We start from the raw sequence: 54220 nt of genomic DNA on the forward strand, positions 1-54220 counted from the left end.
AAAGATACGCTGCAGAAAATTTTGCGTTTAGTGAATAAATGTTTGCGTTTGATGCACAATAGGGCACTGTGTTTTCTGCTACAGAAGTTCCACTTGGACCATTCCCCAAAAATAACCCCAAAACGTAAAACAAACCCCAAAAATTAAAATGAAAATTAAGTTCAGTTAAACGTATAAACAAATACTCCACTGCCCACTGGTATAAAAATTCAAAATAAACTCCAAAAACAAACTAAAAAAGATAGTTTAGTATAGATAAAGACGATGGAAGTCTCATCCTTAAAACTTCAGAACTGAACTTTTTCTTGGAATTTGATTGGTTTGCATCTATGTAATCACCTTTAATAGAGTATAATTTGACATTATTATAGGTAATGTTAGATGTAGCTAATAGTATGGTATGGATCTCATCATCATTTTAAACTTTTTATTTGATACTTCAAGCAACAATCATAGTGGAACACTTGAAAAAAATTTGAAGGAGACAAGCTAATCAGCAATTTTATTTTTATATATATTACAGTATATGATCTTACAATACCAATCCGGGAATATAGATTACTTACTACCTTAAACAAACCATAAATGGTTAATATTCTATCCATTTCCTCCATAAACTAATCCCAAATTGACTTCCCGGCAAAAAAATATATATAGTACTACTACTACTACTACTATATGTATAAACGGAAAGTGAGTAGTATACTAATTTCCAAATCCCTCTTTATAAACTTTCTGTGAATTACACACTCATATATCGCCTCGACTTATTGGTTGAAGGAAAAACATCTTATTGTTGGAATTGTGTTTAAATACTTACTTGATTTTTCTCTGATTAGAAATTCCAAAGAAAAGAGGATGACACATTACCACCGGTTCCCGTTTCGTAGCCGTATTCGTCGTCAGCGCCTCTCTCCGGCAGATTCGGGGGCATGTATATGTCACCTGGCTCGTGAAAAAGCTCGAAATCCGTGACACGGCCTGCATTCCCCGAGTCCAACGCGTCGAGGAACGACCAGTCGATAGAATTCATCGGCTCGGCCCCCTCAGAATTCGACGGGGGTGACGTGTCATCTAATTCCACAGCCTCCGGCTGCGGCGGCGGCGGCGGAGGAGGCTGGCTGCAGGAGTAGGTGTTGCCGTAGTGCTGGGCCACGGCCTGTATCTCGGCCGGATTGAGGGCCTGCCAGCCGGAGATGTTGGGGGGGTCGGCGGGGAAATTGAGCTTGGCGGTGGGGCCACGGAGGCAGAAGATGGCGGCGTCGAAGGCGCGGGCCGCCTTCTCGGCCGTGTCGTAGGAGCCGAGCCAGATGCGCTCCCGGCTGTTGGGGAGGCGTATCTCGGTGACGTATTTGCCCCACTTGCGCTTCCGAACGCCCTTGTACTTGGGCTGTGGTGAGGAGGAAGCGGAAGAGGAGGGTTTGTACATTTTTAGTAAGTTTGAATGAAATTGAATTGTTGGTTCCAACAATTGCATGCATGAATTGATGAGTATGGATTTGGCGGCTGAGAAATTGGGAGCATGATTGTGTGTATATATATGGAAAGAGCACAGACCAAGCATGGCTGGTTGAAGTAGAATTTCAGGTTCGAGTCACAGCGCGTTGAATCGAAAGTCCAATAAGCGTAAATGTAGCGTAGGGTTTATCGGGCCGGGTCGGGTCCGGGTGTGGGGTCAAAGTGAAATCATGGAGCGAGACATGACAACGCGTGGTAGGGTCATGGGTCAGTACCTAATTTGCACGTGCTTTTTAGTAGTATATAGTTTATGTCTATGTGTATATATTTTAATATTTATATGATCTTGTTTGTTTTAAGACATTAGCAATGGGGCGCCCATATACGGCGCCCTATGCACCGCCACATTATCATTTTATCCTTCTACTCTTCCACATACAGTGGAGCGCCTTATAAGCCGCCGCCTCCTGCTTTTGTGCAAATAAAACTCTTTTCTCACTCATTGGGCAGCTGATCGTCTTCAGAAAAACAGTCACCTTGGGTATATGCCATCGGCCAAGTAGTACCTCATGTGATATTGGCGCATGTTGGCAGTGAACTCGATGGCCGGGCCGTTGCCATTGTATTGCTCGGTGAAGAGGGTGGATGAGTTGAGAACGTTGATGTCGTTGTTCGACCCCGCTACACGGAAGTAAGCATGCCAGATCCAGAGCCGATGGTCAGCGACGGCTTCGAGGATCATCGTCGGGTGGCTGCCCTTGTATCCACTAGTAAATTGGCCTCTCCACGATGTCGGACAATTCTTCCACTCTCAGTGCATACAGTCGATGCTCCCTAGCATCCCAGGAAAGCCGTGCGCTGTCTCGTGCATCTTCATCAGGCCCTGACAATCCACCGTAGTCGGCTTTCGCAAATATGTGTCGCTGTAACCCTCCACAACTCCCCTACAAAATCTCTTCAGGCACTCGCGGCCAGTTGTCTCCCCGACGTGAAGGTACTCGTCGAACATGTCCGCCGTGGTGTCGTAGGCCAACTGCCGGAGTGCAACCGTGCACTTCTACAACGGCGTAAGTCCGGGTCTACCGATGCCATCTTCTCGATACTGGAAGTATTCATCACGTGACTCCAACGTTTGGACAATGCTGAGAAAAAGATAACGATGCATTCTAAACCGGCGGTGAAAAACAGTCGGACCCCACCGTGGTTGCTCGGCAAAATAGTCTGCAAATAGACGTTCCTGAGCTACGGCGTGGTCGCGGCGGACAAATGTCCGACGTCGAATAGGCCTGGGGATCTGCTCCGCCGCCGCCGCCTCCTCCTCGCGGTGCATTTCGGCTAAGCAATCCGCCATTGCGTCATTAACGACATCGAACTCGAGTCTAGGTCCGACTAACGCCCTCCGAGGTACTCCAGTCGTCGTCGTGGTTCATTTTTGTTTGTGAGAGATGATCGAAATATTCGTATGGAAAGTGAGAGAAGAGAGAAATGTCCGTATGAAAAATAGAATGAGAAACGAGGTTTAAACAGATAAAAATTCGAGAAAAAAAAATGAAAACATGTTGCATAGTCCGCGCCATCGTCCGCATCACCCACAGTGGGCGGACGATGCCCTATCGTCCGCGGCATCGGGCATCGTCCGCACACCCACAATGGCGGACGGTGGCACGCCAGATGCATCGGGCGGCCTATCGTCCACCCCATTGCGGATGCCCTTATGAAATTATCCATTTAATAGCTGATGTGGGAAGCTATTGTTCACACCATTTTGGATTTGGGATTTTTTTTATTTTCTTTGACTTGAAAATAATATTAATTTTTTTCATCAAAAGAACGGGCCTGGCTCTAATTGATTCAGCTTAGTCAATCATTGAGTATCGTACGTACAAGCATGTCTAAAATATTTCGAATTTTTCAGCCCCCACCAGTGATGCCTTATTTTTCTTATTCTTTTTTTACATTTAAAATAGTTTTGTTTTATTTTTGATTAATTTCGATATTTTTGGATAGATTCATGAACAAGGAGTATTATTTTTACAACCGAATTATTAAGGTATATGTCTACATTGATTGCATATTATTTATTGTATAGTTTCTAAGTTAAGCTAAACAATTTTCAGTGTTTAGTTTTGGTTTTATTTTATCTGAAAAAATGAAATAAGACAAAAACATACCAATTTGTTGTTGCCGAAATTGCGAATCAGACACAAACAAAATGACGATAGTTTGGCCGACACTAAATGGATATTTTAGCTAGTTTTTAAATGACGATAGTAGTACTAGTCGGTTTCTATTCAAATGGCTGCACATAAGTTATTGGAGGATCTTTTGAAGACCTAACATTAAAGATTGATCATATTCCATCAAGAATTTCAGAAAATGAATGATAGTTACACTTCTAAAAAATTTATGTATATTTGATCCAGTGAAAGGTACTGTTCAGTTCACCAATTCTGGTTTCACATTCGTAAATATGGCCGGAATGAGTCATTAATGAAGGAAATAATACGTTGCGGCTTCATATCTTACAAAATCAAATTCAAAAAAGCTACGCATATACCTTCAATATTACAGGTGTCTTCAAAGGCTAAGTCCTAACATTTGGTATTAATGAGGGTTTGTTTTTTCAATTTTTTTTCTCAATTGCCACCCAAATTAAGCGTAAATTTGGTAAATATCATTCCTTAGTGATCACATGCTCATCTAGTTAGGATTGCATTAGTGTATTAACTATCTTACTGTGCTACTTGTTAACACATTATATTAAAAATGTCAACACAGTAATATGGGTATGTCAACACAAATTTATCTTGACATTTTGCTTAATATGCTACTTGTTCACTAATCAACACATTAATTAAAAATGTCAACATAAAGTTATCTTCACATTTACAAAATGTCAACACAAATTTGTGTTGACATATTCATATCACTGTGTTGACATTTTTAATATAATGTGTTGATTTAGTTAGCAAGTAGCACATTAAGATGGTTAGTATTTGATCACATCCATGTTGGGATGTGATCAATTGCTAACTATTTAAGTTGCTAACTCTGTTAATTCATCAGTACAACGTACTAATTGAAATGTCAACAAAATTATGTGTTGACATTTTTAATACACTGCATTGATGAGTTAGTAGAGTTAGCAACTTAAATACTAGTTAGCAATATAATGCAACCCCCGCCATGATTATGTAAATATATATAGCACTTTTTTTTCCTATATTTAGTACTTATCTTCCTTTTCTTTTGCCAATATTTTCAAAACGAAATAACCAAGCTGATAAAATTATCGCTTTACAATTTCATCGATCGAGTGAAAATACCGTAGAAAATTCACTTGCCCTTATTTTTAGCAATAAAATGTCTCGCAAGTGTTCAGGGGCGGGGTTATTGTAGTGATAACAAGCAAGAGTATCATATCCACATAGATTAATTAGTTAACTTAAGTACCCGAATCATAATCATTCACTATTTAAACGATTCAAGTTTTGATTTGGTATCTAAAGTCCTAATTTACCTACTGATTCAAGCAAAATAAAATAAAATAAAAGATAATTTGAAGTTTGGAAAATATGGAGAAATAGGTTCAAGAATAATAAAAAAATCACAAGAGCTTAAGTAAAAGGTTCAATTCCAATAAAATCAAAACATAATCAATGTAGTACTATTCACCCAAAACCCTACACAAGTTGTTTAGCCACTAATGTTTTAAAGAATATCACAAATATATCCATGGAAAACGTAAGAAACATAAGCAAGATGATACTAATGTCCCCCCAGGGGAGTGAGAATCCTTCTTCTTGATGATCAAAATCTTCACGATGTTCTTCTTCTTGCTTTTGGATGATAATTTGACAATATGGGGGTTGGAGAATCTATTGGAAATTGTTCCATAGGTCTTTTATTCCTAGGACCGAAAAAGGATCCAGCGCACATTCCAGTCGATGGGTGTGCACCCAGCGAGTCAATGGAAACTATCTAGACTATCGTGTTATTCCAGCAAGTCGCTGCAAACTCTCTGGACCATCATGCAATTCCAGCAAGTTGCTAGAAATTCTCTGGAAGTCATTGTCATCCCAGCTAGTAGTTGGGACTTCTAGTTGGGCAAAAATGTCTCTAGATCCACTCTCATCCCTTTTTTCACCTAATTCCATTTATCTTACTTTACATTCTCAACTTAACAACAAAATAAAGTTGTAGTATAAATTATCGTGCAGCTTAAGGAAGAGGTCATCTTCCTTAGGACGGAGGGAGTATAAATTAAATTTAAAATTAGTTAATTTATTGGATTATATAATTAAAGACTAATTTTAAACTATTATGGCCAAAAAAATTGATGTTGTGTAGTCCCTACGTCCCATAAAAACGGCAAGTGTGATCTATTTTGAAGGATAGAGAGAGTTACTTAGCCGAGTCAGTTAGAGGAGCTAAGTAAATCGGCCGAGTCAGTATTCGGGGTGGGCGAGTTTTAATGATAAATTTGTCTTTTGATGCCAAATATTTTTCCAATCTTGGATAACTATCATAGAACTCGAATCTTATTTTAAATAATGATTCCCCCAACACTATTATTTGCTTACAGAGCTAGAGATTAATAGATAGCAATATATAGTTCATAGTCCCACAATCCATACTTCACCACCATGATATGTACTAATGTATGCATTATCTAACATAAATTTTTGGAGTTATATTGCATTATAACGTTCAACATTACGCAATTTTGTGTGCAACGATATGAACTTATGTGTTTTGAGGGGTTAACCATAAACTGTAAAATACGATAATATGGATTTTATTTTTTTTAAGTTGAAAAGCTATGAAAAACGCCGAAATTTGTGAATGAGAGGAAAATGCAAATAATATGACATTATTCCTACTCTATGAATTCAGATGATGCTTGAGAAGTCGCCTCACTAATAATATCAAAATCTTTTTTAGTGCTTGACTATGATTTATGTTGAAATAGAAATTTTGTACTAACATATATCAAGATAGCTTATTCAATCAATCATACAGTACTATGAATGAGAATTGTGCACTTGTGCACATCTATATGGATCAAAATAAACTTTTAATCTCCCTAATTTTCCACATGTAGGGTCTACTTAAATTGAATTTAATTGCTATGGATGCTAAACATAATTATGATCCCACATCTTTACAGAAGACTGCCCCGTATTCTTGTATAGTTTCTTCTAACTTTTTACCAAATTCGGGGTTACAAAATACTCCGAATTTTTATAGAAGACTGCCCCGTATTTTTTAACTTTATTTTATATTGGTACGAAAAATTTGAAATTTATATAAATTATAGGAGTACAAAAAGTATTCATGTTTCAGTTTAGTACCTCCATTATTATTTTTTGGATGTCGTTCAGTCTTTGTCAATGTGGAGTATATAATATTTTATTATTGTTTCATGTTGATTTAAAAAGTTTTATCGTTATTTTATACAGTGTGAAAAATTTTATCATTGTTTCATGTTTTGTACATCGCGTAGGTAATGAGGTAATGACGTTCAAACACATGTGACGAAATGTATTAAATTGAAATGCAGATGAAAGTTTTTGTATAGGATTTGTGCAAACTTTTCAAACATTTTTTTACCGTTTTTTTTTTCTTTTTTTCCTTTTTTCCCACATTCATCTATAAATAACACAACACACACACAATTTGCCCACCATTTTTTAGTATTTTAATTTCTATTATTTTAAATTATGTCTTTTTTATTTTTTAGGATTTTAAGTACGTGTTTTTTTATTTTCTTAAGATTTTAATTATGTGTTTTTTTTTGTTTTTTTAGGATTTTAAATTGTAATTTTCTTTTATTTAATGAAGTGTGTTTTTATTAATTGAATTTGTTGGAAATAAAAATAAAAAATGAAATTGAATGAATAGTTAAAGGATGAGATGGTTAAGAGATGCAGGTGCTGTCTCTTAATTAAGAGATGTGGTAAAAAGAGCAGTGGGGCCCGTGAATAATGAAGGGATGAGGTGATTAAGAGACGGTATTGAGACACAGATGTGGAGGGCCTTAGATTCACGTCCACCATGATGTGAACTTTAAATTCCTATTTATTTATAAAAGAGATTGTGCTACTTCATTAACGCAGCTACGCCTTCAAGAATGGTACATTGTTCTTAATTTTTTGCTCACTCTTCTTTAGGATTCATAATTCTAATTGAATAGTTAGAATTATGAAGAGTGAGCAAAAAATTAAGAACAATGTACCATTCTTAAAGAAGAGTGAGCAAAAAAAATTAATAGTTAAAGGATGAGATGGTTAAGAGATGCAGGTGTTGTCTCTTAATTAAGAGATGTAGTAAAAAGAGCAGTGGGGCCCGTGAATAATGAAGAGATGAGATGATTAAGAGACGGTATTGAGACACAGATGTGGAGGGCCTTAGATTCACGTCCACCATGATGTGAACTTTAAATTCCTATTTATTTATAAAAGAGATTGTGCTACTTCATTAACGCAGCTACGCCTTCAAGAATGGTACATTGTTCTTAATTTTTTGCTCACTCTTCTTTAGGATTCATAATTCTAATATTGTAGAAATCAATAAAGGTTTGGTTAATAAAAACGTTTATGGTTTACATTTCCAAACCTAAATATACTCATCAATTAATTCCCATTTTACATTCTCTTTGTTCTGTGTTAATAAAGTCATATTCATTTTTGGATGTTCCAATATAAAGACTCATTTTTATTTTTTATAACAAAAAGTATGAGTAATACATTCTCTCATACTTTCTCTTTCCATCTTCCTTATTTTATTCATTTTAATATTTTATTCTCTTTAATAATTTATTCTCTCCATTTAACACATTAAGTAATTCTTAATCTACATGTCAAAAAGAAACGGAAGGAATATCTTTTATATTCTGATATCTTTTGGGGACCCTGTTATTAATTTGTATATAAAGTTTAAAGAAAATCTTTACTTTAAACTATTCGATTAATTTTTATTATTAGGGCTCGTCTGGTAGCCCTCATTTGCTGTGAAACCCAACTTCCATCACGCCTAATCCACCGTTTGGTACACCTCACACCAATCGGCCGACCCGGAAAACAGCAGCCGGGTTTCAGGCTTTCACATACTACTATCGGCGCATTCGTTCTTTATTTATTTTTCTTTATTCTACCTCATTAGTTCCTTAAAAATAAAGATTTTATGGACTATGCGAGTTTTAATGTAAATTTAGTTAAGTATGAAAAAAAGAATAATAGTTTTAGATTTTTGGATGATAAAATGATACTTTTACATCATAAAATGATAGTTTGAGGGGACAAAATGATAGTTTCAAATGATAAAATGATACTTTTACATGATAAATTGATTGTTTGAGTTCTTTGGTTGAATAAAATGATACTTTTGCATCATAAAATGATAGTTTGAGGGAACAAAATGATAGTTTCAAATGATAAAATGATACTTTTGCATGATAAATTGATTGTTTGAGTTCTTTGGTTGGATAAACTGATACTTTTGCATCATAAAATGATAGTTTGAGGGAATTAAATGATAGTTTCAAATGATAAAATGATACTTTTGCATGATAAATTGATTGTTTGAGTTCTTTGGTTGGATAAAATGATACTTTTGCATCATAAAATGATAGTTTGAGGGAATTAAATGATAGTTTCAAATGATAAAATGATATTTTTGTTTCATAATGATAGTTTTAGTTCTTTGGATGATAAAATGATACTTTTACATCATAAAATGATAGTTTGAGGGGATAAAATGATGTCGAAATGTTTCATTATTTGTTCACAACCTCAACATTCTTCTGCTCATCTGAAACAGAGTGTGCTTCCATCCATCAAAAACTCAGTTTCTAAACAATCAAGTCTTTTACCAACAGATTGAGTTGAGAGCCCTAACATATTAAAGCATATGCTTTTGTGAATAAAATTTTAAACCTGCACATTTTTTATGATTAACAGCAACTAACAAGATAGAAAAGCATTTTAAGTTGAAAGAGGGAAAACTCGACCAGCCCATAAGCTTTTTCAATTCAACTCTGATACTTTTATATCATAAAATGATAGTTTGAGGGGATAAAATGATATTTTTGCCGTATAGAATGATACTTTCAGACGATAGAATAATACTTTCAGCCGATAGAATGATAGGTATTTTTGGTGTATAAAATGACATTTTTGTTCAATAAAATGATACTTTTACCTTATAAAATGATAATCTAAGCGGATAAAATGACAGTTAGCTTATAAAAATGATAGTTTAGCTGGAGAAATTGCATATAAGCTGATAAAATGATACTTTAACGTGACAAAATGACATAAAACTGATAAAATGATACCTTTGCCCGATAGAATGATACTTTCAGCCTATAGAATGATACTTTCAGCCGATAGAATGATAGTTTTGCCGGGTAGAATGATAGGTATTTTCGGTGTATAAAATGACATTTTTGTTCAATAAAATGATACTTTTACCTTATAAAATGATAATCTAAGCGGATAAAATGACAGTTAGCTTATAAAAATGATAGTTTAGCTGGAGGAATTGCATATAAGCTGATAAAATGATACTTTAACGTGACAAAATGACATAAAACTGATAAAATGATACCTTTGCCCGATAGAATGATACTTTCAGCCTATAGAATGATAGTTTTGTCGGGTAGAATGATACTTTCAGCCGATAGAATGATAGGTATTTTTGGTGTATAAAATGACATTTTTGTTTAATAAAATGATACTTTTACCTTATAAAATGATAATCTAAGCGGATAAAATGACAGTTAGCTTATAAAAATGATAGTTTAGCTGGAGAAATTGCATATAAGCTGATAAAATGATACTTTAACGTGACAAAATGACATAAAACTGCTAAAATGATACTTTCAGCCGATAGAATGATAGGTATTTTTGGTGTATAAAATGACATTTTTGTTTAATAAAATGATACTTTTACCTTATAAAATGATAATCTAAGCGGATAAAATGACAGTTAGCTTATAAAAATGATAGTTTAGCTGGAGAAATTGCATATAAAACCACAGGGAAGGAAAGATTATTTAACTCTAAGACATAGAAAACACATACTAAAAGATGATTTGATTTGAGGATTTTGATTTCAAAATTAAGCTAAAACAATTACAAAAGATTAAACAAGCAAGGCGAATTAAGATAAGAACGTGTTACTCCAAACATTCACGGATAAAACGATTTTTAGCCAAACATAATCAAACTTGGAGCAATTGACAATGGAAGAAGAATCCTTTGATTCATGGAGTAAGTAAGCTTGAAGAATTAACAATTCATCAACACAAATCGGCACGTCTTCTTTTTCACTTCAAATCTCCCCCAAAGTCAATTTCTAATTTCCTCAATTTTTGTTCAATTTCCTTTCAATCCCAAATCAATTAAGTTTTTTTTTCCCAAAGCTATAATGTAATCTAGAAAAAAAATGGAGTTTGAGGTGATTTTAGAATAAAGATTAGCGAACTAAGAATTTTGTGAGGTGATTTTGAGGTGATTTTGGTGGAAGAAATCCTGAGCCAAAGAAATAAATATTTCAGGCCTCACATACATAAAGCAAACTAAATGTGAAAACTTTATACATATAAAGCTCAAATAAAGTAAAAGAACAAGTACAAATTGCAGAAAATTAATTGCAAAATTTAGTAGAAAGAATATGCCTAAGAACACATTAGCTAAAACCACTTCCTACGCAGCAAATGTCAAAACCCAATAGAGAATTCCAGGATTAAAAGTAAGTTCTCATAGCAAAATCGTTCTGAGAAATCTAACATCAAGGGCTGTGAATGATATTTCATCATGCAAAAAAATGTTTTTTGGAACACAAAACAACTGATATTCATGAAGCTGTATAGGTAAAGTGGCCAAGCAACTATAAATCACAGCTTAACGCACTGTTATTTAAGAGCCCACTTCCTCACGATGAGAGGGTAATTTAGTCACAATAGATTTTGTTTCCTTCACACCCTGCTTGAACTAAACATTATATATAAGCTCAATCAGCCTACATGGGCTGAATCAAACAATGTATAAACCTACCAACCAATTTAGGAAAGCCCATTAACAATAGAATCATGTTAAAATTTGTAGTAGCTACCAGACGCACCCTTAGAATATAAAGAATATTATATCGATGTTAGGAAATTATACAATATCCCTTTCGACTCTTTCAGAACGGCTACAACATCTATGTTTCTTTATAGTTTTTTTTATAAGTTTATGTTTATTATTTTAATTTAACGATTTTTTTATTTGAACTCATGGAATTCCCAATATATATGTACGTGTGTATATTTTGGAGCGTATTTATGAAATTTTACTATCCAAGTGTCAATTTTGAAACATGCATTAGTGGTCATCACCATCACATCAATTCCTTTCTACCATCAACTATGAGGTCCCCTACTTAAAAGTTGAAATTGAAAATAAATTAAAATAATATTAAATAAAAACTCAACACCTCACTCTCTTCAATTCTTAGAGCGTCCACGTCCACGCTCTTTGACAAGAGCATGGATATGGACCCGGACCTACTTTTATTAATTTTTTACTCTCTACTCTTCCTCAAGAGCACAACACACCCACGTCCATACTATTTCGTAAGAACATGCTCAAAGGTCCCACCATTCCATTATTTAATTTAAATACTTCAATTACTAAAAATACATTAAAATATAAAAATTACATAATTAAATCCTAAAAAATAAAAATTACATAATTAAAATCCTAAAAATAAAAAATACATAATTAAAATCCTAAAAATAAAAAATAAATAATTAAAATCCTACAAATTAAAAATTACATAATTAAAGGCTAAAAAATACCCCCGTGGAAGACTAGTCCTCTGGCCCTATCCACAATGTTTTTCGGAGACCCCGTATCATTGCCAAATGTGAATCAAGTTGCTCGGGAGTCATCCGAGACCTATCGGCCAAATTGAGTTGAGCCAAAAGGGTCCACAACGAGTTGGTGGGGGTTGAGGTGGCACAAAGGGAGCGGGAGCCGGGGCGGATGGAGTCGCGGCGCGACGGCGGTTGGCCGGCGTCGGGGCTACCCAAGTTAGCTCCGGCAAGCTGGCTAGCCACCTCATCCTCGCCGGCGTCGGATAGGGATACCGACCTCGACCGTTTGCTGGAGGAGTTGGAGGAGGATGATACGCCTCCCTTATACTTCAGATGCACACGCACCTCCTGCCAAGCGCTGAGGTACTTGAACGGTTTGTAATGTTGGGATTGGTAGGTCGCCAACGCGGCACTGATGATGTCGAGCTCGCTCCTGCCGCTCCCCGCCGACCGCTCTTCTTGGAGGTAATACCCCTGTAACTTTTGGATTTCTTCATTGGCTCTGAAGATGGCATTGCGCACCATACTCTCATTGCGCTCGATGGTTCCATCCGGGCGGTTTTCATTGTAACGGCGAGAGATGCGCCACCAAAATCTATCCCCGCTTTGGCTCGTGCCAACCTCTGGATCTTCGGAGATAATCAAATAGGTTTTGAATAACTAATCCAATCTCCGCCGGAGTGTGCGGGGTGCGAACACCACGAGGAGTAGGATGAGATTGAGAGTCGTCGCTCCCTCCCGATCTGGGTTCGGGTGCCCACCCGTATCGCCCATCGGGGGCATCTTGGTCGTTCATCGGGTAAGGCCGGTAGCCACCCGGAACTTGAGAACCTTGGGTTTGAGGAGGAGCCGAGAATTGCGTTTCCGGATTAGGGAATGGTTGTGAGCCGAAACTTTCGTGGTTCCAACCGCGGGAGTCGGAGGAGTGATCGCCGAACATTTTTTTTGTTAGAGTAAAAGATTGAGAATTGATAAGAGAATTTATATGAGAATTGTGTAGTATGGTGAGAAATTTTTTGTGTGGAAGTGAGTGTATTTATAGATGAAAATGTGAATTGTGGGGAAAAAAATTGAAAAATAAATTAAAAGTGGGTAGAAAACGGATATAAATTGGGAAGTGGGAAAATATTTTTTTTTATTTAAAAAAGTTTTTTTAATTAAATTCGATTTTTTTAAAAAATTTGAAAATGCCAACGGCTTTGCCGTTGGCCAATCCCGTCGCGCCACGTCAGCCTGCTCAGCGGCACGAACGTGCTCGATGCATCGAGCAGCGCCGTGCCAGCGGCAAGAGCACAGCAGCGAACAGGGGAGTGTCGTGCCAGCGGCACGGACGCCGTCCTCCGCATCGAGCACCGATGCGGATGCTATAATATGGATACAATAAATTATGAAGTTTGATATGAAGTTAAAAATCGATCCTTTCATATAGGTCGGCTTATTATTGTTGAATAGTGATTGATGATAGTGAAATTTTTTTGTAGGGAACTGAAGACTCTTTTTCAACATTTCAGCTTCTATTACTACTTAGCATCAGCAATGATGCAAGCTCAATTTTTATACGGTTATAAATGTACGTTGACATTCAACAATATTAAAGTAAGCATCCTAAATTTGGGATGACAAAAAATCGTACTCTTACTACCATTTTTGGTGTCGCATTCTTAACATTAATAAGACAGATGTCTCGTGACCAAGTTTGCAATGCATATTAATAATTTATAATTTATAATTAAAACCCACATATACGACCCATAAAAATAATTAAAAAAAGCTTGGCCATTCATCACATTAAATCCCGCTAATCTTTGCTAGAAAAACATCTATAAAAACACAAATATGCAATTTTGTTCCAATGTGTTTTAATCTACCACTTAACTTACAAAACACAACGTTTTAATCTACTTCAAATATATTATTTGTAATGAGACGAAGAGATGAATTATTTTGACTATACCACCTATATTATCAAATTAACATTAGTGCATTGGTGAAACCATAAATTTCTCAGCGAAATAGATGTAAAATTGGTGGATGTGATAAGCACAATCGTATTATTCATGTTATATAATTTAATTAGGAAAAGTATAATTTCGTGTCCCAACTTTTGATAATACCATCATTGTGAGAATTGTGATGGTATTAATAAAACTAGATTTGTATAATGAAACTAAGAATCTAACATATACTAGTACCTATTTCTTGGAATATGGGCCGGTCCTTATATTTAAGAATATGGGTCCGACTCAAATATGGGCTGGGCCTATCCCTTCTGAACTAATATCCGAAAAATGAAAAAGAAATAAAATAAAATAAAAACTAATTGAGCCCAACGTGTTTGCGGATTAATATTTTGTTTATATTTCTATTATTATTCCATTATCATTGCAAATTCAAGATATCCAGACACACTCCAGCATGCTGTTCTATTAGTTTATTACTCCATATAAACCATCATTCCTACAAGAATTAGGAACATCTGATATTTAAATCTTGATTAATTTAATAGTTCAAATAAATTTTCACATTTATATTACAAAAATATTACTTTATGGTAATACTTATTCTATATATGGAGTATATATCTACACTAATTTCTCTATTTTATAACTCTCTTTGAAGTGAGTGGCGGATCCAGAATTCAGAAATGGAAAGAGGCACGATAAACTGTTTAATAATTTTAATAGATTTTTAATTATTAAATAAATAATATATTAATATTCAAGCACCTCTTACAAAAATTTAAACATGTTGTACATACATATTATTCGTCTAAAAACTATATTTATGTACTATTGAGTACGTATAATAACTTAATCGATTTTCTGGATATAATTACTTAATTTTGAAAAATATCTGAATACATATCCATTATCACTACATAACAAAAAATTATTAGTACACTGGTGTGACTCGTAAAGAATAATAAGTGAGTGAAACAATTTACTTTAAAAAATCCAAAATTATTCTAAATATTATACAAATATATTTACGTACTAATGAAAATAAATAGATTTTTTTTCAATAAATAAAACTTGTAATAGTATATGTAAATTAGTAGCAGAAGTTTAGATTTCATTAAGTATTTTAAAAGTTTATTTTGATAATAAAAAATTTTCTTAAATCTGTTATTTGAAATTAAAGACTAATAATTTATTCATTAGGCTCCTGAATTTATATTTCCTCCGTTCAAAGGTAGTTGAGTCGTATTCCTTTTGGGTTATCCTAAGTTAATTGAGTCATTTTTTTTTTGCAAAAATTGTATCATCTCTCATACTTTATTCTCTCTTCATCTCTTTTATTTTATTTACCTTCTATGTTACTCTCTCCACCTTAATCTTTAACACATCAATTTTTTAAATTTCATACCCAAAAGAAATGCTCCAACTACCTTAGGATGAAGGGAGTATAACATGTATTAAAAATAACTATATTTCTATATTAAAAAGGACCGATCATGCTATACGGGACATTTAGGTTCTACTCCTAAATCCGTTACTAATGGAAGATATAGTACTCCCTCCGTCCCAAAATAAGAGTCTTGCTTTCTCATTTCGGTCTGTCCTATAATAAGAGTCTAATTTTATTTTTACCATAAATGATAAGTAGACTTATATTACATCAACTTATTCCACTCACATTTTATTATAAAATTAATATATATATAAGTGGAATTTATATTCCACTAATTTATTCAACCCACTTTTCTTTACACTTTTTAAAACTCGTGTTATAACCAAATAGAATTTCTATTATGAGACGGATAAAGTACATCATATTCAAAGAAGAATGGTACGAAATTGATTTTGAGTTGTCACACTTATGAACAAAAAGTGTAGTATTTCCCTATCCTGTAACATATACTCCTACTACAATCAATCTAAAATAGTAACTCCAGAATAGCACCATATCCATTTACACATTAAATTGTGTCACTACTTCTTCCGATCTCAATTAAATATTGTCTCATATTTAATTGGTATAAGTTTTAAAAAATTGTTTAACTTTATTAGTAAAAGTGAATAGAAAAAGTTAGTGTAAAATGTGAATGAGAATAAGTTAATAGAATATAAGATCCATTATTAAAACAAGACTATCTAAATAAAGAAATATGAGACATTTAATAGGGATCAGAGAGAGTTTATACTCTTTTCGTCCTCAGTAAGATGGCTCGTTTTCTTGAGTGACACGAAATTTTATACTTATAATTGTATTTTATATGTTAAGTAAAAAGAATAAAGTAAGAAATATAAAATAAAATTGCTTCCCTTTTTTTGTAATGGACAATCTTAATTGAGGAAAAAAACTGAATTATTTCAATAGAAAAAAAAACTATAATTAAGGGTGACATCATTACTGATTGGAGTGTCTAGGTAGGCCAGGAAATGTTTTAATCCGAAGACCGTTGTTAATTAAGGGTGACATCATTGGTGATTGGGGGTGTGAACGCGTCACCATTGAGATTTGGTCTGCTTCATTTTCGTATACTTTTGGGGTCCAATATTATTGTCTGTATTTGGAAATGATTTTTAACTTTACATATTGCAAACATTGAGTGTTTAGATCATTTTCAATAATATTCTACATTCAAAAATAAAGTAATAGAATAGCTTTATTGCAAAATCTATTCCATTTTAAGTTGTTGATCTTGATAAAAATATACTCTCTCCGTCAAATAAAAATACTATACACTTTTGATTGGACATAGGTTTTAATATACAACTAGTAAAGTATGAGAGAAATAGGAAAAAAAAATAATTAAAGTATTTTTAGTGGAAAATAGATTTCATATCATTACAGAAAAGAGTTTTCAAATTTAGAATGTACTCTCTCCGTTCCCTTATAGTTGAGGCGAGTTTTCGGCACGAAATTTAATAAATGGATGTTGAGTGTGTTAAATAAATAGAGAAAAAAGTAAGAGGAGAAAAAAATGGAGAGAATAAAGTAAAAAGTTAATAAAGTAGAGAGAATAAAGTAAGAGATAGTAAAGTAAGAAAGAGAAAAATGTTACTATATATGGAAATGACTCAACCATGAGGGAACTTCTCGAAATGGAAAAATTACTCAACTATAAGGGAACGAGGGACGTACATATTTTTTGTGGGACAGACTAAAAACAAAGACGGCATATTCTTGTGGGACGAAGGGGTATTTATTTTTGGATTTACACCAAAAATACGTATAAATTATTTTTTTCAAATTTTTGGAGTAAAAAGTACTTCCTCTGTCTACCAATAATCGTCTCATTTTGTCATTTTTCTTTTATCCACCAATAAATGTCTCATTTGTTTTTTTACTACTTTTGATAATGGACCTCACATTCTACTAACTTTATTTTACTCACACTTCACTATAAAATTAATATTGTAGTAGTATAAAAGTAGGACTCACATTCCACTAACCTTTTCCATCCATTTTCTACGATATATCTTAAAATATGTGTCCAACCAAACTTGGCATTGTATTGGTGGACGAGGAGGGAATAACTGGTTAAATACTTACATTTTTCCCATTAAAAATTAAATGTGTTCCTTTTTTAGTTGTTCCATTATAAATGAAGTGTTTCCTAAAATGGAAACAATATCATCTTTACTTTTTCATCTCTATTACTTTATTTTTTCTTCTTTTACTTACAAAACAACACTATAAAATCTTGTGTCAGTAATAAAATATTTCATATTAATTAGGATGGATGGAATACTCTTTAAAGTTTGATTTTAGCATTGATGGTTAAAGTAAAATCATTACTCCATCCGCTCACGATTTATAGTCTCACTTTAACTCAACACTAGTAGGGCTGGGTAAATATACCAAAATACTACACTTACCGTACCAAAAAATACTGAAAATACCAAATTTGATGTATACCGCAAGTTGCGGTACGGTATGATACCTTACCGATATATTTCGGTACGGTAAGGTATATATTTTCATATACCGCGGTATAACACATATATAATATTTGCCAAAATTTTGGTATATACATTATTTTTATAATTTATTTGAAAATTAGTTAAAAAGTTAAAATCTGTAATCCTACTTTCACATTTTAGTTCCCCTGCCTCCAACCCCAAACACACTCGCGCTGAGATGCAAATCCAGTCCCCTGTATGGATTTGATTGTTGAAGTTTTGTTGATTTGAATTTTTTGAATAAGATTTGATTGCGGTGTACTTTTAAAATAGGATATTTAAATAGGTGATATTTTGTTTTATATATTTGGTTATAAAATAGGATATTTTTTGTATGAAACGCAGGTATAACGGTATGCCAGTATACCGAAAAATTCGGTAAGGTATAGGTATGACATTTTCCCATACCGCAATTTGCGGTACGGTATGTGGTATGACATTCTTGGTGCGGTATGTCGTACCTCCCCACCCCTACTCAACTCATGTTTAAATAAATGTGAAGGAAAGTGGTGGAAAAAATTTAGTGGAAATAGATTCAACATTTATATACATTTTATAAAGTAAGTGTAATAATTTAGTGGAAAGTGAGGTCCACTACCCAAAATAATAAAAAAAAGTAAGATTTTAAATCAAAGACATCCCAAAAATAACAAATTATGACATTATTTTGTGAAAAGAGAGTATTTAATATGACATTTACGTTAAAAATGAATTTGAATTTGATATAAATGATTGGACATACTTTTGCCTCAAATTTCATAAAACTCAAAATAATGGTAGTTTAATGAGATTGTCGTTTAATGATGACATCGTATCTGAGACTGGAGTGTCTGTACAAGTCACTGGTAATGGAACGTAGTAGAAGGGCGCGGATCCTCATAATGGAAAACATAGTAGAAAATGATGTATATGCATTAAACACACTCTTTTTCCCATCAAAAGTAGCAAATGGATGAAGCCAAGGGACCCACATGTTATGCTGACCCTTTGGCTTCATCCATTTGCTGCGTCTAATGGGGAAAGGAGTGTGTTTAATGCACATGCATTATTTCCTACCATGTTGGCATCTTACAACACAGTAGAGGGTCCGCGCCCTTAGTAGAATGAGACTTGGATTCTCTACTTTTAGTCACTGTAAAAATTTAAAAAATCAAATAAATATATATTATTGTATTGTTGTATTAGAAATAATAGCTCCGTAAAATTGTTTTAACCATTAGAATGGAGATATTATTTTCGGTTTTTCTTATTGCAAAGATTTACCGGGGAATGTACCTTTTTTGTTGTGTTAGTTTATCATCAAGATCTGAATTTTATGATTGTCCAAAATTTTTAGATTCACCAAAGTCTTGAAATTATATCAACATACACAATATTACATAACATAAATTGACTAAGCGCCTAGAATTATAACAACATAGATAAACTGATTAAACAATAGGAAGAAATTGATATAATAAAATAAAACAATACATATGATATCTAAATATACTAAAATGAAGTGATAATTTCCACTTAAGTATTTCTGAATCTTATGGCTTACATTATATAACTATCAATAGTCATTTTCGTAAACAATCATTACGAAAATGAAAGGAAGAAACCAAATCTATGCAAAAAAAGGAACAAACAAGATCGAGCCCGTTTTGAATGGGTGTAAGCTTGTTCATGACCCAATATGCATGGTCCAATATGACCCAAAATCTATGAATTAATTTTATATTTACAGAGAATTTTAATCTCGATTGAGCTCAAAATAAAATTAATTGTGTTTAATGAGTCTTCTCAGTTTTCCCAAGCAAAATTTAAGCTTGACTTAAATCAAAGGACTGAAGGAGTCAATCTTATTAATACTCAACTAAATTTATTTACACTTGAATCTGTATTGATATTTTGGTGTGGTTTTAATTCTATTCTAACCTTAATTGGATTTTGTTTTGCACTAAATAATCTTTAGCATCTTCTTATCCACCACTTGCAGTTTCACAAAAGAAAAAATGTTTTACCATAGTCACTTCACCTCTTAGATTATGAAGTAGTAACAACACTAATACACCCCCTCAATAACAACACTAATGCAATTTTTGCATGACATAGAGGTTTCATTCCTCAATAAATGAAAATATTTAAAGTTACAAAAAGAAATTAACAAGAACCATACCATGTCACAACTCTAATTCATGAAATTGCTAGGTAATAAACTACCTTCTATTGTTACAGTTCAATTACTAATGTTAGCTACAACTGATACAAATATAGTTCTGCAAAACTGATTTTCTATCGTGATGTCACAACCTACATATTGAAAAAAAATATGAAGAAAGAAGGTAAGAATGCATACTAAATAAAAATCTTTTACGACAGATTGATTGCGAAAAAAACATGTAACCTTCGATGTGTAGCAGATTCAATCAGCATGTTCGCGGAAGTGTATGATTTTGTTAATGAAAGGCTTCTCCTTTCGATAGCTGAAGACAAGAGTGTCGTTATTAGAAACATCAAAGCTACTTAATTGGAAGACAGTTTGGAAAGAACCCACAGTGATACTCACATTGCATATGCAGATACAATGAAACAGGACAAACCGAAAGAGAGATGCACAGCAAAGGTGGCCCAGAAGTTATCTCGATCAAGATATAACCTTTCAAACACGAAGGTGGCAAAACCTGAAACCAGAAGAAACTCGTACCCACCAGGCAAACAACTTTTGAAAGAAAAGGAGGACGATTCCTGCGAAGACGACACACAATGAGTTATGGTTCATCTTATCCACAAAAATCTAGCTACAATGCTTCAGAAGTAGTCATATTAAATAGGCATACCTTGAAAAACTGTCTGATGAAAATTGCAGAGTAGACTATCCGGAAGATCATGTCTTTATTGAACGTCAAGGAAGAAATGATCAATTAATTACCACCATTGTTATATATGATGCTACTTAACATAATAAACTACATCAAGCAGAAGATAAGGCAGATTAGAATGGCCTATATAGTACAAGCTAATAAGATTTAGAAAAATCGTTAAGGATACTCAAGGAATTTGCTAATATCAAGCCAATTGCACCTGCTGATCTTATAAGCAAGACATTCAAGACCAGGTATATCAACGAGAAGATTAGTAAAGCGTCATTCGATCGTTTAAGTTGATTCTCTGTTGCAACTGCATGCAAAAATGCTTCAGATGTTCCTGGTAGAAAAGAGAGAATACCTTATTAGAATTTGTTATAATATGGTGTAAGATTATGATTCAGTCAAACTACTTAAATAGCTAGAAACTGTTATTATAGTTCTTCCAGAAACTGCATGTTGCCGAAAAATAATTAAAGAGCAGCATAAAACCCAATGATCCTAAAACAATAAAAAACAGAATAAAGATAGTGTGATGATCCATAGGAAAGATGAGAGATATACATGAAGAGTAGAAAGTACAATCATTTACCATTCATGGCTATAACTATCACGTAAAGGCAAAAATATTGGAGTGCTGTAGAAGCTTCTCCGTCACTCCATTTCCTGCCATACAGCAATCTGATGAGGGAGTAGGAGTAACTCGGACCAAATGCAATAACCACCAGACCTGCAAAATAGAGTAATCATAGGTATCTTCAAAGAACAAAAGGTACACAGCTAGGAAGCAAGACAATTGCAGCATACCTATTAGCAAAACAAGCTTCAGTGCATCTGTAAGACTCCTTGCAAGATTTTTTACTTTTTTTTCAGGATCTCCTGCGTGGACACAAAGTTAGAAAGTTAACATGCATCTTAGAAATGAATGCTCATGTCTATCTATAATGAGGCTAAATATTGTAAACTGTAAAATAGCCATAACCGGGCTTCAACAATTTGCCAAATAAAATTAATTTTATTGCATGACAATGTTTTTTGAACAATCTATATAAGAGTCATTTGTTTATATAATTCTTATTTTAGGATTCTAATTCCTTTCCTTTTCCTAATAAGGAAGGGGAAACCTCGCCTATTTTTAACGCCATATGAAATAAGGCGATAAAGTATAAACCGCCTTTCTAAAATTAGAATAGAAACCAAAGGGTAAATGCCCGATATGTAACCCGCCCGAGGCAAGATCTTATTATTGCCCAGTCTCTCCTTAAACAACCACTATCTCTATATTATTGTTCTATCTTACCTTAAAATTATAAAGCCAAATTCATGCCTATTATCAAACAATGTAATCTACTGTTCTTGGATTCTTTCCCAATCTCTACCAAAGCTAATCTCACCTGTATACCTTTACATTAATAGCTTAGGCAAGCATAAAATCAACAGAAGCACTAAGAATTGGCCAAAATACCCCCATACAACTTTGATGGACTACTAAAGTCAAATCTAGCATCAGAATAGCTGCTTATGAGATTACTGAAGTTATTTCCAGCAGCATAGGATAACAAAATATGGGAAAGTTACACTTTAATACCTATAGAAAATAAAAATCTCAACTTTCAACTTTTAACAATTACATCATGGAGTTCGATTTCCAGCAACAGAAATCGCATGTGGCATGCCGAAAGCTGAGGCATTGTTTGGATGTGTACTCATTTTTAATTTCTTTTGTCTAATCCAATTCAGCTTTATATAAGGTAAGATACTTTATCTCATCAAATAAGCATGTCAGCGTATAAACAACCACCAAGTAAATTCTAATAATTGTACACCAAATCATTGTCGATTGCAGAATAGATATACACATTGGCATGCCAGAAAAAAAGTTCCCATAAAAGAAGAGGTATAAACCTGAGGCAGACCTTGCAAAAGTCATATAAGAACTTTCTTCAAATGGAAGAAAAATCAACCTCACCACTAAGCTTCCTGCAAGAAAAACATCTTAGTTTTTTTGGATAACTGACTGACTAGCGTATGAAAGATTCTAAAATAGGTAAATCTTGCATGCATATCCCATATCATTTATCAAGCGAGTATCCATTTTAAAATAATCTTATCCTTGCAAATAAAATATAGAAAAGAACACAAGTAAAACGTGCAAGGTCAACTTACCAAGTTTGTCGACTAGTCCATAGACTGCTTGGTTATATGGTGTATCCAACCAAACAAGGACAAACTTTTCACCTTCCTGAAGAATAAACTTTCGGAAAGATTGAAGAGTAAATATCATACACATGTTGGCAAGCGGACGGTCATAACTCATTGTATTTCCTACCCTGAAAAGCAGTATAAAAAAAACTCAGAAGCAAATAAATGAGAAAAGTGATTGTTCTATTGAACTTACAAAAATATTACTACATCTTGAAATTACACTCATTATGCATGTCGGAAGAATACACCAAGGGTTTTGTATGCTAGAAAAAGCTAGATAGAAATTACTACGTGGTTCAAATGCTACAAAATTATCCAGATTGACACCATTTTGAGATCTTACCCCATAAAAGATAAAGTAGTAACCATATAACAATTCATAAAACAAAACCCAGCTGACTTCCTCTGACCACTAGCTATTGAACAATCATCCTATTTGGTCTCAAAACAAAATACCTAAGTACTTGAAACAAAGATGGAGTTATATAATACTACCTCCGTCCTCGAAATATAGAAACTTTTGAAACAGCATGAGTTTTAATGCACAATTGGTAAAGTAAGAGAGAAGAATTGGTAAAGGAAGAGAGAGGAAAAGAAAAATGGGTAAAGTAAGAGAGAGGAGAAAAAGTAATGGAAGAAGTGTTAGTGGATTGTGGGGTCCACGTCCTAAAATAGAAAGATTCAAAAGTTTCTAGTTTTAAGGGACGGCCCAAAATGGAAATAGTTTCTATTTTTAAGGGACAAAGGTAGTAGAATTAGAATATGACATGAATAAAGGAATATGAGAGAGAAACTAAAATTTCCAGGCAACAGAGTAGATCATGAAAACAATAGTCTCCAATACACTTCAATAAATAATTCTCTTAGAGTTAGCCATTTGATTTTCCATGTTATGTTCTTTGTGGAAAATAAGTGCAGCTCAGTACAATGGAGGCCACAAAGATATTAATACCTGAATGGAAAGAGAATGGAGGATTTATAGACTTGAAAGAGAAGAAAGTAGCCCCAGTAACCCAAGAAAATAGATGCTCCATATGCAACCTGTGACAGTGCAAATACAATTGCTTTCTCCTGTAGTTCATATAATACTTGATTAGTTGGCAGTTACAGTGCAACTCAGTTGAAGACCAAAGACAAACATATAAAAGTTCTAGCACAATAATACTTGTGAATATCTGCATTTTACTAATAAAAGGCACTCGAGAATATGAGAAAGATGATTTGTTTGCACAATCAAGAAAAGAACATACGAATTAATCATTACAGAGGGGATGTGTTTCAATTTTTAGGGTTTGAGCCTTAAGGGGCTAGAGGAGATCATGAGACCAATTAGTTTTTTTTATGGTGTCAAGTTTGAGGCTGCAAAAATCGAAATAGTTTGAGGCTGCATGAAGCTACTTCCCTAAATAATAAAGGGCAGTATAAATTCCTTTGGATGAAAGTATTAAGCATATTTTAGTAAAATAAAATTTGCTAGGTTAGGTTCTTCACTAAAAAAGGACAGGACAGTAAGAACTCATCTATGATTGAGAATGCAAAGCATAGCTCTACTACTTACCAGGCTTGGCTGCTTCAGGATGAGAATATATGTTATCATACAGCGTGAAAGAGTGGCAGCTGTTTCAACAAGAAGCCGCAATTTCAGAAGAACCAATGTCTGGGACAAAATATAAAACGGTTCTGCCAGTAGCTCAAGAATGCATGCAAAACCTGCATAATCACAAATAGATAAAATCTGTCTTAAACAGAGAGAAAAGTAAGAAGATGACTTTATTATATGCCACTTAACCATTATGTTCCCAAAGGAAGAGCAGCTGATTGAATAAAATACCACTTAATGCTCTATGTATCTCAAAGTTGAAGAGTAATATATATTGCTAATAGCAACAACCTTACAATGATTCAACATCAGAAGTTAGTTGGACCAGAAGAGACCAATATACTTGCTTCTACTATTATTAAACAATCACTAGCTCACTATCACATTTTAAATATTACTATTAAATGCAAGACTTCTAATATCAGAATTATCTTAATATTGTGTAGCACCAAAGCACCACATCCCTGAAACTCTAGGTCTGTAGCACTTATATAATTAGCTTACCATTAATCAAGATAGCATGTCCATATGGACTAGAATAACTTAGATCTTGCCACCAGAATACAAATATGCATGCTCCAAGTGTAACCAGTATTCCTATAGGCAAAGTCATCCAGGCCACTTTCAAAATTTTAGCAGCATTTGCTCCTGTCGCTGAAGCTCCATCACTGATAAATCCATTTTCAGAGTACATTCAGATAATCAAACACAACTAAATAAGTAAATATCCATGCATATTCTGGCATTTAAAACATTTACATCAGAAAAAATCATCAAAGGCCTGAACATTGGCAAACATATGTATTTTGAAAATTAGCAGAAGAAGCACATAACCTGAAACGTGATCTGAACTGTAAGTTTCTACTTGTATATCAGTTTACATCTGTTATTACCACAATAAAGAAATCATAATTTAACAAGATTGTGGATGAAAAAGCTGAATTACATAAACATTTTTATGCACTGATGAAGTTGTTCTATGTTAAGTAATGACGCTGAACATTCATGAAAAGATGGACACGTATCACATCAATGGAAGTCAGTAGGTAATTAAGGGAAGCAAGCAAATCCAGACTGAAGGCAAGTGAGCACAGAGAACAGGTATACGAAAACAAGACTAAAATATGGATAATAGGACATTGCAGTAATAAATACATTTAAGAATACCATTTGATATCTTCCCGCATGCATGCTCTCCGGAATCCCTCTCTACTGAGAAACAATATGCAGGTAACAAACAGATGGAACTGGACGGCATAAACCTGCATTGTTTCAAAAAACACTTAGTGTTCGATAGTACTTCAAAAAATATGATGACCGCAAACATAGTCAGCAAGAAATATTGTGAGAATATCAAAGTCAAATGAACTATGGAAAATAAGAAGATAAACTCATACAGAAACATCTTAACTAATTCAAGTACACAAAATTCATATAACGAATGTAATAGTGAAAAACAAAAGGTTGGATGTCATGCTTCTGAACGTCACAATCTTTCTCAAACAATGTAAAGTGGACACAGGTCATTTGAATCATTAGCATTGAAATTGCAAGTCAGAGCATTTCTGATTTATCGCCTCTAAATAATGTTAATGCCCAAATCACTTGAAAATTAATCGAAACAAGAAATAACCAATTTTGATCCCCCACCCCCCACCCCATACAGATTCTTGGCTATTGAAATCAAACATACTACTAACAATCATCTATATGTCCTTTTTTGTTCAACAAGTGCTTTCTCTAAGCATACAACAGTTAAGTTACTCTTAAAAATTATGACTAAATTCATATTCATTTCCCCAAAAAGAGATAAATACTCTCATAATATAATTACCGCATAATCTTCCTCAGATAAGTGTCTGACAATCCAGGAGTTGAATATGAATGGGATTCCCCTCGCCAGAAACTGTGTTGCTACGAAGTAAACATTTGAACACGTAAATGCTGCATCACAAGCTGAATAACTGAAGATAGAGATGAACGTGAAAATTGTAAAACCTAATAAGTATTTAAAAGTGCGCTGCAAACTCGCAGATGTGCCGCCATCCGCACTTGACATCTCTGAAACCATGTTTTTCCCGTTGATTTTAATCTCTATGCTTTGGTTCTTAACTTCTACCAATCTTCAGAAACATTGTATGATGAAATTCCGTTAGTTTGGAATGCCACAGCAAGGAATTGAACTCAATTCAATTGAGGATTAGGCTTTTAGCAAAACGAAACAAGAAAATAGATTAAATTGGTCAAAATTGTGTGCACAAACAGATCAATTAAGTGAGTGCAGGAAGACATTACCATTTGAAAAGGTTTGAGCAGCCAACCAAACCAACTACGCAATTGCAGTGATCGGAATTACGATCACGGCGGCCGTCTTAAGCTAGTCCAGGTAGACTCTGTTTTTCTGTTAATGAAGCAGAAAATTCGATGATTAAAAGAGAAGAAATAAGTTAGTGATGGGCTAAGTTAATTATTTATGGGCTGAATATTATTTTACTGGGCCCAAATTAAGGAAATTAGATTGTGAATTAGTAGTACGGAGTAATAATTAATTGAATGGGCTAAATTGCTTGTGAGATTTAATTACTCGACCTATACTACTACATAACACCTAAAGCTTGCTTTATTTACAATATGTGTGCCGCACGCAATATGATATTAATAGTTTACAAAAAATTATGTGCCACAATAAAAGTTCTATATGTTTCGGTTATAAATAGAAGCTAATAATTCAAATGCCTAACATGTCATTTTATCCCTTTAGGTAATTATAGTACTCCCTCCGTCCATCAATACAAAAAATAAATATTGTTGTGAGGCATGGTGTTGTAGTGCTTGGCTACACGAACAGATGTTATTGTATCTCATCCCATTTTATTTATACATATATTTTTGACATTATTTAGCATTACAATTACTCCTATAAAATTAGGATAACTTGAAAATTTAAATTCAGTTCCTCGCGTAAAACCAAAAACCGAATCCGCCTGAATCTCGGGCCTAGAACTGCCAATTAACTAATGCAAAACAATTCAGTTACTCCTCATTTAAGCAACCATGTATTATACTCCATCCGTCCTACAAAAATATGCACTTTGTGTTGTGCACGAGTTTCAATGTCAAATTGATAAAGTAAGAAAACTATAGAAAGAAAAGGTAATTAAAGTAATGTTAGTGGAGAATTGGTCTCACCTTATAAGAGATAAAAGAGTTTCCAAAATTAGAAAGTGCATATTTTTGTGGGACGGACTAAAAATGAAAGAGTGCATATTCTTGTGGGACGGGGGAAGTATTTTTGTAAGTAGTTCTAACCTAAAATCGAATCCGAGTGAATCCCAAACTCGGAATTGAAGCGAAAACTTATTTATCAGTTTCTTGTTCCAATTTAACCGATGTAAACAGTTCAATTAGTTGTTAACCTCTAACCGATTATCTGTTTAAGCAGCTCTAACTAAAAGGGTTGTTTGTCTTGCACTATATAAGAATGATTACGATATGCACAAGCAAGATAAAAAAATCATTCACTCGCGGTTGCACTCTCTAAGATTCGGGAGATAGTGCCACAGAAACTAGTTCGATTTCTACTTGTGTGATTTCTTACTTGACAATGACGCAACAAGTGAAACCTCTATTTATAATGCAAGTTCGTACGTATGTTACTACTCAACAATTTAATTACCACACGTAATAAAGTTTTCTTAGAACAAGGTAGGCAACATACACAATGGAGAAACGTCCATCCATCAACACTCGACGCAATTTTTCCTTAAAAAACACAAATGAAAACAAATACTACTAATTGAGATCCGAAATTCATAGGAAATTGCCAGAAGAGAAAAAGATGTCATGATTCGAACTACTTATCATAAATGCAAGAATTAAATGTTGGTTTTGAAAGCCAACCAACCAACTTTTGTGCTCACATTTAATCCCCCCACTACCCTACCCCCATAATAAATACACACAACTCTTTCATCTCCATAACCATAACCATCCAACTACACCATTTTATTACAATCCCAAAATCCTATTAGTCCAAACCCCCCAAAAAAAACAAGTTCATATTGATCGATCGATATGGCTCGAGAGCACGACATGCTATCAACGGAGATCGTGAACCGAGGCATCGAGCCAACGGGGCCGGATGCCGGGTCAATGACGTTCTCGGTGAGGGTGCGGCGGAGGCTGCCGGAGTTTGTGAATTCGGTCAACCTCAAGTACGTGAGGCTGGGTTACCACTACTTGATCAATCACGGGGTGTATCTGGCGACGGTGCCGGTGCTGCTGCTGGTGTTCGGGGCGGAGGTCGGGAGCCTGCGGAGGGAGGAGGTGTGGCGGAGGATATGGGACAGCACCGCGGGCTACGACCTCGCTACCGTCGTCGCGTTCTTGGCTCTCTTTGTGTTCACGCTCTCGGTTTACTTCCTCTCGCGGCCGCGTTCCATTTATCTTGTTGATTTCGCTTGCTACAAACCTAGCGACGATTATAAGGTATCACTTTTTTTCTCATCTATTTTAATCCGATTTGTATGTATTGAATTGTTTTAGCATTAGATTGTGTTAATTTATCCCAATTCTGTTTTATTTTATGTTTGCGAAGCATTAGTTTTGGATTCCAAATTGGCTTGGTCGACATAATGGAATTAGAAGAATTTTGACCGAATAAGACAGGAATAGTCTCTTTTATTAAGGAAGAACAGATTAGTATTGATAAATCAGAAATTGTTACTTTGTAGATTTTTATTTGGCAGGGAATTTTTGTAAAAATATGGGCAAATTGTCAAATTGATATTGAGAAATGGTAGAATTTTGGTCTCTTTTATTAAGGAAGAAAGTGAATAGGCATGATAACTTAGAAATGGACTGTTAGTTCAGTTTTTTTTTCAAATTTAATTTGTAGATTTTTGCTTTTGAAGAGATTTATTACTACAATTCTATAGGCAAGTTGTCAAAAAAATTATAAAATATGACCAAATTTTGGTCAGTCCTACACTTTCCAAATTCTGAAAATAAAGTAACAAAGTTTGAGATTTAATCAATTATCTCACCCCTCCCTTTTCCAGCTGAGTTAAAACAGATGAGCAAAATGTATATTTAATTAGATGTTGTCGTTTTGTCTAACACCGTTTTATCTACATGTTTTAAATCGGTTGTCACATCATATCATAATTCACTGAAAAAGATAAAGAATGGAATTGTGAAAATCTCAAACTTCATTATTTATATTTAGAATTTAAAAAGTGTGTAAAAGACAAAATTTAATCGTTTTTCGTGATGTATTATTTGGCATATGGTTTAAACACAAATCAAACTCTTGAATCTTAGTATATATATAAACAATGCCTACGAATGCAGGTAACAAAAGATGAATTCATCTCACTCGCTCGAAAATCTGGCAAATTCGACGAGGCCTGTCTCGAATTCCAGAAGCGGATCCTGGACTCCTCCGGCCTTGGCGACGAGACGTACGTCCCGAAATCCATCGGGTCGGCGGAGAACACGGCCACGATGAAGGAGGGGCGCGCGGAGGCCTCGGCAGTGATCTTCGGGGCCCTGGACGAGCTGTTCGAGAAGACGCGGCTACGCCCCAAGGACGTGGGCGTGCTGGTGCTCAACTGCAGCCTCTTCAACCCGACCCCGTCCCTCTCGGCCATGATCATCAACCACTACAAGATGCGCGGCAACATCCTCAGCTTCAACCTCGGCGGCATGGGATGCAGCGCAGGCCTCATCGCCCTCGACCTCGCCCGCGACATGCTCCAGGCCAACCCCAACAATTACGCCCTCGTCGTCAGCACCGAGATGGTCGGCTTTAACTGGTACCCCGGGAAGGACCGCTCCATGCTCATCCCCAACTGCTACTTCCGCATGGGCTGCTCCGCCGTCCTCCTCTCCAACCGCCGCCGCGATGCCTGCAGGGCCAAGTACAGCCTAGAGCACATCGTCCGCACCCACAAGGGTGCAGACGACCGCAGCTTCAGGTACTGTCACTATAAAAGACCTTATCTTTTAATGACACAAAAATAGAGAGACAATTAATTTGCGTTGAATTTTTTTTGAAAAATAAATATTCCTTCCGCACCATCATAAGCGAGTTACTTTTCTTTTTGGATATCTTTGGTGGGTCATTTACCCTTTTTAGTAAAAAATACATTTAACTCTTTCAATATCATTTCTTGAATTCTTTGCACAAAAAAAGAGGCTCACTTATGGTGGGACGAAGGAAGTACAATTTATGATGCAAAAGAAAGTGTCACTATATTATAGACAAATTATGTTAATATTATTTTTATAGGACACTTCTTTTCATCTCCGAATTTTAGTTTGGATATAAGATGTTTTTTAAAGCGTTTGTGGTAGATATAAAAACATAGATTAGTGTCCTTAATTGCATTAAAAGATGTTTATATTATATAAGGTCTTAAGGGGCGAGAGTGGTTTATTTCTAACAGGAGCGTGCACCAAGAAGAGGACAGCGAGAAGCACAAGGGGCTTAAAATCAGCAAAGACCTAGTGGAGGTCGGAGGCGACGCGATCAAAACGAACATCACGACGCTGGGGCCCTTAGTCCTCCCGTTCTCCGAGCAGCTCCTCTTCCTCTCGACGCTCGTCTGGAAGACGGTAATGGGCGGCCCGCAGCCGCCCAAGCCTTACATCCCGGACTACAAGCTTGCGTTCGAGCACTTCTGCATGCACGCCGCCAGCAAGACCGTGCTGGACGAGCTGCAGAGGAATCTCAAGCTCAGCGACGAGAATCTCGAGGCCTCTCGCGCCACTCTGCACAGGTTCGGCAACACCTCCAGCAGCTCTATTTGGTACGAGCTGGCCTACCTCGAGGCCAAGGAGCGGGTCAAGAGAGGGGATCGTGTCTGGCAGCTGTCGTTCGGCTCGGGTTTCAAGTGCAACAGCGTCGTCTGGAAGTCCCTGAGGAGGAGCCGGAGGCCGGAGACTGGCCCCTGGGTCGACTGCATCCACAGGTATCCTGTGCAGGGGAATGGGGTTTTTTAGATATGATTTGTTTTCATTACACTATTCCAATACTTTGCAATGACATTGTGTACGTTCCATTCTTAAAAAAGTTTTAGTTTTTCCTTTGGAAGGAAAAGGAGTCGTTATAGACATGAGTGGATGACAAGAAAAGAAATTGTGCATTTTATCTGGTTGGATAATGCCTAATGGACTTGAAATTGTGTTTGAATAGATGAAGAAGCAATGAAACATAACAATTCAAAACAAATCATCTTTATGCATAACAGAAACAGAGGGGCCAAAGCTTGAGATTTTCACCACATATTCATATCCTCTTCTCAGAAACACAAGGATCTCCTGAGATATGAAATCAACATGGACTCTTTTTCTCTAGTTGTATTGCACCAATAGATTGATTAGCTCATGCATAAAATGAGGTAATATGTGACGCAGAATTACATTTGGCTTTCTTCTATATATTAAGCTTGAAAATGGGATTTTGCAATTACAAACTTCTAAGAAATGGAGCACTATGTTACAACTTCAATCAACAAAAAATTGGATTGCCTGTTCATTACACAGGCAGACAAGTCTTATTCGAAATATTTGGATAAATATAAGTATTTTATAAGCTCCAGGTGCCCAAGCGGTGGGCAGGAGGAGGACGGGAAGGCTACCGGCGGCGATTTGATTATTATTCGAAAAAAGGAACAATCAATCTTTCTCAGGCTAACCAGTCACCATCCATCCCTTCGATTTCTCCGATATCCATGCTGCCATATTTGAAAAATAGAGCAAAAAAAGACAACAAATCATCAGTGATCTGGGAATATGTGGCTCTCAAGTCCAAGATTGAAAAAACTCCTCTATTTCACATACATGCAAGATATATAAGATAATAAGTCAAAATTTATACGAATGCAGACATAAGATTAGTAACAGACACAAACTAGTTCTTACCACGGCAAAGCAGGATCTTTAAAGTAATTATCAGAGTTCACATACTGCAAGCAGCCGTCGTTTGCGTTGAGCCAGGCTGGGAACTCCATGACTTCATCAAATGGAAAATCCTGAACACACTGATTCTCAGGTGTGATTTCCATTACCTTCAGGAATTTGAGCCACCAAGCCGAATTCACTAAATTCAAAGTATCATCCCACTCCATCTGGTATTGGTCTCCAATTGACCTGATCTCAGCAATCTCCTTATCGTCCATCACAGCATGCAACCCGGAATCTCCAAACTCTGATGCCGAAGCAGGTGGTCCCATGCATGGAATTTCCTCGGTGGTGGCTGAAAGAGGGGAGGAAGAGGTTGATGGTGATGGGGATGAGTAAATTGATGAATGATTTGCACTACAGAGGAAAGTGGGGTCCAAGTAGTTAAAATCTTGAAGATTTAGATTGAGGCCAAGTGTTTGGCTAGGCAGTGTGAAGTTGAAATTTTCTTGGACAGGTGGTAGTGGTGGTGGTGCAATCGGAGAAATGGACCAAGAATACGGAGATGAAAATCCCGGTGATTGGGAGAAATTATCAGGATAACTATTCGGGAATTTATCAGGGATTGAGGAATTTGAAGCATAAATTCTAGGATTTCTCCTGAATTTCAATTTGTCTTCTTGTTCTAAAAAAAACTGATGAGATGAAGACTCAAACACCTGAGTTTGGGAGGTTATTTCCATTTGCTGCTGCTGCTGCTGCTGCTGCTGCTGCTGTCTTTCAGTGGCTTTTTTCATAGCTGCTCTATGATACTTAAGGGCAGTGACGATTTCTCGCCGCGCTTCAGCCATATTTAGCAGCCTCTCTTGGTAGGGTCTGCTGGTATGCAGCCGTCTCCTTACTTGCTTTTTTTGTGGTTGAGGCGGCGGAGGGGATTTTTCTGGTTTCTGATCAGAAAATCCATCACAGCTACTTCCAAATAAGCTTTCATTGCTCGAATTCCCATCTCCCTCTAAGCTGGAACTGGACGAATCTTTGGTTTTTGAAGAGGAAGAGGATAACTGTTTAACAAGGCTTCGAATGTAAGCACCTGACAAATGAGGCTCATTCTCGGTTTCTACTCCATTTTTAGGCTTTGACAAAGAAGATTTACCCCTCATATTTCTGTAACAAACAAGATTCAAGTTTGGAATTAAAAGAGAAAATTGGAAGGATGAAGAGAAGGTAAGGTGGGTCTAGAAAATCAAGCTTTTAGCTTTTCTGAGGGCTGAAGCATAGAATGCAGATAACAGGTAGGATGAAGAGGTGCTCGTGGGTGTTATAAATAGCTGGCAACACAGTCTAGGCTTTTAAATTCTCTTGGAATTTTCCCTATTTTGGCAAACAACTAGGTTTCTAATTATTTTTTTTATCTGTGGGGAAGACACTATTCAGTAGGTAGTTAGAGGAAGTTTCACATTTGATTTTGCCCTGTTGCCGCAGAAAGTCATCTTCAATTGCTTTTTACCAGATTCCTGACTACCAACGAATTTCACAGTCCTATTTTTATTTAATCCTCGAGAAATGCTTCTTAGGACCAATTTTTCTTTTCTTTAATTAACTAAAAATTCATGCTTTCTAAGGAAATATGATGAAGGCAAGCACATCCTATGAAAATAACCATTAAAATTAAATTTTGTTTCACTCTTAGCTTAAGTAGTAGAACGAGTTTGGGGCATCAACATTGACGGCATAGTAGTTTACACATGAATCAAGTTCACATTCAAACAAGAGAAATGTTACCATGCCATAATAAGAAAGTTATAGATTTCGAGTAGTTTCAATATGCAATAAGACCAGCTCTGGGAAGATCAGAATGAAGGCAACAGAAACAGACAGGATGGCGAAAATAATGTATTTTTGAACATGTAACAATATGAAATGTGGTTCTTCAACTTTCAATATTTTGAATTTTTTTTAATTGCTCAACATGATTAAGTCAGTTGATGAAACGAAGTTGGACCATTTATAAAGTCATAAAAACAGACTGAATAGGACACAAAAGGTCCATACCTTCATCCCCTCATTGTTTCAGTTGTCATTTGCTTTCATGCTCCTTTCCCCCTTAACAGCTTTTTGGCTTATTGGTTTATGAGTGTTTTACAATGGCTCTGCGGCAGCACCTGTTGCAAAAACAATTATAGTATGCTACTATTTCGAATACATTTCTGAATCTAAAAGAACCAGAAATACAAGTCATTTACACACTGTAATAACCCTCAATAACATCATTTTAGTTGCTATTTCTTGAAGAAGCATTTTTTCTCATTTCAAATAATTTTGTGAATCTTTCCCCTACTCCTCGTTTCTTCAATTGTTTCTGGTCTAATGCTAATTTACACAATATCCAGACTTTATCTATCAAAATAGCAGACCAACTTGAGTTTGAATTCGTGTGATACAAACAGAGCAGATATGTTTCAGTAATTCTGTTAGAGCCGAGTTATGTGATCATTCTTTAGTACATAAAAAACAAATACTACTATTAAAAAACAAGATTCATACTAATTTTCTGCTTAATACAAAATTCAATAACTGCATTTTTGCAGCATCCAGAAGCAACAAATGAGTTATCAGTTATCCAAATTAACCACCAGATATCTTTGCAAGTCCTTCCATTTTCCAATTGAATGTCTATTATTTATTTTACTTATACAATGATTAACTTCTACATTATTAAAATTAAATTTATCTCCATTTTCCTCCATGGTACCTGTTTTTACAAATTTCTAGTGTTATTTTCTACAGCATTATAGTATGAGATTTTCATATATTTTTTGGAACAATTCATGTTTTCACTTTAAATTCTACTCAGGATTGCAACAGTAACCATTTAGATTAAATATAAGAAATCTTAACCTCAAAACGAAAATATTAATAATCTCCCAATGCAATTTTCCTATTGAAAAGACGAAAATATATGGATTGATATAAGACATCAAATAAATTAAAACCTAAAATAATGAAGCAGTAAAAGAAAAGCTGCGGCGCCACTGGATAATATCCAAAAAAAACGATCCAATTAATTTTACAAAAAAAAAAAAAGGAAAAATACCTGCTGCAGCTTCGACCAATCCGGTTCCGCCGCAGACGCCTCTGGTGGCTTGGACGAATCGAATCGTTCCACAACATTTTCCGCCATAACTGTATACATATCCACGTAATAAATATTCATTCATACGCGTATGATTCCTTTCACACCGCCGCTGCTGAAAATGTCTGTATTCAATTATTATAATGTTTGATAATGATGATGATGAGAGAAACCTGATGTGAATCAAGTTGCCAAGATGTGGGGAGATAGAGATCAAATTTTGTGATTTACTCATTTTTATGTGCTTTTCTAAGATATGGAGCATGTGGTTTGGCTGGAGGGGAGGAGAGTAGAGTAAGTGGATCTGTAAGCCCCAAATTAATAACAAGATAAAATTTCTACTTATTAAAATAATTATAAAGTGGTTTCAATATTATATACTACTCACTAATTTCATTTTGATCTATTGATTTGCATTAATTAGCTAATTACATGAAACAAAAAGGGGTGAATCAAATAGAGAAGGTTATATAATCAAAATCGACAAATTCAGAGGATCATTGTGTAAATATCATGTCGTCGTTGTTGAAATAACATAGGCAACAAATTACAACAATATGCAAATTAATTGATTCATTAATACTTATACTCTCTTCGTCCACAAAACATAGTCTCATTCATGGACAACACTAGTCTTAATCAGAAATTGGTAAAGTTAATGGATGAAAAATAGATAAAGTAAAAGGAATAAGAGAAAAAGTGAATAAATTATAAGAGAGAGAAAAAATATGTAAAGTTGAAGATAGAAACTTTTTGCTTTTAGAAATTAGACTATTTTTTTTAACATTTCAAAATAAAAAAATTGAATTATTTTTCGTGGACAGAGGGGTATTTGAAAGGTGATTCTGTTGTCCCAGAATTTCACACCCCAACCAGATAGAAAGGTAAATAAAGGCCCTATATATGATTAAATGAAAATATACTCCCTTCGTCCATGAATAAATGTTTCATATTTGATCGGCTCGGGTTTTAAGAAATTCTTTGACTTTGTAAAGAAAACTGAATAGAAAAAGTTAGTGGAATATGGATCCTATTTTTATATATTAGTTTTATAATAAAATGTGAGTGAAATAAGTTAGTGGAATGAGGGATCCACCTACCAAATATAGTAAAAGTGAAATGGAAGATTTATTAACGGACGTACTGAAAATGAAAAATGAGACATTTAATGGCGGACGGATGGCGCAGTTTATTTTAGTAATAAGATGTAGTAATATGGATTACTCCACTTTTCTAATGCTACTTTGTTGTAACATGAATTTTGATTTTTTATTATGGTACGTGAATTTAGGTTTGCATGTCATTAAACTATAATTAGTAGTACTTAGAGTGATTTGGGAGGGAGAGGTATACATTTTGTGTATAACACAAATTATTATGTATACAAAGACTCAACTATGTGAGAGCGCTATGCGGGCAGCAGCAGCCAGCATGAGCCCCCCTTTCTGCGTTTATTAAACAGGGGAAGAGGGGGACCGGCCTCACAAGACGAGACCCGTAATTTTTTTTTTTCACACTGGTGTTTCGAACTAATCTTGTTCGACCGGGTATGCAGATTAGGATCGGAAGTCTCCCAGTGGATTTTTTGACCACATGTGTTCCGAACTGATCCTATTCGACCGAGTTTGCAGATTAAGGCCAGAAGTCTCCTAGTGGTTGGCGTGGTTTGAACCTGTGACCTAAAGGTCACCACAGCTCCGCATTGCCAACTATGCTATAACATGTTGGTCCATAAAGGCTAACTTAATACTTGCTATAAAACAAACGTAAAATCTGATGAGTTAGCTCAATTGACCTCCAGTATTTATATCCATGCTTTCAAATTTCAACTAATGAATATGCATGTACTATTAAGTGAAAAGGTGGTCCATTAATGTTGTGAAATCAGTTGGCTGTTACGTAAATAAATATGGGTTTAGACAAAAGGAAAAATTGTGGTCCAGAATTCAGATCTTGTTTGTTTTTTTACAGTGGGATTTGTGAAGAACGAACCTATGGTTGTGATGATCGAAAAGGAAATTAATGAAATGACAAGATGCAAGGAAGAACACAAGCGAATTACGTGGTTCGGCGTAAGCCTACATCCACGGGCAGAATCTGGTGTGTTTCTTTATTGATCACTCGAGAGATTACAAACACAAGAGCACTCAAAACTCTCAAGAATTTACAAGATGGAAAACCCTCAACTCGCCCGAAAACTTCTTGCTTCGAGAGCTAAAAACGCACAGCTGAAAGATAACACTTCCTCTCTTGAATTCTCTCTCTATCACTTTTTGATTTCTGTTGTTGTTCGTTCTGGAATGAATCGCAACTTCCTTAAGTAGTACCGATCAAGAAAAACCGCCGAACAGTTTCCTTTGCCGAACAGCTTCTTTTTCCGAACAGCTTCCTTTGCCGAACAGCTTCCTTTGCCGAACAGCTTCCTTTTGTCCGAACACCTTTTGGCGAACACCTTTTGGCGAACACCTTTTGCCGAACACCTTCTGGCGAACACCTTTTGCCGAACACCTTCTGGCGAACACCTTTTGCCGAACACCTTCTGGCGAACACCTTTTGGCGAACAGCTTCCTTTTGCCGAAAACGGTTATAACCGTTTCCAACGGCTAGTTTCTGTTTCGGTTCCCAACGGCTATTTCCTGACTTGATTCTTCCACCAGCTCAATCCGATCTTGATGAGCTCAAACACTAACAAATCCTCCACCTTTGAGCAATCTAAGATCCATCACCACCAGTTCCACCTTCCTTCCCATACTTACAAATTTCGGACCACCCCAACCAAATCCAAGCAATGTCGGAACTTGGATCTCGGTAGGGCTTTAGTAAGTGCATCAGCCGCATTGTGCTCGGTGCTGACCTTCTCAATCTTCACCGCACCCTTCTCAACCTCATCTCGAATGAAATGCAGCCTCACGTCTATATGTTTGCTGCGTTCATGATATGTCTGATGTTTCGAAAGACAAATCGCGCTATTGCTGTCGCACTTGATCACAACATTCTCTTGCTTCACCCCAAAATCACCAACTATACCCCTAAGCCAGAAGCTTTCCTTTACTGCCTCAGCAAGAGCTATATACTCTGCCTCCGTCGTCGATAGAGCCACCACGGATTGGAGATTAGACTTCCAGCTCACCGCGGAGCCGAACAAGGTAAATATGTACCCAGATTGTGAGCGCCTATTATCAAGGTTAGCTGCATAATCTGAATCGCAAAACCCAATAATGCTATCCTTATCTCCTTCATTCTCTGATTTGAACATTATTCCCAGATCACTACTTCCTTTAAGATACTTGAGAATCCCTTTCAAAGCCAACCAGTGCTCTCTTCCCGGACAGGACATGTATCTGCTCACCACGCTTACCGCATGAGAAATATCAGGCCTTGTGCATATCATCATATACATCACACTCCCAACTATGTTGGAATAAGGTATCTGGCTCATCTCTCTTTCTTCTTGCTGATTTCTGGGACATTGTGATTTGGACAGCTTAGTCTGTTGTGATAGTGGAACTGAGGTTGTTCTACTCTTGTCAATCTGATATTTGTGCAGTACTTTCTGAATGTAGCCTTCTTGGGACAACCACAACACCCTCTTATCTGCACTTCTGAATATATCCATTCCCAAAATCTTGCTAGCACTCCCCAGATCCTTGATTTCAAATCCCTTTTTCAATAAGGCTTTCACCCTATCTAGCTCCTGTCTATCTGGTCCAGCAAGCAAGATGTCGTCTACATATAATAGCAAATACACAGCAGGTCCCTCAGACTTTGATTTGAAGTAGACACAACTATCATATCTGGAATTTATAAATCCCATACTCTGCATATGTTCATCAAACTTGATATGCCATTGTCTACTTGCTTGCTTCAAACCGTATAGACTTTTCTTTAGTAGACAAACCTTATCTTCACTCCCATGTATCACAAATCCCTCTGGCTGATTCATGTATATAGTTTCCTCAAGCTCTCCATGAAGAAAGGCTGTCTTCACATCAAGTTGGTCCAAAAACCAACTTCTTTGAGTAACTATAGCTAGCAAAATTCTGATTGAGGCATGCTTTACCACTGGAGAAAATACTTCATTATAGTCTATTCCCTCCTCTTGTGTGAACCCCCGAGCTACAAGCCTAGCCTTGAACCTAATCTTGTTCCCAACCTCCAATTTTTTCTTGTATATCCACTTACAACTCACTGGGTTTTGTGTGGAAGGTCTCTTCACAAGCACCCATGTCTTGTTTTTGATCAGGGACTGTATTTCATCTATCATAGCCTCCATCCACTGCTTGCTCTCCTTAGAACTCATAGCTTCCTTGAAGCTTGAAGGCTCTGCATACTCTATGTTTTCTGCAACACATAGTGCATATAGCAAGTATTCTTCTTCACTGTATCTTGTAGATGGTTTAGGGATTCTTCTGACCCTATCTCTGGCTAGAACATAGTCACCCAAATCCTGCTGCTCAGGGTTCAACACATCAGCACCTGCTTCTTCTTGTTCACTATGATTTCCCATCTGCTGTTCAGGCTCAGCAGTTCTATCTGCTCCAGAAACCTCCACCTGAACTGATTCCTCAGCCTCCTCAGGTTCTGGAACACCCATCTCCACCATCCTCTCAGGCTCTGGTTCTTTCTCAGAATGAGATGGCCTCTGGCTCTCTTGAGCCTTTTCCAGAAATGGCATCCTACTTTCTTCAAATTGCACATCTCTAGAGATAATAACTTTCTGATTTCCTGGCTCTATGCACCACAGCCTGTAGCCCTTCACTCCCCTTTGGTATCCAATCATCACACATCTCAAGGCCCTTGGCTCCAACTTACTTTGCCTGATGTGTGCATAAGCCATACAACCAAAAATCTTCATATTCGAATAATCCATGGCCTTTCCATACCATCTCTGATCAGGAGTGTCAAAAGCTATAGCTGAAGAAGGACTTCTATTGATGAGAACTGCTGCCATACTCACAGCCTCACCCCAGAATCTCTTAGCCATTCCAGAGCCAAAGAGCATACATCTAACTCGCTCTAGGATGGTTCTATTCATGCGCTCAGCGACTCCATTCTGTTGGGGATTAGATGGAGATGTCCTATGCCTCTTCATACCTTTCTGCTTGCAGAAAGAATCAAACTCCCCACTCAGAAACTCCAGCCCATTATCAGTTCTTAAACACTTCAAAGAACACCCTTTCTCCACCTCCACTTCCCTACACCACTCCTTGAATTTCATGAATGTCTCTGACTTTTCCTTCAAGATAAACACCCATAATTTTCTAGAAAAATCATCAATAATGGATAGAAAGTATCTACCTCCACCCAATGAAGCTGGTGTAGCTGGGCCCCACAAGTCACTGTGGGCATAGTCTAGTGGTGACCTTGAGCTGTGAATTCCTCTCCCATAGGGCAGTTTCTTACTCTTTCCGAGCACACATTGCTCACACAAACCCAACTGCTCATTGGGATTTTCCAGCTTAATCAGCTCCTTCTTGGCCAATTCTTTGATTCCATTTTCTCCCAAGTGTCCGAGTCTGAGATGCCACATTCTTAAGTCTAATACCAGATTCACAGATCCAGTAACCACACTTGCCTTTAGATAGTATAGGCTTCTCTTTCTCTCAGCCATCATAACAACATCACCATTCTTGACGATGTTCATAATCCCATCAGACAATATGCAATTATATCCTGCTGCATCCAACACTCCAATAGAGATCAAATTCCTCTTAATCTCTGGAATAAACCTCACACCAGTGAGTAACCTGATGGAGCCATCATGAAGTCTAAGCCTGATGGACCCAACTCCTCTGATTCTGCATATCTGGTCATTTCCTAACAAAACTGATCCAGCTGCATTCTTGATTTCCTCAAAATGACTTCTAGTTGGACACATGTGGAAGCTACATCCAGAATCCATGATCCATGGAAGTTCTTCCATGTCCTCAGTCACACACAGAGCCTCCGGGACCACCAACTCTTCTGCAATATCAGCATTGTTCTTGCCATTCTCTTCCTCGGCCTGCTTCTTCTTCCAAACCCAACAATTCTTCTTTATGTGGCCTGGTTTCTTGCAGTGATGGCATGATCTGGTCTCTTTCCAGTCAGCTGTCTTGTTTTTCCATGGCTTCTTCTGTGACTTTCTTTTCACATTCTTCTTGTGATCAGTAACACTCAGACTCTCAGACACCATTTCAGTGGACTTTGGATTAGATTTCTGGATTTCCTTGAGCTTTAGAGCAGAGTACACCTCTTCATATCCAATCTTGGACTCTCTACCAAGAAGTATAGCATCCTTGAAATGCTCATAACTTGGTGGCAAGGAATTCAACAACATCAGAGCCTTGTCCTCATCTTTAATCTCTTCATCAATGTTCTCAAGATCATCGATGCACTTCCCAAATTCTTCGAGCTGTTCCAACACACCTTTTCCATCAGCAATCTTGAAAGTGAGAAGTTTCTGCTTCAGGTGCAGCCGATTTGCCAAAGATTTGGCCATGTATAATGACTCCAACTTGGACCAAACTCCAGCCGCTGTCTCCTCCTTTGAAACTTCTCTGAGGACTCTGTCATTGAGGTTGAGTATCAAGGTACTATATGCCTTGTACTCTCTGTCTTGAGCCTTTGCCTTCTCCTTTTCATCAGGCTCGGGCTTCTCCCCCTCATTACTGCCTCCACCATTTAGGGTTTCCCATAAACCCTGTTGCATCAAGATTGCTTTCATCTTCAGCCTCCATAGACCAAAATCATTTCGGCCTGTGAACTTTTCAACATCAAACCTTGCTGCAGCCATTATTCAAACAGGTTGAGCGCCTTCTTGAGGACAAAGAAAGAACTCCCAAAACTTTGTGCCTTCTCGATCAATTCAGTGGGTGAAGTTCCCACAGACGGCGCCACGTTGTGAAGAACGAACCTATGGTTGTGATGATCGAAAAGGAAATTAATGAAATGACAAGATGCAAGGAAGAACACAAGCGAATTACGTGGTTCGGCGTAAGCCTACATCCACGGGCAGAATCTGGTGTGTTTCTTTATTGATCACTCGAGAGATTACAAACACAAGAGCACTCAAAACTCTCAAGAATTTACAAGATGGAAAACCCTCAACTCGCCCGAAAACTTCTTGCTTCGAGAGCTAAAAACGCACAGCTGAAAGATAACACTTCCTCTCTTGAATTCTCTCTCTATCACTTTTTGATTTCTGTTGTTGTTCGTTCTGGAATGAATCGCAACTTCCTTAAGTAGTACCGATCAAGAAAAACCGCCGAACAGTTTCCTTTGCCGAACAGCTTCTTTTTCCGAACAGCTTCCTTTGCCGAACAGCTTCCTTTGCCGAACAGCTTCCTTTTGTCCGAACACCTTTTGGCGAACACCTTTTGGCGAACACCTTTTGCCGAACACCTTCTGGCGAACACCTTTTGCCGAACACCTTCTGGCGAACACCTTTTGCCGAACACCTTCTGGCGAACACCTTTTGGCGAACAGCTTCCTTTTGCCGAAAACGGTTATAACCGTTTCCAACGGCTAGTTTCTGTTTCGGTTCCCAACGGCTATTTCCTGACTTGATTCTTCCACCAGCTCAATCCGATCTTGATGAGCTCAAACACTAACAGGATTCTTGTTTTACTTTTGTGCTTCAGTGATAATAGGACCTAGAGCTGTCAAAATGCTGCAAATGTCAACTCTACTTTGCATCAACTCCAACTTCGACTTCAATGTTATGGAATAAATCTCAATAACATCAGTGAGTATATGTAACATCAATTTACTTAATTAAGCCATACAAGTACATCAACACTATTTCCTTAAAGCAATGGCGTCATACATAATAGGGACGTAGATTCAACTTGCAATTTATGAGTTAAACCTGAATAAATAGAAAACAAAAAGTTAGGGTCAACTTTTCATAACTCGAAATCTTAACTAGGTTCTTGAGGCTGGACCAAACTGCGGAACTAGTCAGCGGGCTGATCTGGGTAGGTCGCGAGTGATTAGTTTAAAATCCGAAAATTTAGGGTTAAAACAAAAAAAATTCAATCCGAATAGCATGATCATCCGAGTGTCCGAGTAAGAAAGAATAACATATTTCGAATCATAAGAGAAATGCCACAGATAATCCAACTTGCTGTGTAAGTTTTCAACTCAAAACTCGAACATTTGACGTTGCAAAAATGTCTAGGGAAAGACTACGTACCAATTTGCTAAAAGATTGTTAATAAAATACTATCAAACCTTTTGTGACAAAGCTTAGTATGTTCCAAATTTATGGTAGTAGTAATATTTTTGTATGCACAATGATGGTGTGAATCAAGAAAGTCAAGCACCGATCAAATTTCAATTTTTAAGAATAATACTACTATCTTGTAGTATTACGTACCCATGTTTCTCAGACATTTAAAATGAATATAAACAAATTAAAAGTAGTATAAATCAGGATCTATCATGCAGAATTGGTATTGATGGAGTACGTACTAAACAAGCCCAACAGCAGTAAAGCCCATCAGCCTAAAGCCCAAGAAAGAGTATCAGTTCGGCATGACTAAAGAGTATCAGTCCGGCATGACTAAAGAGTTCAGTTCGGCACAACCAAAGAGTTCGGCCCCAGCCTACAGCTCGGTAAAAGCCAACCAATCAAACTCTGCTCTCAGGTCGGCATCAAGCTCTACTCTCAGATCGGCAAAAGCTGCTCGGCAATAATTCAGCAGTTCGGTCTCAGTATTCGACCGAACTAGGAGATAGTGGACTCATGCAGGATTTCCACCTCCACTACACCCACGATCTATTTAGTGGTGTCAAGCAGTCATTAACTCATGCAGGATAGTGGACCCATGCAAGATCGCCACGATCTCCACGACATCCACTACCTAGTAAATGGTGCTGCATGCCACGATCTTGGTCCTTTGTATAAATAGAACCTAGATCAGATAGATAGGGTGAGACTCTCTCGCTCTCTAGAGATCAAATATAAAATAGCAAGTCTGTATTGTAAGCTGTAGAAAACAGATCAAGCAATACAACTCTGCCCTCTTTTCTTCCCGTGGACGTAGATTTACCTCAGTAAATCGAACCACGTAAATTCATTGTGTCGTGATCTTTATTCTCTACCAGCATTCATCACCATCAAAAATTCGCCGATTCATCACTGGCGCCGTCTGTGGGAAACAGAGAACCAAATTTGTGATAAAGCGAATTTTTGACCCTTTTTCCACCCCAAAAAAAAAAAAAAAAAAATGCATACCAGATCACATAACACCCATAATACCGTTCGTGATAACCGTGAGGAAGCTAGTCCAGCTCGCAGGTCTGAAAAACGGCCTCGGGAGACATCTACCTCCGGTTCTCACGAAGAAGGAACAAGCCATTCCAGGAGTCATCGCACCGAGTCTTCCCAGCAGCCCGATTTAAATGAAGCTGTCAAGCTGTTCTTGGCCGAGAAGCAGGAGGAGTTCTTAACCTTCCTGCAGAAGAGCCAACAGCCGGAGAAGACAACGGCGGGTTCTCCCTCCTCATCCAGACATGAAAGTCACTACCGCAGTAGTGACGTGTCTTCCAGGAGAAAGAATCCTCAACCCCGACATGTTCCTGTTCCTCCTCGGTACCGGAACCACAGGAGAACTCCATCTCCTCCGTACCGAAGAGATGTCGGGTTCACCATGTACGGAGCATTAAAGACTCCGTTCTCGGACGATATCACCCGAACTCCTTTGCCGCGGAACTACCGGACACCGTCAATGACTTATGACGGGTTGGTGGATCCTCATGACTTCCTGGGACGCTATCAGTATAATATGGCGAACCAGGGTCTCAATGAGGTCCATATGTGCAAGCTGTTCCCCGAGCTGCTCATCGGGAACGCCAGAAGGTGGTTCGACAGCCTTCCTCAAGGCAGCATTAGATCCTACCGAGATCTAATGGATGCTTTCCACAGGAGGTTCTTTCAGAAAGCGGAAGCCCGGATCACTTCGGCTCAGCTGCTTTCTATACGTCAGGGTCGCGACGAAAAGATCAGCGACTTCATGACGAGATTCCACAAGGAATGCCTACAAGTAGATGATCTCAACGATCTACTTGTCATTTCAGCATTCCAAAATGGAATCCTGCCTGGAGCTCTCTACAGAAAGCTCGTGGAATGCAGTCCGCAAACAGCTCAAGAGATGTGGGACATTGCGGACCAGTTCTCCCGTGCCGATGAGGCAGACCGTCGAAAACGGTCTTTAGACAGCTCATCTAGAGGAGACGAAAAGAAGCCCGATCATAGCGATCAGAGGCTTCCTCGCCGAACTCCTTTTGAAAGAATTCAAAGGGCACCGGTACAAGGCAGATTGGGACCACGTCTCAATCCTGAGAAGCCGCCCGCTCAGTTCGTACCATTGAACAAGTCAAGAGCGGAAATTTTCGAACTGCATTCCGATATGTTCGAAAAGCCAAGGCGGATGACGGAATCGGCCGCGCGCCGACCTCAGGATCAATATTGCTCCTTCCATCAAGACTACGGTCACGATACCGAGGAGTGCCGACATTTGGCTGCAGGTATTGATGCCCTTGTGAAAGCAGGGACGTTAAGAAAATACCAAAGCAAGCAGCCGAAAAGGAACAAAAAGCAGGGAGGTGCGAACTGCGCTCCTCAGGATCCGAAAAGGCAACAGGATCCCGAAGACGATAACGAGCCGCAATATGATGGAGTAATCCTAACTATTGACGCTCTCCCTGCCGGGAAGACTAAATCGTCTCTGAAGTCATAGAGCAGAAAAAGGCTTTTGACGAGCTCAAAAGTTATTTAGCCGAGCTTCCAATTCTCTCTGCTCCAACAGATGCCGAAGTGATTTTCTTATACTTAGCGGCATCCGATCAAACCATTAGCGCGGTGCTTGTACGAGAAGAAGGCCTAAAGCAGTTTCCCATCTACTTTACAAGCCGAGCATTAAGAGGTCCAGAAACAAGGTATCAACCTCTGGAAAAAATTGCTCTGGCGTTAGTAAATGCAGCAAGGAGACTGCGGCCATACTTCTATGCTCACAAGGTATGCGTCTTAACCGATCTGCCTCTTCGGCAAGTTTTGACCAAGCCAGAAGCATCAGGCAGAATCGCCAAATGGGCCATAGAGCTGGGAGAACACTCAATCGAGTACCTACCTCGGAAAGCCATCAAGGGACAAGCCTTGGCAGATTTTCTTGCAGAGGCCAAGTTCGATCAAGCAATTCCTGTTATTGCCGAACAGAAGAATTCTGCCAATGCCGAACTAGCACAGCCCTTGGAATCCGAAGTAGAGCCGCCGGACTGCTGGAGCGGATTCGTAGATGGAGCTTCAAACAAGATGGGAAGTGGAGTTGATATTTTACTTATCGCTCCCGACGGACACGAGGTAACCTACTCACTTCGGTTCCTATTCCCCACTACTAATAATGAAGCCGAGTACGAAGCCCTCCTGGCCGGACTCCAGTTAGCGCAAAGTCTGCTCGTCAAATCTCTCAAAGTCCATTGTGATTCACAAGTCATAGTAAATCACATGTTGGGTACAAGTGAAGCTCGTGACGAGAGAATGAAGAAGTATTTGGACAAAGCGCAAAGCATCAGCCGAAGTTTCTCCTATTTTCGGATAATCCGCATTCCCAGAGCGGAAAATAGCCGAGCAGATACTTTAAGTAAGTTGGCCTCAGATCCGAGCTCAAAGGCGGAAGAATTAATGCATCGAAGCATTGATGAAGCCGAGGTACATTCAGTATCCAGCTCGCCGAACTGGATGACGCCGATCTTGCAGTATCTGGATCAAGGACAATTGCCCGAGGATAAGAGAGAAGCTCGGAAGATCACGTGCCGAGCACTTCGGTACGAACTTCATGAAGGAGTCCTCTTTAGAAAGTCTTACCTCCAGCCGTTATTGCGGTGCGTAGGGCCGGAAGAGACGGACTACATCCTCAGAGAAGTTCATGAAGGATCGTGCGGTAGCCACATCGGAGCCAGAGCTTTAGCTAAAAAAGTTCTGAGATGGGGATATTATTGGCCAACCATGGTACAAGAGGCAGTGCAGCTCGTCAAGACATGCCCGAAGTGCCAAATCCATGCAAATATCCCAAGGATGCCGCAGACCGATCTATCCACTATGCAAAGCCCTTGGCCTTTTATGCAATGGGGTATAGACATAGTAGGACCACTACCACAAGCTCCTCGGCAAATAAAATTCCTAATCGTTGCCGTGGACTACTTTACGAAGTGGGTGGAAGCTGAACCATTAGCTACGATAACGAGCTCGAAGGCATTGGATTTCGTCTGGAAGAACATAGTGTGCCGATTTGGCATACCCCACATCCTCATTTCGGATAACGGGACTCAGTTCACCGACAAGACGTTCAAGAATTGGTGCCAAGAGCTGAATATTCAACAGCGGTTCACTTCGGTCTCTCATCCACAAGCAAACGGACAAACGGAGGTAACAAATCGTATTCTGGTGAAAGGGTTAAAAGCTCGGTTTAGAACAAGCCAAAGGACAATGGGTAGAAAATCTCCCTCAAGTCCTATGGTCCTACCGAACTACACCCACAACCTCCAACGGTGAAACTCCGTACAGTCTTGTGTACGGCACTGAAGCCGTGATTCCGGTGGAGATCGGCATACCCAGTCCCCGAACTCTAAATTTCTCAGCAGAAATGAACGACGACGGACTGAGAGCCGAGCTATATCTTGCCGAAGAAAGAAGAGAATTGGCATGCATAAAAGCAGCCAAGTACAAGGAGCAAGTAGCCCGGTATTACAACCAAAGGGTGAAGAAGCTGCAATTTCAAGTGGGAGATCTCGTCTTGAGAAACAACGAAGTAAGCCGAGCAGAAAAGCTGGGCAAGCTCGAACCCACATGGGAAGGTCCGTATCGGGTGTCAGAAGTCCTCGGCAAAGGGTCTTACAAATTGGCTCACATGTCAGGAGAACAGGTACCCCGAACATGGCACATTTCCAACCTCAAGAAGTTCCATTTGTAAGAGACAGTCCGGTCAGTCAGTCTTGAGTCCTGTTCGGTCAATGTGCTTTATTTGGTTTGCTTGGTCTTTGTTTGTCTCTGTGCGTTTTGTCTGTGTGTTTTGTCTGTCTCTGTGCGTGTCGTCTCTTACAAATGTTACTGAGGTATCTTGTTCTTCGAAGGCTGATCCCCTTCTTAGAACATATACAAGCCAACGATTGTGAGTCAAAGCTTCTAAAGAGGATACAAGACCACAATTCAGCTTAAACAAGCAGTTCGTCTGAAACGAGCTGCAATAAGCCAACGATTGTGAAGTCAAAGCTTCTAAAGAAGATACAAGGCCACAATTCAGCTTAAACAAGCAGTTCGTCTAAAACGAGCTGCAATAAGCCAACGATTGTGAGTCAAAGCTTCTACAGAGGATACAAGACCACAATTCAGCTTAAGAATCAAGCACTTCGTCTGAAACGAACTGCAACAAAAGTCCGGTTCTCGCGATAAAACTTGCCTGAATCAGGACAAGGGAAAGTCCGATCCACGCGATAAAACTCGCCGAATTAGGACAAGGGAAAGTCCGATCCCCAAATTAGGACAACGGAAAGTCCGATCCGAGCGATAAAACTCGCCAAATTAGGACACAAGCTTAGTCCGGTCAAAGATGTTTATTTCATCAGACCAAAGACGAGTCCGGTCAAAGATGTTATTTCATCAACCCAAAGACGAGTCCGGTCAAAGATGTTTATTTCATCAGACCAAAGACGAGTCCGGTCAAAGATGTTTATTTCATCAGACCAAAGACGAGTCTGGTCAAAGATGTTTATTTCATCAGACCAAAGACGAGTCCGGTCAAAGATGTTTATTTCATCAGACCAAAGACGAGTCCGGTCAAAGATGTTTATTTCATCAACCCAAAGACGAGTCCGGTCAAAGATGTTTATTTCATCAGACCAAAGACGAGTCCGGTCAAAGATGTTTATTTCATCAGACCAAAGACGAGTCCGGTCAAAGATGTTTATTTCATCAGACCAAAGACGAGTCCGGTCAAAGATGTTTATTTCATCAGACCAAAGACGAGTCCGGTCAAAGAAGAGTTCACTTCATAAGACCGAGGACAAACATCAACTTACCCCCGTACCTTATCCAGAATGCCGAAGTAATTCACTTCACTTTCCGGGGGGGGTAGTGATGGAGTACGTACTAAACAAGCCCAACAGCAGTAAAGCCCATCAGCCTAAAGCCCAAGAAGAGTATCAGTTCGGCATGACTAAAGAGTATCAGTCCGGCATGACTAAAGAGTTCAGTTCGGCACAACCAAAGAGTTCGGGCCCCAGCCTACAGCTCGGTAAAAGCCAACCAATCAAACTCTGCTCTCAGGTCGGCATCAAGCTCTACTCTCAGATCGGCAAAAGCTGCTCGGCAATAATTCAGCAGTTCGGTCTCAGTATTCGACCGAACTAGGAGATAGTGGACTCATGCAGGATTTCCACCTCCACTACACCCACGATCTATTTAGTGGTGTCAAGCAGTCATTAACTCATGCAGGATAGTGGACCCATGCAAGATCGCCACGATCTCCACGACATCCACTACCTAGTAAATGGTGCTGCATGCCACGATCTTGGTCCTTTGTATAAATAGAACCTAGATCAGATAGATAGGGTGAGACTCTCTCGCTCTCTAGAGATCAAATATAAAATAGCAAGTCTGTATTGTAAGCTGTAGAAAACAGATCAAGCAATACAACTCTGCCCTCTTTTCTTCCCGTGGACGTAGATTTACCTCAGTAAATCGAACCACGTAAATTCATTGTGTCGTGATCTTTATTCTCTACCAGCATTCATCACCATCAAAAATTCGCCGATTCATCAGGTATACAAATTAAAGTAAGTTGAAACTTGAGGAAATTGAGTCAGGATATAAAAATATGGATGCAACGAACAAAATTAAGAAATTGAAGACATTATGAATGGACATTGAAAGAGGGAGTCACTTTAAAATGACAAAATGTAAGGTCACTTTCCGGTATAAGTGGGAGTGTGACATTATAATTTAGGGGGACCATATAATAATAAATTACTAGTATTTCAGTTTTCCCCCACTTACGAATTATACATCCCTGCACCGCCCTTGCCCGCCTTTCCTATTCACCTGTCTATTTAACCAACCAAAACGGCCTTCTAGCTTCATCATAAAACTTTACTCTATTTGTTACAACATTGCCAATTTATATTTTTTTGTTTTAATATATGAAAGTGGTGTTCAGTTCGATAAAAAAAAATAGTAAGATATGAAAATAATAAGAGTGTGTGTTGGGTTCTGGATTACAAGAGATACAATCGGGCGTAATACAACTCAAAAGAAGGAATACAAATGAAAACTGAACTGAAATTACAACTGAAAATCGAAACAACTAAACCGTGAAATTTGTTAGCCGAGTCGAGGAGTCCTCTTCCGCAAGACGAGATACGCCCCGGTAGTGCTCTTCGGATTGGCGTTTCGTCCTCAAAGATAAAACGGCTACGTCTCTGGTGAAGCAGCACCGCAATCAACAGAGCTCCGGCGAACTGGATAGAGGAGAGGGCAGAGCTTTCGACAGAAAAAAACTATGCAGAGAGAGGGAGAGAGCTTATGATGCAAATGCTTGTCAATATTGTATTGTCTAATGCAGTGGAATGGCTAGCCTATTTATAGGCCAAGCCACCATGCAGGGTTAACCAAGTCATGAAGGCTCATCATGGCTGATTCGTAACCGTCGGCGGTTACAAGCGTGTGGCAGGAGTGTGCCTTTCGCGTGTGGATTTCTCACGTGGCAGCCTTGTAGGCTTTGACTGTGCCACGCTTGACGATGTGTCAAGCCACTTGGATTGCTGACTCAGCGGTGGTCTAAAAAGATTACTACGGGTCCAGACACAAGCCCAAAGACCACCCAAAGACCAATTGTCAAGATCCAAGTTCAAGATCGGGATCGGATTTAATTAAAAAGCTAATTATTCTCAGCTTTAATACTAGTTAATTATTCCCTAAGCTCAAACTCCAAGCTTTAATTAAAAAGCTAATTATGCCCAACTTTAATCCACTATTTCTCACTCACCAGAAATCGGATTTGAGAAAGTGAATATACTACATTTATCTACGTAAAATGTAGATCGACGCTATATCATTTAATTTCACAAAATTAGATGTCTCGTCACATTTATTATTGGTCAAAATTCATTGACCGGGCATATTTATTCCATGATTTCTACAAGTCGTCGAGGATTAAATTAATTACGTGATTGAATATGAAAATAATTACTCATGAGATACAATTTTAATCTTGGCATTAGAGCATTTGAGCAATGGGGGAGGCTGCGACGCTTCGGGCAGCACGGTGTGGGGCTCTCCTATTGTAGAAGGAAGGCGGGCGGGCGGGAATGGGTAGGGGCTCAGCAGACGCGCGACACCCATTGTGGGTTGCGACACCGCGCCAGAAGGGGGTGGGTTAGGATTATTTTTTTAATTCCAAATTCTATAAATACTCACCCTTCCACATTTATGGTTTAAGCAGTTGTAATTCCTTTTGATTTTCTATGAAGTCGTTTGAATTTATGTAGTGTTCCTGCATATCAATTTTAGAAGTAAACAACGAATAGTATAAATTATCATGGCCGAAATTTTAACAAATATTTATTGAACATTCCCCCGTCCCATAAGAATATGCTCTCTTTCCTTTTTAGTCCGTCCCACAAGAATATGCACTTTTTATTTTGGAAAGTATTTTCTTTCTAATAAGGTGGGGTCCATTCTCTACTAACAATACTTTAATTAATTTTTCTCTCTATATCTCTCTAACTTTATCAAACTTTATATTAAAACTCATGTCATCCCAAAAGTGTATATTATTTGAGGACGGATAGAGTATAACTTATTGAACATTTTAATATTTTATCATTCGAAACACGATACCGCTGGAATGGTCACCCAAAGAAGGCCCAATAGTGTAAACCCATTCTACGGCCTATACTCACTGTCCCAAGGTGGATGACTCTTCCTTGGAGGAACGAGATTTTATACTGTTTAATTTTGTGGATTAGGTGGAAAGAATATAGTAAGAAAAAGTGAATAAAGTAGAGATGAAGAAGTTTCCATTTTTAGTAATGAGTCATCTTGGGTGAGACAAAATAAAAGGAAAGTAGGTCATCTTCGATTGGATTGAAGGGTAGTATTTATTTTGTGTCCATCTAAGGTTTTTATAAGCATACATATAACATTTGCAATCCATGGGCGGATCTAGTAAGGTATAGGAGGGGCATTTGCCCCACCTCATATTTTCTACTCCATTTATATATTACTAATTACTAATTACTAATTATAAAATTTAATTTTTTTAATTTCCCACTAAATGTCCCTCCTCAAAGTTTTAAATTTTCTTCATAGATAAATTTTCTCTCCTCCTTGTAAATTTCTGGCTACGCCCTGATTTGCACGATAATTTTTTTGTCCATTGGCAAAAGAAATTGACGTTGAAGAAGAATTTGGGTTTTTTTCTAGTTTTTTGTTACGCTGTTTATTGGTTTACTTACTGATTATTAATTTGTAAATTAGATTTGAACATAATATGTAATTTATCTAAAAACGAAAAGATTTTATTTAGACTCTATTTTTTTTATTAAGTTATATTTATATTTATATTGTATTGACTATTGAGACGAGGTGGGGTTATATATTAGGTCATAGCTGCGTGCAGTATCAAGTATGAATTGTATTTTTGTTATTTATTATGATGAATTAAGAGGGTGATAATATATAGTGACATCTCACAGCCACTCAACAACTGAAATTTTATTACTCCGTATGTTTTTTAGTTTAGAGTGAATTAATTTGATGCACGCACGCATCGCAGTTCTGGAATCACTGCAGAGGATACAGACAGAAAATGAACCATCAAGCCTTACTACATTTAATTTAATGTTTCAATTTCATTTTATTGCAGAATATTGAGGCTTCTAGTTCATTTGAAGAGTTGGAAAAATCATCATCCATTTGGTCACTTTATTTACTGATTTGATACTGGTCGATAGGGATGTCAATCGGGCCGGCCCGTCGGGTTTCGGACCAACCCTACTCGGGTTGCGGGTCAATCGGGTGCGGGCTAATCGGGTTGTGATTTCTTTCGGGTTATAAAAGCTCAGCCCTAACCCTAAAAGCTCGGGTTTCGGGCTAGCCCAGCGGGTTAATCGGGTTGCTACCGATAATATTAACATGCGATCAACCCAATAAATAATTATTAAAATTACTAATATTCATGCAATGTAAAACATTTAATTATGATATATTTGAGATATATGCTTAAACTCAATCATAAACATGATCAAATACTAATATTT

General features: G+C 37.5%; 4 protein-coding genes across 9 annotated transcripts; 1 reads left to right on the plus strand and 3 right to left on the minus strand.

Annotated features, from left to right (window-relative positions):
- Nucleotides 1-490: 490 nt before the first annotated feature.
- On the minus strand, nucleotides 491-1498 carry LOC121781211 (ethylene-responsive transcription factor ERF017-like). The gene has a single exon (XM_042178926.1). The coding sequence runs from the start codon at nucleotides 1475-1477 to the stop codon at nucleotides 836-838; it is 642 nt and encodes a 213-aa protein (XP_042034860.1). The 5' UTR covers nucleotides 1478-1498; the 3' UTR covers nucleotides 491-835.
- An 18814-nt stretch (nucleotides 1499-20312) lies between these two features.
- LOC121781210 (protein RFT1 homolog) lies at nucleotides 20313-27309 on the minus strand. Of its 4 annotated transcripts, none has more exons than XM_042178924.1 (16): nucleotides 27181-27309; nucleotides 26884-27008; nucleotides 26720-26799; nucleotides 26053-26147; nucleotides 25390-25553; nucleotides 24844-24995; nucleotides 24238-24356; nucleotides 23247-23410; nucleotides 22986-23060; nucleotides 21888-21959; nucleotides 21673-21810; nucleotides 21298-21420; nucleotides 21054-21106; nucleotides 20783-20961; nucleotides 20621-20699; nucleotides 20313-20526 (listed from the first exon to the last, which is right to left on the minus strand). In XM_042178924.1, exons 2-15 carry the CDS (start codon nucleotides 26954-26956, stop codon nucleotides 20639-20641), a joined length of 1548 nt encoding a protein of 515 aa, XP_042034858.1. In that variant the 5' UTR covers nucleotides 26957-27008; nucleotides 27181-27309; the 3' UTR covers nucleotides 20313-20526; nucleotides 20621-20638. The 4 variants fall into 4 exon arrangements, 3 of the variants coding, with proteins under 3 accessions (XP_042034858.1, XP_042034857.1, XP_042034859.1); XM_042178923.1 differs by having other exon boundaries at nucleotides 21265-21420; XM_042178925.1 differs by lacking the exon at nucleotides 27181-27309 and having other exon boundaries at nucleotides 21265-21420; nucleotides 26720-26791.
- Nucleotides 27310-28850: 1541 nt separating this feature from the next.
- Nucleotides 28851-32033, plus strand: LOC121782445 (3-ketoacyl-CoA synthase 10-like). The gene is made up of 3 exons (XM_042180295.1): nucleotides 28851-29373; nucleotides 30238-30863; nucleotides 31335-32033. Exons 1-3 carry the CDS (start codon nucleotides 28960-28962, stop codon nucleotides 31888-31890), a joined length of 1596 nt encoding a protein of 531 aa, XP_042036229.1. The 5' UTR covers nucleotides 28851-28959; the 3' UTR covers nucleotides 31891-32033.
- Nucleotides 32034-32306: 273 nt separating this feature from the next.
- LOC121782446 (vacuolar protein-sorting-associated protein 36-like) lies at nucleotides 32307-36221 on the minus strand. Of its 3 annotated transcripts, XM_042180297.1 has the most exons (5): nucleotides 36097-36221; nucleotides 35885-35973; nucleotides 34843-34952; nucleotides 32812-33954; nucleotides 32307-32624 (listed from the first exon to the last, which is right to left on the minus strand). In XM_042180297.1, exons 4-5 carry the CDS (start codon nucleotides 33948-33950, stop codon nucleotides 32576-32578), a joined length of 1188 nt encoding a protein of 395 aa, XP_042036231.1. In that variant the 5' UTR covers nucleotides 33951-33954; nucleotides 34843-34952; nucleotides 35885-35973; nucleotides 36097-36221; the 3' UTR covers nucleotides 32307-32575. The 3 variants fall into 3 exon arrangements, with proteins under 3 accessions (XP_042036231.1, XP_042036232.1, XP_042036230.1); XM_042180298.1 differs by having other exon boundaries at nucleotides 32812-33851; nucleotides 35885-36221; XM_042180296.1 differs by having other exon boundaries at nucleotides 35885-36221.
- Nucleotides 36222-54220: the final 17999 nt, after the last annotated feature.

Source organism: Salvia splendens, chromosome 20 (genome assembly GCF_004379255.2).
Source record: "Salvia splendens isolate huo1 chromosome 20, SspV2, whole genome shotgun sequence".
Lineage (NCBI taxonomy): Eukaryota > Viridiplantae > Streptophyta > Magnoliopsida > Lamiales > Lamiaceae > Salvia > Salvia splendens.

What these genes read in the sequence shown, in the direction of transcription:
- LOC121781211 (XM_042178926.1), bottom strand. Translation starts at nt 1,477, where the DNA reads ATGCAATTGTTGGAACCAACAATTCAATTTCATTCAAACTTACTAAAA.
- LOC121781210 (XM_042178923.1), bottom strand. Translation starts at nt 26,956, where the DNA reads ATGGTTTCAGAGATGTCAAGTGCGGATGGCGGCACATCTGCGAGTTTG. An exon ending in TATCTGAGGAAGATTATGCG is followed by an intron (nt 26,148 to 26,719) that starts GTAATTATATTA and finishes GAAACAATGCAG; the next exon opens with GTTTATGCCGTCCAGTTCCA. An exon ending in TCCTGAAGCAGCCAAGCCTG is followed by an intron (nt 24,357 to 24,843) that starts GTAAGTAGTAGA and finishes TATGAACTACAG; the next exon opens with GAGAAAGCAATTGTATTTGC.
- LOC121782445 (XM_042180295.1), top strand. Translation starts at nt 28,960, where the DNA reads ATGGCTCGAGAGCACGACATGCTATCAACGGAGATCGTGAACCGAGGC. An exon ending in AACCTAGCGACGATTATAAG is followed by an intron (nt 29,374 to 30,237) that starts GTATCACTTTTT and finishes CTACGAATGCAG; the next exon opens with GTAACAAAAGATGAATTCAT. An exon ending in GCAGACGACCGCAGCTTCAG is followed by an intron (nt 30,864 to 31,334) that starts GTACTGTCACTA and finishes TATTTCTAACAG; the next exon opens with GAGCGTGCACCAAGAAGAGG.
- LOC121782446 (XM_042180297.1), bottom strand. Translation starts at nt 33,950, where the DNA reads ATGAGGGGTAAATCTTCTTTGTCAAAGCCTAAAAATGGAGTAGAAACC. An exon ending in AAAGATCCTGCTTTGCCGTG is followed by an intron (nt 32,625 to 32,811) that starts GTAAGAACTAGT and finishes CAAATATGGCAG; the next exon opens with CATGGATATCGGAGAAATCG.